This window comes from Schistocerca serialis, chromosome 2, assembly GCF_023864345.2.
Source record: "Schistocerca serialis cubense isolate TAMUIC-IGC-003099 chromosome 2, iqSchSeri2.2, whole genome shotgun sequence".
Lineage (NCBI taxonomy): Eukaryota > Metazoa > Arthropoda > Insecta > Orthoptera > Acrididae > Schistocerca > Schistocerca serialis.
The window spans coordinates 1,022,179,689-1,022,251,777 of NC_064639.1; positions in this window are offsets into that span (position 1 = coordinate 1,022,179,689).

A 72,089-nucleotide genomic window follows, 5' to 3' on the forward strand; every position below is an offset into this window, starting at 1 on the left:
CATGACTATTAGAGCTTGATCTTCCTTTACGCACTGAATTTCCCGTTCAGTATTCTCATATGCTTTCTTTATCTCTTCATCTTCAGCTGGAGACGTCGACGTGTATATCTGAAGAATCGTTGTCGGTGTTGGTCTACTGTCGAGCCTGAAGAGGACCACCTAATCACTGAACTGTTCAAAATAACACAATGTCTGTCTTAACTTCCTATTCACAACGAATCCTACTCTCGTTATGCCACTTTTTGTTGATATTGATATAGCCCTGCACTCATCATTTCCATTTCACTTCTCTGACCTACACTATATCTTGACTGAGCCTTAGCATTTTCATTTTCAATATTTCTGACATTTCATGCCCCGTCTTGTGGAAAGTAATACTTTAGTTCTCTTTATTCTTATGGAGTAATGAATGCAAGCTACAGGGGACCTCAAATTGGTCCCATACGTCTAGATTTCCAGACGGCTTTTCATACAGTCCCTCAGAAGTGACTTCTAAACAGACTGCGGGGCTACAGAGTTTCGATTTCGTTGTATAACTGGATTCGTCATTTCCCGTCAGGAATTGACAGAAGTAATCTAGTAAAACAGAATTGTTATAGGCAATTTGCTGTTCCTAATCTACACAAATTATTCAAGAGAAAGTCTGAGCAGCCCTATTAGATTATTTGCAGATGTTGCTGTCATTTACCGTCTAGAAAAGTCACGTAATATAAATGAAATGACGAATGTCACATCCAAATGCAAAAACTTCGATGAAGTACCTTTACGGTGCAACAGTGAAAAGTTTGATGTCATCCACATGAGCACTAAAAGGCATCCGTTAAATTTCTGTTACAGGATAAATCACAGACATCTGAAGGTTGTCAATTCAACTAAATACCTAGGGATAAGAGTTACGAAGAACTTGAATAGGAACGATCAAATAGATACTGTTATTGGGGAGGTGAATTCTTTTAAGATGGAGCTGATCCACTAAAGAGATTGCTTGCACTACTCTTGTCCGTCCTGTGTTGGAGTATTGCTGTGCAGTATGGGATCCTTGCCAAACAGGATTGATGGAAGACATCGATAATGTTCAAAGAAGGGTAGCTCGTTTTATATTATCGAGGAAAAAGGGGAGAGAGTGTCACGAATACGATACACAACTTGGGGCGGCAATCATTAAAGCAAAGGCTTTCTTCGTTGCGGCGAGACCACGTAACGAAATTTCAGTTTCAAATTTTCTCCTCCGGTTTCGAAAATATTCTGTTGTTGCCCATCCACATAGGGAGAAATTATAGTAATACAGTAAGAGAAATCAGAGCTCGCACGGGAAGGTTTAGGTGTTCGTCTTTCCGTCGTGCTGTTCGAGAGTGGAACAGCTTGAATGTTGTTCGATTAAGCCTCTGCCAGGCACTTACATGCGAACTGCAGAGTAGTCACGTAGACGTATAAATGCTTCATAAAGAAGGAAATGTAGGATACAAACTTTAAAGCCAGTAGATCCAGTGAGAAATGCGTATGTAAGAGGAAATATCCTAGAATGTTATGCAGAAAACTGCTCTTCTTCCAGCAGTAGGATATTTTGCTTGCGTTGTTCACTTGCAGGACGGCGTCTATGCGGCTCGGGCAGAGTTTCACGGTATTCCACTGTGGACGAAGGGTGCGGTGGAGGGAGGACTTGGTCCGCAGAAAGGCGGTGGCATGGTGAGTAGATGCTTCCCAGGTGTAGTGTCATTACTGACTGCATATTTCACAGATTTCTGGAGGGGTGCAAATTTCAGTGGCTGCAGCTTCTATATATCCATTGCCTGCCAAGTAACCACGATATTAGCTGCTTAGGGCAACGGGGGGTGGGGGCCGGTACTGGAGGTATCCAATGGTGAGTACAGCATGAGGATACAGAGCGTAGCTCAGCTGCTTAGTTCACGGGTAGGTCACAATAGTGCTACAGTGTTAGTGGTACAGATAAAAAGCAGAGAAATGACCACAATAAACAAGGAAAACATTGCATTATATCTACAACAACAGTTGCTGAAGCTGACATTTCGTTAGAAAGAAAACCCAAGGAATATTTTACAGTGAGAAAGAAGTGGCAACTTAACGTTTCTGCAAGATGAGTCAATGAAATATTCAACCGTGGCGGCTTTCTCGTAATATATCGAGGTCACTGTTCATATAATCTTTGACTAACATGTTGCTGTTGGATCCCATCGCACTCCGGTGTGGCGGCTCCTGGGCGTGAGGACTGGTTTGGGTGGACTATGAGTTGAGGAACGAAGCTGTAACGAGCTTTCCGTGGGATCCCATCGCCGTGGTGTTCGACGTGTTCGACGTTGGCGGGCGACAAACACCGGGGTGATATTACCCCATGTACGAGTCAGTTATCGAGTGCCATGGCTTGTGCTGTGATTTAATCAGAAGGGCGTCGAACTCTTAGGGCAGTGTTCACTGTCATTTTGACCTGCCTTCCTTCTGTTTGTTCAGTATGTATGCTCGTCCTCCATGGTATTCGAAAGGCAATGAGATTGCAGGAGCTGGTAGACATTTTAAATTGATTCATTGCTGATGGTTCATATGACTCAGAGTACTATGGGACTTAACATCTTAGGTCATCAGTCCCCTAGAACTTAGAACTACTTAAACCTAACTAACCTAAGGACATCACACACACCCATGCCCGAGGCAGAATTCGAACCTGGGACCATAGCAGTCCCGCGGTTCCGGACTGCAGCGCGTAGAACCGCACGGACACGGCGGCCGGCTCATTGGCTGATATCTCATTAGAATTTGTTTTATGTGTTAACCGAATGTATCCGGGTTGCTTGTGATTATTTAGTCACTGTTAAGCGTTGGGTTCCAGAATAAAGCTTATTTTGAATGCTGGAGGTCTGCACTAGCATGTGCGTTTCCTGTTCTTGTCCGCCTTCCGTCAATTCTTGTGATTTTAAAAGTAAATGGTTGGTCACGTAATTTTTTAATTGGGGGCCCAGTGAAATATTTAGTAATACCAGTTACCAAGCATGATTAATCGATCGCGTCAGAAAGTGTGTCTGTTTTGCTGTTTTCTTGGCCTATTTATATTTCTCTTTTGGAGTCTGGTTTCGTTGCCTAAGTTGTCTGTGAAATTGTATAGTGCGTCTGAACTATTTAAGTTACTTGAATAAATTTTAGTCTGTTCCAGGACGAATTCGTTTTCTCCAAACTGCTATGGACTAATGTGTGTACTGATGAGTTTTGACTGCCATGCGAATTTCCTTGCGGCTGCTTAAATGGTTTGTTTGAAAGGAAAATTTTTCTGATATTATTATCTTATTACTGAAATTTGTAACTGGTTTCTCAAATCCTTTGGTTTAGTTGTTAAAAACTCAGTTAAGTTGTCATGGTTTTTTGATAGGAGCTCAAAAAGGGTATTGATTTAATGCACCGTTGAGTGTTGGAATACTGCCTAATTGAAATTATTTGTGCTGCGACACACTGTCGTTAGTAATCTCTTGTACTCCGTTGGTGGTACGTGTTGCCTAGGATCGGGACCCATTTACTTACGCCTCGTCAGATTGCTTAGCCGGCTCTTTGCGTCATTTGGAGCTCATACCGAGCGTATACACTCCAAATGCCGCCGCCATTGTCTGTTTTTCGCGCTGTTTCCTCCAGCCGCAGCCGCACTACTTAATGTTCCTGTCCAAGTTAAGTTTATACTTAGAATAACTCTGAGTCTGCATCCGTTAGGTTGTGGTCTTCACCTCAAGAAAATTTTGATGTGCATTGGGTTCCCAAAATATACTTAATTATTCTCTTGTCATTGTTAAAAAAATGTTAAATCTTCAATAGATGTGTTTTTGTAGGTTCATATTTATCTTCCTAGGTATTGGTGTTAAATTGTTTTTGAGGATGGTTTAAGGTTTCCTTAATCAGTCCTTAAAGAGTTAAGTTTAAATCATGTTTTATTCTCCGCATGTTTGAATCAAGGCTGTTCTGATCTCTTCGGATACTGTTGCTTAGATTTACGCCTGCCTTTATTACACCTTTAGTCTTATTACATTCTGTGCCTTATATAAAGTGTGTATTCGCCTTGAAGAATATTAAGTCTTCTTTTGGGTTAAAATTACCTTCAAACTTTTCTGTAAATTACTTAAATTGACATTGCATTTTGAATGGGTTTCTCATTGCTTGGCCTTTTAATTAAAAAAAAAAAGCTTAACTGACTGTTATGTGATTGAAACTGTGTAAAATAAATTTGTTTTCTACCATGGAGTGAAGTGTGTAAAATCCCCACTGGTCCAGTCCTTCCTGGTTTTCCTTCTTGGGTGAATTAAGGGGAGTTGGAACGTCTTATCCCGACAATGTTAAATTTAGTGACTTGGCTTCCTTGTATTTGAGGAACCACTGTAGCCATCGACATGAAACTTTTACAGAATATTAAAATATATATTCTTAGTTTACTGAACTACAGTAATTGCATTTCAGCCACTGCTTTGGGTAATACAATTTTTTAATTACACAGTTAAAATTTTGTGTACTTTTTTGTACGTTATCCTAAACAATTTTAATTATACATAACATTATGTTCTTCTTTTAGTTCAGTAGACTCAGGATATGTATGTTATCATTCCATGAAAATTTGAATCCTCTACTCGAAGTGGTTTCTGAGATTTAGGGCGGAATGTCAAAGAAAATGTAAACTGTCTAAAGTTTCAAAAGACTGTAACTCAGTTAATATATACTTAATTTTTTTGTTTTTAGTCACTCAGAAGCACCCTGTACCATACTCTTTTTCATCCTCTTGATATTTTTTCAAGTTTCTTCTTCTTTTCTTCTTTTTGGACTCCTTAGTGGCCAACTGTGCTGCTTATTCTTCTTTAACAATGCAAACCTTGTCCATGCGTTCAAGTTCTCTGATGGAGTCTGCTCCAGGATTAATTTCCATATGCTGCAGCACTTTCACCCTACCAATGTTGCCATCATTAAAATCAATAACAGCATCACTGACCCCTCAGTGTCTTCATTCCAACCAAAACATTTTTTCTGATAAGAGAGTACATATAAGATTATTCTACGACTCGTTGGGATTTTGAGTCTGACTATGCAGACACTTCCTCAGTAGTTCAGGATTTGTCAGGTCTATGTAAATACGTGTTATGATATCCATGACTGCTGCTGGGATGGAATGTTTATGGCTGTATGAACAGTCTGAGTACTGGGCATTGCGGTAATTGCACCATGAATCAGGTCCAGGACGGCTAAGGTCGTGTACTGATTTTTCAACAGTTGACAGTCTGTGGAAGAAGGTAGCCCATACTGCCTGCTTCATTTTCAACAAATCCTCAGTATTATATCTAATGCCCATCCCATTATACTGCTGTAGTTTATCAGTCATTTTGTCTGTCAGCCTGCCTCTTATGGTTGTACCGTCTGAAAGTTTCTTGTCTCTCAAACGTTTTTTCAACTTCCTCAACCTGGTGCCCATCCTCTTCTGGACATGACTAACACTTTCCAGTTATGTGATAATCTACTCACCATAAGGCTGAGTGGCTACTACACTGTTATATGCTTTTGATTCTCCACCAACAAAGCACTTAGTGTAATAGACTCCCCTTTCGTTCACAGATCGACTAAAAATTTCAATAGCTGCAGAGACCTCCATACCACCACTTGTTCCTTGATAATTTCTGTCACAGATATGCCCTGCTTCACTCCCTGATTTATACTTATAACAATGTTTGATTAAAATCTGGAAATCTATTACCTTTCCAGTATCCACACTGGTCACCTTAGTAACGGAATTCTTAGAACTATTGCCCGCGCTTCTGCCAAGTGCCATCAAAAGCTACTGGTATGTCAGACATACCATCCTTTATTTCAGCAGCTTCGTTTGCAGCTTCTTTCATTGACTCACATGCAACAGATTCCACAGCAACTCCAATAAATCCTTCATACCTGTCGATTTTACAATGTGGGTGTGGCATATTAATCGTGGCACACATTGTTTCTGCTCCTGTGTGTCCTTTGCCAATAGCTCTCAATCCATAAAACCATGTTATATTTACTTCACAATAATTATCTTTATACTGATCAGAATTCAAAAATGAATGAACATATTTACAACTGGCACAATTAACGATAAGTTTCCTGGCTAGTTCGTTTGATACCTCACTGTCTTCATGTAAACTAACTGGCCCTGCTCATATTTTACAACACACACATTCACCTATCACACTTGTTAGGATGTGTAAATCTATCAGAATATAACCTAACCTACTATTTACAACTCTTTCGTTTTGAGAAAACTGTGTATCACAACGTTTCATTTTAATCTTCGAAGCACTAATTGTTGTTTCTCTATATTCTTACGTGTTAGCCTGTATTTCAATATCTGTTACTTCACACGCAGCATGTTGAACACAATGTTTCCCTTCATTCGAAAATCTACTACCGTGAAATCCACGTTTCTTAAAAACATTTCGTTTTGGCGTTATACTTTCCTTTGGAGAGATTTACCAATCTGTTCGTCATTTTTCCCCAGAAAAACTTTAGCACTTAGATATACAACGTGTGTTTGTACTATGAAACGATATCGACAGTACTACCAATACAAACACGTAACTTAACCTTTATAACACAGCAATTCACAGCCTTCTATAAAAAAATTACCGATTCTACTAGATCTTCAAGTAACGCACGTAAAAATTTTAACATTTTTAACCGGTGTAGATTACATTTAAAAAAATAAAATAAAATATTTCCCATTTGAGTATATATATATAATCTACTCGTATAATTGCAAATTTTATAATGAGATAAAATTCCAAAAATGTAAAAAAACTTTTTTCCTTTTTAACTCCCCATAAGAAGCCGTAATTGTTACCATTTCAATGTTTGTTGTCTCGATTGGAGACAGATCTGGCGATCGAGAGGTGAAAGTAACATTTTCACTCACTGTACCGCGTATTGAGTTTCATCAGCGTTATGTGGGCGAGTGTTACCCTGTTGTTAAACACCTCCTGAAATTATGTTCATGAATGGCAGCACTAGATATTGAATCAGACCGTATCTCTGGTGTAGGTCCAGGCTGTCTAGTACGTATACAGATTGGTTTCAGGCCCTCTGCTAGCCTCCTTGTAACCAACACAAGGCCAATATTGAGGAGATGCAGAACCAGTTTTATTTCAGAAAAGACAACAGAAGCCCGCCCTGCCCTCCAGAGCGTTCTCGTTTGGCACCACTGAGGTCGCATACGGCGGTGCTTTGGGGTAGTGGAATGCCCGCTACAGGACGTCTGGCTGCAAGCTGTCCTTGAAGTAACCGATTTGTAACACTTCGTTGAGTCACTGTGGCGTCAACGGCTGCTCAAACGGCTGCTGCAGATGCAGTACAATGCGCCAGAGCCATACGCCTAACGCGATGGTCTTCCCTCTCGTTAGTGCTATGTGGCCGTCCGGAGCCCGGTCTTCTTGCGATTGTACATTCCCGTGATCACCGCTGCCAGTAGTCATGAACGGTGGGTACATTCCTGCTAAGTCTTTCTACAGCGCCGCAGAAGGAATACCCAGATATTCCTAGCCCTTTTACACGGACTCTTTCAAACTCAGTGAGGTGCTGATAATGGCACCTTTGTCACCTTAAAAGCATTCCTGACTAACATCAGCTTACCACGTCCAATATCGAAGATAGCTAATACGACCATTACATAGTTAAGGAAAACCTGATTTGATTCCTCATAGTTTCGCTACCAGCGCCAGTGGCGTGAAACTTAAATGGACATCTTTCAGATGTAGAAACACGTCAACCAACTTTCGTCTGACTCTCACGACTCTTTCTTGGAGCTGCTATATTTTTCTGCCAGTATAAATAAACTCGAGGAGCTATGATAGTTATCGCGTCTCAAAAACAGGTAGAGACATGGCAGATTGCCCAAAGGGTAAGCTATTCCCTGTCCCATTTCTAGCCTTTACGTGTCCTACCGTAAATCTTTTTACATACGGTTTCAAGGGACGTAAGGTGCACAGCCCTCTTTATTGCTTCCGCCCACCGCTTCCGTTAACAATAGCCGTTACTCGCTCAGGTAAGAATTAATAAACGTCGCTGCTTCTTTGTCGGTGACCGACGTGGCCCCATTCCGTAGCGTCGTCTTCCGTCTAAACGCCTTTCTTCGGGGGGCGCGTCTGGAAAATTCTTGCCCGGAGCTGCTCTTCCACAGGTATAAGAAAGTCGAGATTAAACGGGAGGGCGTGAGGCAGGAGCTGTGGGGACCCGTGAACGGCGCCCCTGAGCCGCGGTGTGCCCGGGGGCGGGATGAGCTGGGATTGAATGAGCAGGTGTAGCCCCGGGAGGCTCGGAGTCCCAGCACATCCCATCCCGTCCCATCCCATCCCATCGCATCCCATCTCGCCAGCGGATCAGCAGGCCCGATATCGCAGCAGTCTCTCATCTTTGTCCTGGTGTTCCACTTCCCGCGGCTACGAGATTCATCTCAGTCTGAATCTCCTGCAGTCTCCAGCGGACACGAAGCTTGATATGATTTATGGCGTTGTTTATAACTGGTCGCCTTCAGGGCGCCAGTTCTTCGAAGACCAGGTAGACATAATAACGTTGTCGCGTTCGACAACGCATCAAAATATCCTTCATAGTCGACATCTAATCACATACTCATCAGAGTACTGTGAAGAGCGTGGTAGAGGGTACTTCGCATTGCAACCAGTGTTCAGCTTTCTTACCATTACAATCGTGTACGGAACTCGGGACGGAAGGCTATTAAATGCCTAAGTGCACGCCACAACTAATATTGTCTTCGTTGTCACTCTTGGATGCGCTGAAGTATATTTATTAATTCCTTACTTGAGACTGCTTCCACAAAATTTGATTTGTAAGTAGCCTTTCGCAGAACAGATGGTGTTTGTCTTCAAGAGTTCACCAAAACAGGTTTTACATTAATTCGTGACCGTAATTATATGAATGCGTTGTGCCTGTCTTTTCTGGCCTGCCCGAAAGAACAAACACTGCGCGGTATCCTTAGCTGTGATTCCTATTATGTAAGATGAAGGTAGAAGGGCAGAAAGGAAAGGCAAGGGAAGCAACAAATTCTAACATCAGTATCGAAACGTTATGCTGTATCAGAGGCGACGAGTGCAAAATCTGTACCGTACCGGTACTCTAACCCGGGATCGTCTGCTTACGCGGCTGTTGACTGTGCCACCCAGACATACGAGTAGTATTCGTCGCAGTGTTTATCCACGCTTACAATTTTATATGCCTGCTGAAGGTCGAACGTGGATATCCATCCACAATTAAGCTTGTGGATACATTATCCATTGAGGCGGATCAGTTTTATGATCACATGGTGTCTGCTGTTTGTCCGAAGATCGTTGTGTAGTGGCTAGCGTTGCTGCCTCTGGATCACGGGGTCCCGGGTTCGATACCCAGCCGAGTTGGGGAATATCTCTGCTCTGCGACTGGGTGTTTGTGTTGTCCTCATCATTTGATCCTCATCATCATCATCTTTCGTGGGTGGCGATAGGAAGGGCATCCGGGGACCCCTTAAACCAACCACACCAAATCCGTTCATAACAATGCCGACCCGGCGCTGATGGGGGATATAGGCACTAGGAAACGTAGAAGAAGATGCTGTCTGTTGGGACTACAGATTGGTGGTGTTGGGTGGGAGTGTGGGTCTACCAGGGAGTGTGCCAAGATAGTCCGCTCATTTTTTATAAACAGTGTGTCTGAGTGACGCAGCGGTTAACGCAACTATGTAGTAAACAGGAGGTCCCGGGTTCGAGTCCCCATCTAGCACACATTCTCACTCGTCGCAGCTGATTCCACATAAAGTCCTGATAAAGGTGATGTCATTACTTATTTCCCTTTCCTTTCCTTTCTCCCCACGTCCCCCCACCAGCAATTTACATAAATCTCTACCGTAAGTCAACGTTCCAGTGACAATTCGTACTTCCTTTCTTTTTTGTTGTTGTTGTTGTGGCCTTCATTTCTAAGACTGGTTTGATGCAGTTCCCCGCGCTACTCAATCCTGAGCAGATCTCTTCATCTATGAATAACAACTACAATCTCCATTCATTAGATTTGCTTACTGTATTTCCATTTGTCTCCCACTGCTATTTCTACCCCTCACAATACGCCCATACCAAAGTTCCGATTCCTTCACCCCTCAGGATATGTGCTACCAACCTTCGTTTAGTCAAGTTAGGCTACAAATATTTTTCTCCCCAATTCTGTTCATTACCTCCTCATTACTTACTCGTATTCGATCTTCCCGTCTAATTTTCATCATTCCTCAGGAGTACCACACTTCAAAACCTGTGTTTTCTTTTTCTGCTTATTGTCCACGTTTCTATTTCGTACAAGTAAGGCAAACAAAGCAGAACTCTTGTATCACTTTTACTTTGTCATTTCCTAACCTAATTCATTCAGCCTAGATTGATTTAACTGATCTGCATTCTATGAACTTTCTTTTACTTTTATTGATGTTCCTGTTGTAACTTCTTTTCAAGGCACTATCCATTCCATTCAGCTGTCCTTCCAAGTCCTTCGCTACCTCAGATGTAATTACGATGTCACTGGCACACCCCAAAGTTTTTATTTTTTTCTCCCTGAACATTAATTCCCCTCGGAAATTAGTCCTTGGCTTGCTTTAGCGCTTGCTATTCAATCACTGCTTACCTTTTTATATCATTCGACTCTTACAACTGGAGTCTGGTGTCTGCACAAGTTGTAAATAACCTTTTATTCCGCGTGTATTTTTTCCGATACGTTAGAGTTTATAAGAGTGCATTGTAGTCGACATTGTCAAAAGTTTTCTCTAAATCAACAGGAGTTCCCTTTCCATTTCTATCCTGCAGGTGGAGGGGTCATTTTTACTTCATGTCTTCCTACATTTCTTCGAAATCGAAAATGATGTTCACAGTGCTCGGCTTCTATTAGTTTTTCCTTTTTTACGCAAATCATTCACGTCAGGAATTTGCAACCATGACTTATTAAACAGTTAGTTCTGTTATATTCACATCTGTCAGCACTTGCCATCTTGGAAACTGGGACTGTACATTCTTCTTGAAGCCTGAAAATATTTCTCCTGTCTCATATATCTTGCTCAACAGATGGAACCGTTTAGTAAAGGCTTGTTCTCCCAAGGATATCAGTAGTTCTGAAGTAATGTAGTCTACTCCAGGGGCCTTTTTTTGACTTAACTATTTCAGTGATGCGTCAAATTCTTCTTACATTATCTCTCATCTTCATCCGCTTCCTCTTCTCTTTCAGCAATACTGTATTAAACTTCGTTTCCTTTGTAAAGCCCACTTTATATCTTCCTTCCACTTTTCAACTATCCCGTTTTTGCATCTTACTGGATTACCATCGCTTGACATTCATGCGACTACCTATTACTTTATTTTCCCTGCAGGTGACAAATTATAAATGCTTGTAGATCATTGCATTTCTAGTCTACCCATCCTTACTTTGACATTTTGTACTTCCTGTCAATCTCATTTTCTTCGATAAAATTCCCTTTCGCTTACTTCATCTACCTTATTTTTGTACTTTTCGCTTTCGTTAGTTAATAGATTCAGTATCTCATGTCTTATCGAATGATTTCTACTGGGCTTTGCCGTTTTGCCTATTTGGTCCCCTCTTATCTTCACTATTTAATCTTTCAAAGCTTGAGTGCTGATGTAGACTTTGGTAACAAGTCCCGTTCCAACTCCACTCTTGTGAGATGGAGGCGCACTACGGAACAAAGATTCGTCACTGTCTTTTTGGTGTTTGTAAGTTGCAGATGCTCGTTGCTCCTGCCTCAGATAGCATGGACAAATTGTTCTTTTATTTTATGTGACTTTGTTTGCAACTGGCTTAGTACAGTCTCGAGGTGTGATAATGCATAGTCTTCATAACGTTTGGTTATTGTGAAATATTTGAGATAATTTACGCATTTGTGCCAGAGTTCTGAGGATCGAGCCTTGACTTGTGAAAGGGATCGTTAAAGCTGGGGCCGCGTAGCAATCTTTGCAGTGCAAAGATGAGGAAGATCGCTTGTAAAGCGTAGCCAATTTCTCATTATCTGCAAGTTGCACCTTGCCGATTTATTTTCTTCAAATTGTACTTTATGTTAAACTGACTTTTGGCTGTTAGCCCTCCAAACGTGGTGCAAAATGGTTCAAATGGCTCTGAGCACTATGGGACTTAACATCTGTGGTCATCAGTCCCCTAGAATCTAGAACAACTTAAACCTAACTAACCTAAGGACATCACACACATCCATGCCCGAGGCAGGATTCGAACCTGCGACCGTAACGGCAAGCGGTTCCAGACTGAAGCGCCTAGAACGGCACGGCCACACCGGCCGCAAACGTGGTGCATTTCGTAGCTACAATTTCATGATCACGTTTAATGCACAGATCTTTTCATCCTGAGTTTACTGAATTTCAGCATGTCCATATTTTTGTGAATTATATCGCAGCTCTTGAATTTTTGTAAAGTAATTGATTTTCGCCCATCTGCCTGCCACGTCTGGTGTAGATCTCTTTCTCCTGAGATCAGTGAATGTCAGCATGCCCATATGTTATGAATTATTTTGCAGTTCTTTAACCCTTTGAGTGCTGCAGACGTGAAATCCCACCACTCTGCACCTTACCGCAGGGTCTGCAGACGTCGTTAGCCGCTGCAGTGCTATTTCCCACGGGTGCTGCAGACAGCATTCACCGTCGCTTCCTGGCCGGTACCTGAGTCCTAATGACGGCTTTCACCATCACCCAGTTCCGCTACCTGTGGTCCTGCGGGCGTCTACCGCCGCTCAGGGGGATTTCCGTCGCTAGCATGAATCTCGAACAGCAACTGTGAAGTTGCTGTTCGAGACTCATGCTAGCTAGTCCTCGTGATTATCTGCTTTCTACTTCTGCGGTGTCGTTCAGCAGCTTTCAGCGGTATTTGCGTCGGATATCACAGTTGCTGTTCGACATTCATGGTAGCTGTTCCCTGTCATCATCTGCATACTACTTCTGCGGTGTCGTTTACCTTTGTGTCTAATTTTCAGGACTTTGCGAGTGCTATCACTTTTGAGTTCCACAAACAAATGGCACGTCGTCGTGGTTGCACTGACGAAGAGATACTGGACATGCGCACAGGGAGTTACAGTGACAGTGAGTGTGGTATTTTCAGTGACTGTACCGATGCAGAACAAACTAATAGTAATACACGTCTACGTATTTCACCTAACAGAGCTCACCAGGGTAGTTCTTCCTCAGATTCTGAAAGTGCAGACGAGTCGATCCGAAAAGCCCACGTCTTAGTCACAAATTTGATTCGAAAAAGCGTGATTTCAGTCCAGCACTGCATGCTTCTTCAGGACATAATTCCCAACCAGCGCTTGATTCAAGCGTTCTATCCTTTTTCATGCTATTTCAGTCAGAAAATATCACTTGCAATGAACCTATTTTACGCATTCCCAACGGCAAAACTGTCGGCATCAGTTCATTCTCGTCTGTCGACCTGGAAAGATACTGTAATGATAATTAAATCAAGACCCTAAGCTGTCGACAGGCGCTATATACGTCAACGGGGACAGTTTAAAATGTGTGCCCGGCCCGGGACTCGAATCCGGCATCTCCTGCTTACATGGCAGACGCTCTATCCATCTGAGCCACCGAGGGCACAGAGGATAGTGCGACTGCAGGGATTTATCCCTTGCACGCCCTCCGTGAGACCCACATTCCCAACTTAATGTCCACACACTACGTTCATAGTGCCCCTGCCCATTACACTCATTACTCGTGGCAGTCTTACCTAGTCCCGTAAGAGTTCGGGCAATGCGTGTGCATCCAGCACAAAAGATCTGTTCTTTGGGACATGCCCTAATGAACAGATACCATCTTCATATGGAAAGATACTGGTTTTGAGGAACAGTATTGCTTCATTGGTATTTGAGAATAAGGGACTATTGGTCCAGAGATGTACTACTCAGCACTCCAATTTTCGGCGAAGTTATGTCCCGTAATCGTTTTATGTTACTTTTGAGAATGTTGCATTTTAGTGACAACTCTGCCAATCGTGGGGATGACAGTTTGTTTAAAATTAGGAAAATAATTAATATAGTTTGTATGGCGTTCCGCAGTGCGTTTAATCCATATAAAAAGCTCTGTGACGATGAAAGTCTATTATTATGCAAGGGTCGCTTTTCTTTCAAACAATTCATACCTTCAAACACACTAAATTTTGAATCAAGACATTTGACTCGTGCGACTGTAAAACTAGGTACGTCTTGCATTTCATTGTATAAACAGGCACTACAACAGAAATTGAATTCCATATATGGAAATCCGACGATATAGTGGCAACATTAGTGAAGTCATTTTGTGAACGTGGACATACCCTGTATGTCGACACTTGGCATAAAATTCGAGACTCTTTCCTCTGGTTTCACAACCACAGACCATCGGCATGCGGTACTGTACGTAGCAACAGGCGAAATTTGTCGTAAGTACAGAATAAATTGAGATGAGGAGAAGATGAATTTATGTCAAATGACACAATGCTTACCGTCAAGTGATGCAAAAAGGAAGAAGTGTTGATGTTGACTACGTGTAACACTACAGAAATACGTGAAGCGGGAAAGTCAAACAGGAATACCGGCGACAAAGTAATAAAGCCGTAATGTGTTGTCGGCCTAATGCGAGTATGGGCGCAGTAGATCCTTCTGACATGCTATGAAGCTCAGTTGGATCCGTGCGTAAATTTGTTAAATGGTATAAATAGTTTTTTTTAAATGCTGTAGGCCTTTGTGTTTTGAATTCTCTTCACTGACAGGTGACAGGGACAAAAATGTTATTATCAGATTTTCGTTTACGCCTGGTACGAAAACTTGTGGAAAAATATGCTACAGAACGGAGAAAGGATACGAAAGGAAGACGCGCTAGTGACGAAAATCCTCTGACGTATACCAGAAGGCACTTTCTACATGTAATTCCAAGCGACCAGTCCAATAAAAGCGGGCTATCACGTAAACCATGAACCATGGACCTTGTCGTTGGAGGGGAGGCTTGCGTGCCTCAGCGATACAGATAGCCGTACCGTAGGTGCAACTACAACGGAGGGGTATCTGTTGAGAGGCCAGACAAACGTGTGGTTCCTGAAGAGAGGCAGCAGCCTTTTCAGTAGTTGCAGGGGCAACAGTCTGGATGATTGACTGATCTGGCCTTGTAACACTAACCAAAACTGCTTTGCTGTGCTGGTACTGCGAACGGCTGAAAGCAAGGGGAAACTACAGCCGTAATTTTTTCCCGAGGGCATGCAGCTTTACTGTATGGTTAAATGATGATGGCGTCCTCTTGGGTAAAATATTCCAGGGGTAAAATAGTCCCCCATTCGGGTCTCCGGGCGGGGACTAATCGGGAGGACGTTGTTATCAGGAGAAAGAAAACTGGCGTTCTATGGGTCGGAGCGTGGAATTTTAAGATCCCTTAGTCAGGCAGGTAGGTTAGAAATTTTAAATGGGAAATGGATAGGTTAAAGTTAGATATAGTGGGAATTAGTGAAGTTCTGTGGCAGGAGGAACAAGACTTCTGGTAAGGTGAATACAGGGTTATAAATACCAAATCAAATAGGGGTAATGCTGGAGTAGGTTTAATAATGAATAGGAAAATAGGAATGCGGGTAAGCAACCACAAACAGCATAGTGAACGCATTATTGTGGCCAAGATAGATACGAATCCCATACCTACCACAGTAGTACAAGTTTATATGCCAACTAGCTCCGCAGATGATGAAGAGATTGATGAAATGTATGATGAGATAAAAGAAATTATTCAGATAGTGAAGGTAGACGGAAATGTAATAGTCATGGGTAACGGGAATTCGATAGTAGGAAAAGGAAGAGAAGGAAACGTAGTAGGTGAATATGGAATGCGGCTAAGGAATGAAAGAGGAAGCCGCCTGGTAGAATTTTGCACAGAGCATAACTTAATCATAGCCAACACTTGGTTCAAGAATCTTAAAAGAAGGCTGTATACACGAAAGAAGCCTGGAGGTACTGGAAGGTCTCAGATTATATAATGGTAAGACAGAGATTCAGGAACCAGGTTTTAAAATGTAAGGCATTTCCAGGGGCAGATGTGGACTCTGACCACAATCTATTCGTTATGAACCGTAGATTAAAAGTGAAGAAACTGCGATTGACAAGAATGGGGGAAAGAAATACAAAGAAGAAGAATCGGTAGCTCTGAGAGATGAAATAGTGAAGGTAGCAGAGGATCAAGTAGGTAAAGAGACGAGGGCTAATAGAAATCCTTGGGTAACAGAAGAGATACTGAATTTAATTGATGAAAAGAGAAAATATAAAAAAGCAGTAAATGAAGCAGGCAAAAACGAATACAAAGGTCACAAAAATGAGATCGACAGGAAGTGCAAAATGGGTAAGCAGGGATGGCTACAGGACAAATGTAAGGACGTAGAGGCGCATATCACTAGGGGTAAGATAGATACTGCCTACAGGAAAATTAAACAGACCTTTGGGGAAAGGAGAACCACTTGCATGAATATCAAGCGCTCAGATGGAAGCCGAGTTCTAAGCAAAGAAGGAAAAGTAGAAAGGTGGAAAGAGTTTATAGAGGCTCTATACAAGGGCGATGTTCTTGAGGACAATATTATAGAAATGGAAGAGAATGTTGACGAAGATGAAATAGGAGATATGATACTGCGTGAAGAGTTTTACAGAGCACTGAAAGACGTAAGTCGAAAGAAGGCCCCGGGAGTAGACAACATTCCATTAGAACTACTGACAGCCTTGGGAGAGCCAGGCCTAGCAAAACTCTACCATTTAGTGAGCAAGCTGTATGAGACAGGCGAAATATCCTCCGATTTCGAGAAGAATATCATAATCCCAATCCCAAAGAAAGCAGGTGTTGACAGATGTGAAAATTACCGAACTATCAGATCGTGTTTAACGCACGAGTAAATATTTGAAATATTTAGTGGAAATTATCAGAATTATTTAGTTTCGCCTTCACCCCGAAGTGCTTTTCCATCAAGAGATATATCTGTTCAATGCAATAAGTTGTTTCCACTCTCTTAAGGAACACAGCCGATAAAATTAGCACTGAGTTTCAGAATTAGATTTTTGCTTTAATAATCTAGTAAAGATTTTCCAGAAATGACGCTGAATTCATCACCCAGAGTGCTGTTTCCATATGACACAAAAATATATTCTCTATCTGAGGATGTCTTCACTATTGTCCAACAAGCATTCTGCTTTAGCAGAAAATCCACAGTGTCTAAATACGTCCCATTCAGCTATATGGACGCCCGTCTGCTATTTGGTGAAATATTTAACAGCAGCTCTTCATCCTTTCGTAGACAATTGTGAACTCTATATTTCCGACTCTATTGAATCTTCATAATGAACCTTCTCTTTAGGAGTTGCACTGAATGACTACAGTCAAGGCAATATGTAAAAGGAATCATATCTTTGTGATTAAAACTTTCCGCTTGACGTAATTACTTGACTGGTACCCATAATAAGACACAAATCACATTGTCCACGTGGTAGCAGTCGGTTAATTTATACTCTGTCTCTTTAGTTCGTCACCATACAAAGCAATCACAATCATCGTTATCTTTTCTTAAGGGCAAAGGCAAAGAAAATCATACAGAATATGAGGTGCTGGAGATGTACCGTTTTCACATACTCGACTATACATGAGAGAGAGCAATTAAAAATTCATCTTGAACTAATCCTTTCTAAGATGATCTTGTAGACGTCACATTTTTCCTTATTTCCCATACTGTAGATAACTAAACACGTTAAATCACCTTACCAACGAAGAGTTACGATGGTTACAATAAATTAAGGAATGAGCAATAGGACGCACTGCAAACTGTTCGCCAGTTTGCAGCTTCATTGAAAGTAAACTAGATTATAAGTTATTATCACTGTGCACGGCTATAAGCGTGAAGTGGCGTACAGTAGTCCTAGCAAGACAAGCGTGTTCGGGTCGATCAGTACAAATTTCTTAAGGATTAAATTTATAACATGTAGTGGTATGAACAAAAGAGTCATCCCATCGACGTACAGTTGATAGCTTATAAAATTTGCAGACTCTGTACAGGATATACCCAAAAGGTACGGCCAAACTTTCAGGAAACATTTATCAAACGTAGAGGAAAATATGTTAGAACGTAGGGAAAGGAAATATGTTAAATGGACACTAATCCGGAAACGGTTTACTTCTGAATTAGAGCTCAGTTTCTACAACTCCAACTTCAATCTACCTTCGATATACTGGGATTTTTATACGTTTAAGCCTGCGGCAGGCATCAAACATCATCCGAAATTGTACTGAATGCTTTCTCAGAAAATTATTTTCAACAATTAGTTCATGGGCCACTCGAAGCGTAAATGGTTGCGAAAGCCTACTTGGGCCTCTTAGCAACAAATAATCCTGGACAAAAGGGAATATTATGGCGAATACAGGGCAGTTGCTGCTAGGCTGAATACCGTAACAACCACAACCATCAAAAAGAAACGCAAGGTTCATGTGTTTAAAAAAGAGCTATTAAAAATACCACTAACACTGTTTTAAGAGAGTCTCCACTCCTTCCGATCTGATCACGTAAGCGTAGAAAAGATGTGGAATGATTTCAAAGAGATAGTATCGACGGTAAGTGAGAGATATATACCACATAAATTAATAATTGATGGTCCTGATCCCACATGGCACATAAATCGGTTCAGATCGCTGTTGCAGAAGCAACGAAAAAAGCATGCCAAACTTAAAAGAACGCAAAATCTCCAAGATTGGCGAAGTTTTGCAGAAGTTCGAAATAAGGCGCGTGCTTCAATGAGAGATGCTTTTAATAGTTTCCACAATGAAACTCTGTCTCGGAATCTGGTAGAAAAAAGCAAAGACATTCTGGTCATGTATAAAGCACAGAAGTGCCAAGACGTAGTAAATACCTCCACTGCGCGATAACAACCATGAAGTCACTGATAACAGTGCCACTAAAGTTATTGAACATGGTTTTCCGAAACTCCTTCACGAAAGAAGACGAAGTAAATATTCCTAAACTGCGACCAAGAACAGCTGCCAAGATGAGAAACACAGAAGTAGATATCCTAGGTGTAGCGAGGCAGTTTAAATCACTTAAGGAAGGTAAGGCTTGCGCTCCAGATTGTACACCAGTCAGGTTCCTTTCAGAGTATGCTGATACAATAGCTTCATACTTAGCAATTATATGCAACCGCTCGCTCACAGAAAGATCCGTACCTAAAGACTGGAAATTTGCTCAAGTCACACCAATATCCAAAAAGGGATATAGGAGTAATCCGCTGAATTACTGGCCCATATTACTAATGTCGAATTGCAGTAGGGTTTTGGAACGTATACTGTATTCGAACATTATGAAGTACCTCCAAGAAAACGATTTATTGACACATAGTCAGCATGGATTCAGAAAATATCGTTTTGCGAAACACAACTAGCTTTTTATACTCATGAAGTAATGAGTGCTATCGACAGGGAATGGCAAATTGATTCCATATTTTTAGATTTCCAGAAGGCTTTCGACACTGTTCCTTACAAGCGTTTTCTAAAAAAACTGCATACCTATGGAATATCACCTCAGTTCTGCGACTGGATTCGTGATTTCCTGTCAGAAAGGTCACAGTTCGTAGTAACAGACGGAAAGTAATCGAGTAAAACAGAAGTAATATCCGGCGTTCCCCAACGAAGTGTTATAGGCTCTCCATTATTCCTGATATATGTCAACGACATAGGAGACAATCTGAGTAGCCCTCATAGATTATTTGCAGATGATGCTGTCATTTACCGTCTTGTAAAGTCATCAGATGACCAAAACGACTTGCTAAATGATGTAGATATGATATCTCTATGGTGACACAGCAGGTGGTTCGATGAACTCTCTGCCAGGCACTTGAATGTGATTTGCAGAGTATCCATGTAGTTGTAGATGTAGATGTGCGAAAAGTGGCGATTGACCTTGAATAAAGAAAAATGGGAAGTTATTCAAGTGAGTAGTAAAACAAATCCACTAAATGTCTGTTATGCGATATGTCACTCAAATTTGAAGGCTGTAAATTCAACTAAATACTTAGGGATTATAATTACAAATAACCTAAATTGGAACGACCACATAGATCATGTTGTAGGAAGAGCAAAGTAAAGACTGCGATTCATCGGCAGAACACTTAGAAGGGGCAACAGATCTACTACAGAGACTGCTTACACTACACTTGCGCACCCTATTCTGGAGTTTTTCTGTGCGGTGTGCCATCCGCATCAGGAGGGACTGAGGGATGACATCGAAAAGTTCAAAGAAGGGCGGCTCGTTTTGTATTATCGCGAAAAAGGGGAGATAGTGCCACAGACATGATACGTAAATGTCGGTCGGAGTGGCCGAGCGGTTCTAGGCGCTACAGTCTGGAACCGCGCGACCGCTACGGTCGCAGGTTCGGATCCTGCCTCGGGCATGGATGTGTGTGATGTCATTAGGTTACTTAGGTTTAAGTAGTTCCAACTTCTAGGGACTGATGACCTCAGAAGTTAAGTCCCACAGTGCTCAGAGCCATTTCAACCATTTGATACGTGAATTGGAGTTTCTCGTTGCGATGGGATCTTCTCATGAAATCGCAAGTTTTCTACTCCGATTGCAAAAACATTCTGTTGGCACCCATGTACATAGGGAGAAACGATCATCACGGTAAAATAAGAGAAATCAGGGCTCGCCGCACAGAAAAATTTAAGTTTTTCCAGCGCGCCTTTCGAGAGTGGAGCGGTAGAGAGACAGCTTAAATGTGGTTCACTGAACCCTCTGCCAGGCACTTAATTGTGAATAGCAGAGTAATCACGTAAATGTAGATGTCCTTAACACGTTAATCAGTGTAAACATACAGGAAAAGCACAGTATGAAAACTTTCCTAAATAAAATGTTCAGAATGTTCTCCTTTAGCAAGGATACAAGCATCAATCTGCAGTCTCATCGACTCATGATGCGCTGATATAATTCATGGAAAATCGCGCATTGTTTCACTGCCTTCCACAACACAGCTACCAAGGCTCAGTACACCTTGTACCGGGGTTCCGTTGACAAGAGCTTTCAAATACCCTTAATATTGAAAGTTCAGTGGGTGTCGGTCCGTGATCTTGGAGGCCAAGTATCAGGTCTACCTCTACCTAGCTATCTATCACGGAATCTGTTATTTAGAAGCCTATGAACATTAATTCTGAAATTAGATAGAGCTCCACTGTGCGTGAATGACATGTTTTGTCTCAGTCGTGAAGGCAGATGTTCTAGCAGAATAACAAGAGTCGTTTTTAAAAAGTACGATAAGTTTCTCCATTGAGCCTTTGTGGAAGAACAAGAGGGCCAGTCAAACAGTCACCAACAATGCCGGCCCAAACGTGACATAAAACCTTTGTAGATGATGTGACTGTAAAAATTCGTTAGGGCGTGCTGATTGTGAAAATTTACAATCCGATCACGTCAAAGCGAAGTCTTATCCGTTTGCACTAAAGTGAGGGTTATTCGTTGTTGAACAAACCATTCGCAGAAGAGTACACGTGCAGGAATATCAGCTGCTGATATTGCCTACACATGCTCTACACGGTGCGGATACAGCAGACCCTCATGTAGCACCTTCCAGACGTGATCAACATTACTTCTTGCTTCTGTATATCTTAAAACTGATACCTGGGGATCGAAAACTGCAAGAAAAATTTTCTCGTCTGTGTAAAGCGTCCTCATTCTTCCAGCGAACCAGTAGTCACCAGTAGTAGGCTAATACGTTCCACGCCCCTAAGACAACGATAAATTTCTACTAACACAGGAGCACAGTCGTTGCTCAAAATCTCTCCCGATAGAAGCGTTGACCTCCACTGCCATTATCATCTTCTAATCCGTACAGCAAGCAGACATCTGCCAACTCTGCATTTGAGTTCACTTCCGTTACATTGTAGCTGAAAGCAACGTGGTGGCACAGTACTTGACGTATACTATCCAGTTGGTGCTACGTGCTTGATGATGGTAGAGCATTGTGATTAGTCGCATACCAGTACAAGCAGTGCAGGAAGACACATGTCTAAGTTACCTTCGTTCCACTGGGACACCAACACTGGGGGTGAACGTAACAATTACAACTTACTGTACATTCTAATCAAACGTAACTAAGAGAATTTTGAACGTACCGTGTAAGAAAGCGTTTCATGCAATGCTGGTACTTTCTGTTTCTGTGTGTTGCCCATGATCGATGTGATTATGGAGACAAGTAGATAATGAGCTCTAAAATTAAAATAAAGCGTTTCCGGGCCATCTTCCCATAATATATCTTATTCCTAGGTGTGAGGAAAGCTTTCTGAAAGTTTCGCCATACCACTTCCTCACTTTCACATCAACCTTGTTGCACAGGATAACACCATTCATGCCTTCATGGTGCCATACATTGCGTCACTTACGTGTGTACTCTTATATACCTCTTCATATGCACACTTGCCGTGATTCAGTGTTGCATGTATAAGATTTTTCTGCCATTAATAGTAATAATATGGAAAATACTGACTTTCTTATTTCCTGTTATATTCCCCTTTTCCATACTTAGGTCCGTATTGGTTCACTTCTTCAGAGTTACCAACTCCCTACTCCATCTATTAATTACAGCGACTTAAATAATTTAAAGTTCTTATAGCACTTTAAAAACAGTACCTGTAGAAATAATTCGCCGGCCGGTGTGGCCGAGCGGTTCTAGGCGCTTCAGTCTGGAACCGCGCGACCGCTACGGTCGCAGGTTCGAATCCTGCCTCGGGCATGGATATGCTTGATGTCCTTACGTTAGTTAGGTTTAAGTAGTTCTAAGTTCTAGGGGACTGATGACCTCAGATGTTAAGTCCCATAGTGCTCAGAGCCATTTTTAGAAATAATTATTGATTAGAGGTAAATCTTTTCCCGCTCGGATGTGTGTCTAATTGTTGTCCCACAAACTGTGCAGGAAGATCCGAATTACAAATTCACTCCCAACAAAAACACTCGAAAGATTTATTTACGGCGTACAAAAACAGTTCTCTTTTACACAGCAGTTCGACTAAATTCTAAAAACATACGCTTCACCGGTCGAAAAACATTATTATAGAATAGATACCCTGTGATTACAGGAAATAACCTTTAGTAAGTTTTTCACATTATAACAACCAATGTCCGGACATTTCACGAGAAAATGCGTGTATATTTTTCCGACGTCTTTGAAAGTTTTTGTGTGTTTAACAAAACATTTTCTCACTTCCCTTAGAAATACTTCGACTCCAAGATATTTTTTTTCCATTTGGACGAACCTTCAGCTTCAACGAACAATAAAATGTTCCTTGGTTCAAGTCCTGCGCTGTAATCAGAATTTCTCAGAGGGAATGCGACTGTTGTTGTAGGCCACACGAATTTTTGAAATCGCTTGCAACCGAGGTGCTGGGAGCAATAAACAGCCAGGCCATAAAAACGTAACATGTCACCTAGAGATTATCAGTTAATATTATTTTACAAATTGTGGAAACTTTTTCCAAAATGAAACCTGAGAAATCTGAGAAGCTGCACTGAATGTAACTTCTTATAGTCAGCCTAAACATTACGTAATAAAGACTTAGTATTCCATATTTGATTAGAAATACTTGAAAATATCAAATCGTGACCTCACGTCTCAAAGTAAGTTCAGTAAAGGACAGTATGAATTCAGGTGTTACTAGAACATACAGAAAAATAATTCAGTTACCGAAAGTTTCAGAATAATGCGTCAAGCAGCCATAAACCTTTAGCTAACACATCAGCTAAAACCTGAAACCACGCCAGATCACAAGAGGCAATGTGCAAATATAAAATCAGTGTAAAATATAACCATTACATTGATCACACGAAGACTGCGGAAACTATTATAAATATTTAGCGGTCGTCTAATTACAGATCCTGAGAGTGGGCCAGCCAAGAGAGAATGTACAAAAGTGCGCAGCTATACTGTAAGAAGCAATAACTAGCACGTGGTGTACGGATAGCGACTTTGATTTGTAATCAAAACGCCCTCAGTCCCGGGTTCGAGCACCAATGGAGTACAAAGACATTCGGGAGGTTCAGGTACTCTCTTGTCCTTAGAGTGGGATATTGCCCCTAAGGGCAGAAGAATCCGCAGTGATCAACGTCAGGAAGATGCAGAAGGTAATGAAAACCACTACATTAGGGAAACGTAATTTGTATCCATAGGACATGTGGCCTATTTCTGGAAAACTGTCCTGATTATGTCTCCATTGGTAAACGATTCTTGGTTAGTCACCCATTCGGGTATCCGGGGGGAACTGCCAAGGGAGAAGTGACTGTGACAAAAAATGATCGAATAACTAATGAAAGGATAACGTTCTACGAGTCAGGTCGCGGAACAACAGAGGTTTCAACATGATATGGAAGCAAGAAATCTGGAAACGGAAATGCTAAGGTTCAATGTAAATGTAACTGGGGTCAGTGGAGTGAAATGGAAAGAGGACAGGGATTTCTTGTCAGATGAGTATAGGACAGTATCAACAGCAGCAGAAAATAGTATAACGGGAGTAGGATGCGTTATGAATAGGCAGAGACTGAGCTACTGTGAACAGTTCAGTGATAGGGTTATTCTCATAAGAATTGACAGAAAACCAACACTGACAAGGTTAGATCAGGTATACATGCCAATGTCGCAAGAGAAGTGGAAGAGATAGAGTAAGAATATGAGGATACTGAACGGGTAGTTCAGTATTTAATGGGACATAAAACTCTAATGGACATTGGGGATGGGAATGTGGTTGTTGAGGAAGGAGCAGAGGAAAGGGTTACAAGATAATATGGGCTTGGAACTAGGAATGAGGGAAGATAAGGACATATTGAGTTATGCAATAAATTTCAGCCAGTAAAATCGAATACTCTGTTCACGAATCATAAGAAGAGGAGATATACCTGGAAAAGGCTGGAAGATACAGGAAGATATCTCCTAGACTATTTCATGGCCAGGCAGAGCTTCTGAAACCAGATACTAGATATTTAGGATTACACAGGAGCAGATACACACATAGATCATAATTTATTAGTGATGAAGAGCAGGCCGAAGTTTCAGACATTAGTTAGGAAGAATCAATGTGCAAAGGAGTGTGATACGGTAAGATTAAGGAATGAAGGGACACGACTGAAATTCCCTGAGGCTATAGATACTACAATAATGAATAGCTCCTAGGCTGTTCAGCTGAAAGGGAATGGACGTCTCTAAGAAGGGCACTCACAGATGTTGGATAACACAGGTACAAAGAAGACGATTCCAAAGAAAACGTAGGTAACAAAATGAATACCTCAGTTCATTGACGAAAGAAGAAAAAATTATAAATATATTCCAGGAAATTCAAGAGCACAGGAATGCAAGTCACTTAGGAATGAATTACATAGGAATGGCAGGGAGCTGAGGCAAAACGGCTGCATGAAGTCCAAAAAGAAATGCTTATGGTAAGAACTGACTCTGCACGTAGAAAAGTCAAAACAGCCTTCGGTGAAATTATAAGCAAGGGGGCATTGTTAAATGCAGAGTACAGAGCGGATAAGGTGACTGATGACTTCAGATGTTAAGTCCCATAGTGCTTAGAGCCATTTGAACCATTTTAACCAGAGGGGATAGCTGGAAAGAGTACATTGAAGGCCTCTACGAGGGGCGGACTTGTCTCATGACATGATAGAAGAAGAGATAGATGATCAAGATAGGTGATCCAGTACAAAAATCAGAATTTATAACAGGTCTGGAAGACTTAAGATCAAATAAGACAGAAGTGATAAATAACATTCCATCAGAGTCTCTAAAATCTTTGGGATACGGGGCGACAAAGGAATGTTCACGTGGGTGTGTAGAATATATGAGATTGATGATATACCGTCTTAAATACGGGGAAACATCATCCACAGAATTCCAAAGTTAGCAAGAGCGGACAAGAGGTAGAATTATCGCACAATCGGCGTAACAGCTCATGCATACAAGTTTCTGACAAGAATATTATTCAGAAGACTGGAAAAGAAAGTTGAGGATGTGTTAGATGATGATCAGCTTGGCTTTAGGAAAGGTCAGTTCACCAGAGAGGTAATTCTGGCGTTTCGCTTGATAATGGAATCAAGACTAAAGAAGAATCGATACATCTTGTTGGCCTCTTGCTAACAATGTCGACCTGGAAAAGGCGTTAGTCCGTGTAAAATGGTGCAAGATGTTCAAAATTCTGAGAAAAATAGGGTTAAGCTATAGGTAAAAACAGGTAATATAAAAGCAAGGGGTGACAATACGAGTGGAAGACCTATAACGACTGGCTCGGATAAAATTATTGTAGGACAGGGATGTAGTGTTTTGGCGCTACTATCCAATTTATATACTGAAGAAACAATGACGGAAACAAAATAAAGGTTCCACACAGATTTAAAATTGACGGTGAAAGGATAGCAATGATAATATTTGCTGATGACTTTTCTATCCTCAGCGAAAGTAAAGAAGACCTATACGATCTTATGAATGGAATCAACAGTCTAATGAGTACAGAACATGGACTGAGAGTCAATGGAAGAGAGACGAAAGAAATGAAAAGTACCAGAAATGAGAACAGCGAGAAACTTAGCATCAAATGGTTCAAATGGCTCTCAGCACTATAGGACTCAACTGCTGTGGTCATAAGTCCCCTAGAACTTAGAACTACTTAAACCTAACTAACCTAAGGACAGCACACAACACCCAGCCATCACGAGGCAGAGAAAATCCCTGACCCCGCCGGGAATCGAACCCAGGAACCCGGGCGTGGGAAGCGAGAACGCTACCGCACGACCACGAGATGCGGGCACTTAGCATCAGGATTGGTGATCACGAAGTAGATGAAGTTATGGAATTCTACTACCTTCCCAGCAAAATAGAGCAAGGACGACATGAAAAGCAGATTAGTACTGACAAAAAGGGAATTCCTGGCCAAAGAGAAGTCTGCTGGTATCAAACATAGGCCCGAATGTAAGGAATAAATTTCTGAGAATGTACGTTAGTAGCACAGCATTGTATGGTAGTGAAAAATGGACTGCGGGATAGCTGGAAAAGGCAAGAATCGAAGCATTTGACATGTTGTGCTGCAGAAGAATGCTGAAAATCAGGTGAACTTACCAATGTAAGAATTGTTGAGATTCTCCGGGGAATCGTCGAGTAAAGGTATATATGGCAAAGACTTACAAGACGAAGGGATAGTATGGTACGACAACTGTTAAGGCATCGAGGATCAACTTCCATGATACTAGAGGGAGCTGTAGAGGATAATAACTATGTAGTAAAACGGAGATTGGTATACATCCAGCAAACTACTGAGGACGCAGATTGCAAGTGCTACTCAGAGATGAAGAAGTTTGGCATGGGAGAGGAATTAGTGACGGGTCGCACCAAACCAAAAAAAATAATAATGCATCTACGTTCGAAGAAACTTCGTACAGGAAGCCAAGAACAGTGCTATATCGTTTTTAACCGCCCACACATGGCAAGCGACTTTCAATTAAAATGTCTCCCCTGTACGGGAAGATACATATTGGATGTACGAGTGCAGGTTGTAAACAAAGCACTTACGATATATGGAAGTTTGGGTCTCGTCGTGAAGTGTTCTTCAATAGCCTAGTGTAAGGCGATCGCTCGCAATAAGCGGGAAATCGTGTTTTGAGCCCTGGCCCAGCAAAAATTTTCACTGTCATCGTCCCACAATACAGCTGACGAATGCATTTCAGACATTTCATAACGGCTGTAGCGGTGACAGTGCCTGTTCCGTCGAACATGCATGCATGCATCTTAATTCTGAACAACACTACCACTTCAGTACTGTGTCGTATTTATCGTTAGGTTTAAGTGAGCATCATTGTATTGAAAGGCATGGGCCTAAAGGTCCAAATCCAAATCAGTTCACATCATTGGTTAAATACAGGGTGTATCAGAAACCATCATCCAGTTTAAAAAAATCGTCACTGTCATTTCAGATATATTCGTGAACAGGGTACCGTTGGAAAGAGCAAACTCTCGAGTTTTACGTAGCTCCCGCTAGGTACCAGCAGTGTGGGCCCATTTCAGTCCTAGTAAAAGTGGTATCGGGGCAATAGGAAGCATTTGTGTTCTACGTTTTGCGGAGTGTGGGTGACTTCCTTAGCAGGTATGGTGTGGATCCTCCTACAGCCCAGAGCATTGGACGATGGCATCAACAATTCCGAGATACGTGTTGTTTGTGTAAAGGCAAATCGGCGGGCCGTCCACGAGTGTCCGACACAGACGTCGAACGCATCCGCCATGGTTTCACAAGGAGTCCAGAGACATACGTTCGCCTTGCAGCTGAACATGCCCCAGATGTCCAACACAAAATTCAGCTACTGCAAGATCTTCGTGAAGGTGACAAACAACAATGTGTGTTGTGTAATTTCGTTCTTGGCAAGATGAAGGACGACAGTTTTCTTCCATTCTTAGTGTTTAGTGACGAGGCAATATTCCATTTAAATGGAAAAATGGACCATCGTAACGTGAGAATATGGGTTATGGAACAACCAAATGAAGTTGTACAACATGAGATGGACTCTCCAAATGTCAATGTGGTTTTTGCAGTTTCACGGGAAAACGTGTATGGTCCATTTTTCTTTGCCGAGAACACTGTTAACAGAAAGCACATATTTCGATATGCTTCATAAATTTCTTTTCCCATGGTTGGAGACTGATTCGAACGACATCATTTATCAGCTGGATGGTGTAACCTTCCTGTTACTAATCGGCCTATCCTGCTTGTGATATAAAATATGATAGTGGATCGCATGTATGCCTAATAGATTTTTACTAATTGTATAACGCTATCTTTCCTGAAGAAGTGATAAGTAGGAGGAAAGTGTACAACCGACCCTTCTGATGGAAAGTCTACTAAAAATAAAAGTAATTAAACCGAACAGGGCTATAATCTGGAAAATGAAAGTTATTTGGTGCATTCGCAAACGAATAACACTGGACAGAATAGGGTACTACTGACCATGAATCCAAAAGTTACACCCATGAAAGAAAAGGAAGAAATTAACGGTCGCCAGCCCACTAGGGCAATTTACATCCAAAATCCTGTACAAGACGATGGGAAGGAATAACATGTATTATTAAACTGACGTGGCAACTAAAGGTTGCCACGTTTCTTACTTTCTTTCTTTTTCTTTCTTGAGATTAACTGATTGTTATTTAAATAAATCTTATCAATCAAATCACATTCAGTTGTGCTGCTGGGTTAGCCGTTAATACTTTCTAACAATGAGCAGTCTTACTTCAGTGCTGTGCATACGACGAAACTCGGGGCCGATGACGAAACTGCGTTGCTGGAACTGCTCCTGTTGTTGAAGACGGTAGCATATTGTAGTGCCACGGCTAATTATACGAACGGGCAGTCGTAATTAATACATCTTCTTCCACCCGTCCACTGTATATACTCTTGCTCTAGACATCTGGTCGGCACGCATACATGATGCCGCCGAAAATGGTACTCTTTACTGCGAGAGCGTTAACACCACACTTCCGCACACTACAAGCGCTGGAACCCGTCTCTCGCTCTCTCCACGCGTTCTGCGCAACCACTCTCTACCCAAAGATTTTACAACGCACAAGCACTGTTATTATCGTTGCTAGTCGATGCAAATAACAATTCCTTTGGCTTTTTCCATAGAGTAGATATCTCTGGAGTGAGCATTGCGTTCTGCACATGTTGTCAACATTAAACCAGGATTGTCACGTGTTTTCACTGTGCGTGTGTGCATTCCTCAGAGTTTGAAGTTTATAATATCAGGGGTTTTTGTCGTGTTTTCACCGTTTGTTGATAGTGAAATAGCGATGGTGAATTACTGTTGTTGCTACGGATGCAAAGAAAAATATGTGAAAGGAGGGGTAGCAACTATTCATGGATACTATGTTTAAAAATTTCGAGACGCATTATAATTAAGGCTTGATTCTGTAGACCTATTTTTCTACGATTTTATGACTATGTAATAGATATTACGGCTCGTACACAAGCTTACAAACAATCGCTTCCTCTCGCAAATTTGCTAGTGGAACAGGAAAGGGAATGGTTAGTTGTTTCAGCAAATACTATCCTCCATGCATTTTTCAGTGACTTGTCGATTATGTATATAGAATTGAAAGACGGGAGACAGATTAATTCAATAGAGTGGGAGTCTGTAATTTTCTTCGTATAATATGTGTGTCCCAACCTTTTAGTTTACTATAAAGTTACAGTAGGAGACCATGTTAAGGCCAGCCGTTATGGCCGAGCGGTTCTAGGCGCTTCAGTCTGGAACCGCGCGACCGCTACGGTCGCAGGTTCGAATCCTGCCTCGGGCATGGATGTGTGTAAGTCCTTAGGTTAGTTAGGTTCAAGTAGCTCTAAGTTCTAGGGGACTGATGTCCTCAGATGTTAAGTCCCATAGTGCTCAGAGCCATTTGAAGCATGTTAAGTATGTCTACGACATGGAGAACGACTATGTGTGATTTATACTGTAGTTTCCCGAAGGATGAACAACGAGTAAAGATGAGGCTCCAGAAAACAAGGAGGAGTAATTTTGTCCCCACAAAATATTCCAAAGTGTGTGTGGCTGAAGGTAGATGCTATACCAACTATTTTTAATTTTCCACAGCACCTACTACCAATTTCTGCATTCAGCTTAAATACATTTTCTGCACAAATCAAATAAAAAACACAATAGCGTAGCTAATCAATTACTCATTCATCCTCTTTGGTGTATTTTGCCTTCAATTTATTTTCTTCACCATTTGTTTAAGAAGCGTAAAATACTAGTAAACATGTCCCCAAACTCTTTCATTTGTGTCACTTTCCACTTCCCTTAATGGTGTTATATGGGGTGACTGTTACATGACCAACTGTATTTGCTTTACAGTACATTTATTCTCCGATCCCTTTTATTCCCCCTTCTTACTCAGTCTACCATTTATTTAATAAACTGGGAGCAAGGACGTAAAATGCGTTAAATAAATACTTCAGTGTGTCATCAGTAAGAAAAATTGTGCTTTAGGTCGCAAAAACGAGAAAATAAATACGCAGAAATAGCAGAAGAAAAGGACGAATTAGCGGGGATATAATCGCTAATGTGAGACAAATTCGGTGTTTCTCGGACACTTGCAAAAGTACTAGCGTACTGTCAAGTCGTTTTGCAAGACTATCACTGCAAAAATGTACCTCAGGCTCTGTAATACTATAAAGTGCCGTATCATACCGAAAACTACCAAATATCGAGTGCATCTGAACTGTGACACCTATCGCAAAGAAGCAGAATGCAATATCACTTGCCCTTAAAAGTTAGGTAGCTGGTTTATTCCCGGTATCAAATGGATACTGTTATAATGTCTGCGCAATATACATATAAAATCCACGACACGTACGAAAAGAGTCCGTCTGTACTAGGGATGTAGGGACATTCGAAACATACAGGGCGCTATACGGACAAACACACGACGTCCCGAGAACACGTGATCAGGCCGGCAATGTATGTTGACAACACAAACTCTGTTCTGCGCACGTGAATGCTCACTCCAGAGATATTTACTCTATGACTTTTTCCAGAGCTCATAAGTTTCACAGTAAATCACAGAGAAATACAATGAAACGTCAAAAGACTTCTACCTAAATGTACACATACAGTGAGGCAATGTCCTTACTTATCAAAAGAAAGCATTTTAATTACCAATATTTACAAACCATTCAAATAAAGAATTATACATCGGTAGCAGGTGCCATGCATCCTGCACTTTCGGTGTTACACGTGCCCCACATTTCAAGACCTTTTCTTTCCGGAAAGAAACAAATTCAGGGAATGTCCTAAAATTTAAACAAACGGAAATGGATGTGCATACAGTTAAACAGTTTTGTCTGCATAAAATCCAATAATCGCTGGGTTATTAATTCAAATAATTATTGCAGTTATGTCGGGTGCACGTTATTTACTTGACGACCCTGTGTCATTATTACTCAAAACATTACAGTATGACAACACATTTTAAAAACAAACTCTTCCTTCAAGTAATCAGTAAGTTTAAAATTACTACAAATATTACGAAAAACATGCTCAGTATCGGCATAGAAAAACTCAAGCATCATTTAAAGGTACATAAAGAAGAGTAAAAAAAAAAAAAAAACTTTCAGAACAGGTTAAGAAATAGTAATTACAAAATTCATTACATAAATGTGTATAAGGAACATGAAATTCTTTTTCCAAGTGTCATCTCACATTGCGCGAGTGAGTGTGTTTTAAATAACGTCGGTACCAAACACAAACATTTACATCAAAACCTTTAACAGCTGGCGCTGAAAGGAAACGAATTCACGTTCCACACGCACATTCACAAAGAACGCTGCAGCGCTACTAGAGCCGGCAACGACTCAGTTCAAGCGGAGCACAGTTGCGTGCGCTATAGCGGCACGCTAGATCTCCGTGTTTGTGTATGCAGTGGCATTCCAGAACATCCACCTGTCTTAAATTGTTGTTACTCACTCCCGAGTAATCTCAAGGACTCCTCTTTTTAATTCCATCACAGTGGATAACTCAACACTGTCCGTTAATACACACGTGTACACAGACCTGAAACTTGCAGTTCGTTTAAGTGCATCCGTAATAACTCACATCATACAGATTACAATAAATTTTTTACATAATACAAACATATACAAAGTTCACGAACTCACTAATACTAGAATAGCACGTAATGGCTTGGTTTCTCTTTCCTCATTTCGAACTAATTAGTCCCCCCCCCCCGCCATTGAACCATGGACCTTGTTGTTGGTGGGGAGGCTTGCGTGCCTCAACGACACAGATAGCCGTACCGTAGATGCAACCACAACGGAGGGGTATCTGATGTGAGTTCAGACAAACATGTGGTTCCTGAAGAGGGGCTGCAGTCTTTTCAGTAGCTGCAGGGGCAACAGTCTGGATGATTGACTGATCTGGCCTTGTAACACTAACCAAAACGGCCTTATTGTGCTGGTACTGGGAACGGCTGAAAGCAAGGGGAAACTACAGCCGTAATTTTTTCCCGAGGGCAAGCGGCTTTACTGTATGGTTAAATGATGATGGCGTCCTCTTGGGTAAAATATTCCGGGGGTAAAATAGCCCCCCATTCGGATCTCCGGGCGGGGACTAATCGGGAGGACGTTGTTATCAGGAGAAAGAAAACTGGCGTTCTATGGGTCGGAGCGTGTAATTTTGAGATCCCTTAATCAGCCAGGTATGTTAGAAATTTTAAATGGGAAATGGATAGGTTAAAGTTATATATAGTGGGAATTAGTGAAGTTCGGTGGCTGGAGGAACAAGACTTCTGGTCAGGTGAATACAGGGCTATAAATACAAAATCAAATAGGGGTAATGCAGGAGTAGGTTTAATAATGAATAGGAAAATAGGAATGCTACCACAAACAGCATAGTGACCGCATTATTGTGGCCAAGATAGATGCGAATCCCATACCTACCACAGTAGTACAAGTTTATATGCCAACTACCTCCACAGATGATGAAAAACATTGATGAAATGTATGATGAGATAAAAGAAATTATTCAGATAGTGAAGGGAGACGGAAATGTAATAGTCATGGGTGACGGGAATTCGATAGTAGAAAAAGGAAGAGAAGGAAACGTAGTAGGTGAATATGGAATGGGGGTAAGGAATGAAAATGGAAGCCGCCTGGTAGAATTTTGCACAGAGCATAACTTAATCATAGCTAACACATGGTTCAAGAACCATAAAAGAAGGTTGTATACATGGAAGAGGCATGGAGATACTGACAGGTTTCATATAGTTTATATAATGGTAAGACAGAGATTTAGGAACCAGGTTTTAAATTGTAAGTCATTTCCAGGGGCAGATGTGGTCTCTGACCACAATCTATTGGTTGTGAACTGTAGATTAAAACTAAAGAAACTGCGAAAAGGTGGGAATTTAAGGAGATGGGACCTGGATAAACTGACAGAAAGAAGACGAATAGGTAGCTTTGAAAGATGAAATAGTGAAGGCAGCAGAGAATCTAGTAGGTAAAAAGCCGAGGGCTAATAGAAATCCTTGGGTAACAGAAGAAATACTGAATTTAATTGATGAAAGGACAAACAATAAAAATGAAGTAAATGAAGCAGTCAAAAACGAATACAAACGTCTCAAAAATGAGATCAACAGGAAGTGCAAAATGGCTAAGCAGGGATGGCTAGAGGGCAAATGTAAGATGTAGAAGCATATCTCCCTAGGGGTAAGATAGATACTGCCTATAGGAAAATAAGAGAGACATTTGGAGAAAAGAGAATCACTTGCATGAATATCAACAGCACAGATGGAATCGCAGTTCTAAGCAAAGAAGGGAAAGCAGAAAGGCAAGTATATTGAAGGTCTATACAAGGGCGATGTTCTTGAGGACAATATTATGGAAATGGAAGAGGATGTAGATGAGGATGTAGATGAAGATAAAATGGGAGATATGATACTGCTTGAAGAGCTTGACAGAGCACTAAAAGACCTAAGTCGAAATAAGGCCCCTGGAATAGACAACAATCCATTAGAACTACTGATAGCCTTGGGAGATCCATCCATGACAAAACTCTACCATCTAGTGAGTAAGATGTATGAGGCATCGCATAAATTTGTCAAACTATTTGTAAGGAAGATGTATGAGACAGGCGAAATAACCTCTGACTTCAAGAAGAATATAATAATTCCAATGACAGAGAAAGCAAGTGTTGACAGACGTGAAAATAACGGAACTATCAGTTTAATAAGCCACGGCTGCAAAATACTAACACGAATTCTTTACAGACGAATGGAAAAACTGGTAGAAACCGACCTCGGGGAAGATCAGTTTGGATTCCGTAGAAATGTTGGATCACGTGAGGCAATACTGACCCTACGACTTATCTTAGAAGAAAGATTAAGAAAAGGTAAACCTACGTTTCTAGCGTTTGTAGACTTAGAGAAAGCTTTTGACAATGTTGACTCTAATACTCTCTTTCTAATTCTGAAGGTGGCAGGGGTAAAATACAGGGAGCGAAAGGCTATTTACAATTTGTACAGAAACCGGATGGCAGTTATAAGAGTCGAGGGTGGTTGGGAAGGGAGTGAGACAGGGTTGTATCTTATCCCCGATGTTATTCAATCCGTATATTGAGCACGCAGGAAAGGAAATAAAAGAAAAATTCGGAGTAGGAATTAAAGTCCATGAAGAAGAAATTAAAATTTTGAAATTCCCCGATGGCATTGTAATTCTGTCAGAGACAGCAAAGGACCTGGAAAAGCAGTTGAACGGAATGGACAGTGTCTTGAAAGGAGGATATAAGATGAACATCAACGAAAGCAAAACGAGGATAATGGAATGTAGTCGAATTAAGTCGGGTGATGCTGAGGGAATTAGATTAGGAAATGAGAAACATAAAGTAGTGAAGCAGATTTGCTATTTGGGATTCAAAATAACTGATGATGGTCGAAGTAGACAGGATATAAAATGTAGACTGGTAATGGCAAGGAAATCGTTTCTGAAGAAGAGAAATTTGTTAACATCGAGTATGGATTTAAGTGTCAGGATGTCGTTTCTGAAAGTATTTGTTTGGAGTGTATCCATGTATGGAAGTGAAACGTGGACGATAAACAGTTTGGACAAAAGAGAATAGAAGATTTCGAAATGTGGTGCTTCAAAGGAATCGTGAAGATTAGATGGGTAGATGACATAACTGATGAGGAGGTACTGAATAGGATTGGGGAGAAGAGGAATTTGTGGCACAACTTGACTAGAAGGGATCGGTTGGTAGGACATGTTCAGAGGAATCAAGGGATCACCAATTTCGTATTGGAGTGCAGCACGGAGGGTAAAAATCGTAGAGGAAGACCAAGAGATGAATACACTAAACGGATTCAGATGGATGTAGGCTGCAGTAGGTACTGGGAGATGAAGAAGCTGGCACAGGATAGAGTAGCATGGAGAGCTGCATCAAACCAGTCTCGGGACTGAAGACCACAACAAGAAGTCCTTGACTGGTACAATTTTAAATCGACAATATTACGCACACCTACCAGCTTGCCTGATTTAGAAAAAGCTAAACAGTAAGAGTTAGTATGACGTACATTTATAATCCCAAATAGTCCATTGTAAATGAATTTAAAATTTGAAGATTCATGGGCAATCTCGTTTGACTTTTCAAAATGTGCTTTAACAAGTACAAGATCGCCAGTAGGAAACTGGCAAACAGCGCTTTAGCGTCATGACGCCGTATTCACGCTTCAGCTTTCTTTTCCATCATTTCTCGTAGGTGTTCTTTGTTTACTTGAAGGTTAATACCAACTCTCGGAGGGAAATCAATCCTTTCATTCGCTAAATTTTGGACCTATGGTCCAATACTATTTCTTCCGGAGTGTACCCCGTGCTTTCATGCTTCAAGGCGTTCATTATTTTCTCGAAAACACCGACGTAATTGCCCCGCGATCTGTGATTTTGGTTACAATACGTTCGGCAAAGCCGACCTAATTCACTCATGTACTGTTCTGCAGGATTCCCGCTTGGGCAATAGGCCGAAATGTGTATTACTTCAATGCCATTAATTTTCATTCCTTCGCCGGCCGGAGTGGCCGAACGGTTATAGGCGCTACAGTCTGGAACCGCGCGACCGCTCCGGCCGCAGGTTTGAATCCTGCTTCGGGCATGGATGTGTGTGATGTCCTTAGGTTGGTTAGGTTTACGTAGTTCTAAGTTCTAGGGGACTGATGACCACAGCAGTTAAGTCCCATAGTGCTCAGAGCCATTTGAACCATTTTTCATTCCTTCATTCCATAATTTGGAAGTAAATTGCGCTCCGTTATCGGACAAAGCCGCTTTTGGTTTGCCGACGTGCTCAAATTTGTTATAAACTGCTCTAGCTGTTGCCTTACTTATCCAATAACTTGATGAACTTGGAAAATTTTCTAGCCCCACTAATATGTACGCGAAATTCCTTGAAGTCTTTGGCAGTGGACCATAGAGGTCCCTACAAACCAAATCCAGCACATCGTTAGGTCTTATGCTCTGCATAGGGCCACGCTTGGTGCAGTTCGTTACCTTCACCCTCTGGTACTTATCACATGTCTTTATTCCCTTCAGCAACTCTTTTTTGTGTATTATTAAAATTTACCACTCCTGCTAGCTTCTCAGCACACTTCTTTGGTCCGCAATGACCATAAGCTAAATGATAGTAGTCAATTATCTCTGTTGACGTACTTGGCTGGCCATCACTCTCACCAGTTATTGCTATCTTCACCGTTACGTATGTACAAGATACGGTTAAATATCTTGAAATACTTTCTCAGCCTCTCCCCTTCTCTACTCTTTTCGTCATACTTGTTGTTAACAATTATTAGACAGTTGTCCTCGTTTTGAGGACGACGCATATTTTTACGGATGCTCTCTAGTCTTTTACGACCTTCTGCATCTTGAAAGCAATACAATTTCACTACGCCTTCAGACTCGTCTTCCACAAGCCGATGATCGGTTTCAGGCAAACGTGACAGCGCGTCCGCTATACAGTTGTCTGATCCTCTCACGTAACAAACGTCATAATAAAACTGCTACAAGAAAAGAGACTACCGTGTCAATCTTTCATGCAGTATCCTTCATATAAGTGAGTGCGTTGTGTCCGCCCCCGGTCGCTGAGTGGTCGGCGCGACAGAATGTCAATCCTAAGGGCCCTGGTTCGATTCCCGGCTGGTTCGGAGATTTACTCCGCTCAGGGACTGGGTGTTGTGTTGTCCTAATCATCATCATTTCATCCCCATCGACGCACAAGTCGACGCAGTGACGTCAAATCGAAAGACTGGCACCAGGCGAACGGTCTGCCCGACGGGAGCCCCAAGTCACACGACATTGTTATTAGTGCCTTGTGATCTGTGTGAATTATCACCATTCAGTCTCACAAATAACCTTTAAATTTTCTGAAACCCCGTACGAGAGTGAGAAATTCTTTATCAGAACTCGTATAGTTTCGCTCACATTTCGTCAACTTTCGGCTTGCGAACGATACTGTTCTGTGTTCTTTATTTTCTCCTTCTCCTACCTCTTGAAACAATTCTGCTCCTAAGCCATAATCAGATGAGTCCGTTCCCACATGAAATCGCAACGCAAGATTAGTATGGTATATTCGTGGACAAAACGAGCGAGACCCCTCGCCTTTTCCTTATGCTGATCCGCCCAGCTTTAAAGTCTGCTACACAGCATAACAGGCAAGGCGACGAAGTGCTACCAACATACTACGCACAGGCGTGAAATTGAAAAACCATCCGAACTTTGTTAGACTGTTTTCAGCAATGTCTAAGACTATATTAATGCTAATTAGTGTGTTAAGCACAACATGTAAATGTAAGATATAAATGAAAGAAGAAACGCTAATTAGTATGAACTGTACTAATAAAAATGATTTTCAGCCTATCGATATAACATAATTGTTTTGGTAAGACAAAGTACCCCAGATCGTTACGAATTAGCAAAATATTATACGCATTCGGCCGCGAAACGGTCTGTGTCAATGTTTAGACCAGTCAAACTGTGTTACTGTCGAGTAAATTTTCTTTACATTAGCAGCCGTATCTTTAGATTGCGTTCAAAAGACGCTCACTTTTTTACACCACCAAGGGACCGTATGCCGCAGGAAGCGCGATACATTTCCGCTTTTTATGTCTATCCGTACTCGAGGTAAAGGCGTGTTAAGGCTTGGGTAGACAGATGGTCAAGAATGTGAGACTAGTAGTGTTCCATTTTTACCGATTTAGGTGACTAAATCCTAACAACGGAAATAGCTACGACAGTTACTGAAGATGGAGGCCGCATATATAATTCCCCCTACTCTTTATTCGAAATGTTCTAGTTGCAGTCGATACATCACCATATTACTCGTAGCATCGCTTTCGATCCAAATCACGTTTACAGGAAAGAAAATAAAATCCATTTGCCTATACACGTGGTAATTCAGATGTTAGTATTAATGCCACCGCGTTTTAGAAGTGCGAGCATTCCCATACCTTAAGAAACACACTAATGAACGTTTTCTGGCTGTGGTGAGTCTAATGGAGAATTCGAAACATTGTAAAATACGTTTGACAGCTATGTCGCCGTTTATTTCCTGGGGTGGTGCAGAATTATCCTACTAAATTTACTCGCTAATAATAATATTTGGTATATCGATAAACATCCCAAATGATTGTCACATAACCGGTGACATAAAGGTAGAAAATTCATGTTTTTGAGTCCGGAAAACTCTATGCAACAGAAACGGCAGATCATTTTGCCATTTTCATTGCGAAATTGCCGGCTTATTCATGTCTGGAGTAACAATAGAGGGCTGTTTGCCCGGGCTGTCTGCTGGCTTAGTGAAAGGTGTATGCTACTGCAAGGGAGGTCTGGTTTTTTTCGGTTCTAATCTCGGTGGAGGCAGATAGACTATCAATAAAGCAATTTTAAGAATTTCTCGGGCCCCCAATACGTTTTTTTGCTACCTTTACTCTGTACCGGCGCCCTGTGGATGTCAATATGAAACTCTTGTAGAATTTCATACTTGTTACTGCCTACTATATCCGCTTCTTTCAATAATTGAATTGATTTTTAACTGAATTTCGTTATGAATCTTCACGCATTGCTAAATTTGCACACTTACATGGTAGGTCAGCAACGGTAATCCGGTATGACTGGTCTGAACATTGACACCGACCGTTTCGAGGCCGAACGTGCATAATATTTTGCTATTTCGTAACGGTCTGGGGGTCCATTGTCTTACTAAAACAGTTATGTTATTTCGATAATCTGAAATTCATTTCTATTAGTACAGTTCATACTAATTAGCGTTTCTTCTTTCATTTATGTCTTATAATTACGTTTTGTGTTTAACACACTAATCACCATCAATATAGTCTTAGATATGGTTGAAAACAGACTGACAAAGTTCGGATGGTTTTTCAATTTCACGCTTGTGCATAGTATGGTGATAGCACTTCGTCGCCTTGCCTGTTATGCTGTGTAGCGGAGTTTAAAGCTGTGCGAATCAGAATAACGAAAGGGCGAGGGGTCTCTCTCGTTTTGTCAACGACTGTACAATATGTTATTCTGTAGTAATTCACCTTTCAGTCTTTCAAATGCGGCCTGACACTCGTCAATCCACACAAATGGCGTATTTTTTCGCAACAAGTTGTTCAGATTTGGATCGTTGGAGGCGTGCCCCTGCACGAACTTGCGATAGAATCCTGAGAGACCTAGGAAACGCTTTAAATGTTTCCTAGTCCTCAGCAGAGGACAGTTCTTTATTGCCTCCACTTTCTGTGGATCTTTAGTGACACCCTCGGTTGTCACAATGTGACCAAGAAAATTCAGTTCTTTCTTCACAAACTCACACTTCTTCAGTTTCAGCGTCATTCCACCTTTGCGTAACGCACTGAAAACTTCATCTAACATTTCGCAATGTTCTCACCACGACGAATTCGCCAGCAGCAAATCGTCCATGTACACTGTCAGTTTTGAGCTCAAGGCAGCACCTAACACATTATCTAGGGCCCTGATAAAGACAGAAACAGATATATTCAGGGCGAATGGCACTAGCTTGTACTGGCAACATCGGCCTGCATATAAAAACGCCGTATATTTCCTACACTCTTCTTCTAAGTCTATTTGCCAGTACCCAGGTGTGAGGTCAAGGCTAGTCATAAACTGTACATTGTATAATCTTTGCAGTATCTCTTCCATACTTTGTGGTCTATCTGTCTCACGTTGAACGACCTTGTTCAGCGTGCTTACGTCTATCACAAACCTGACACTACCATCTCTCTTACCTACTATTATTAAGGGTTTGTTATAGGGGCTAGTACACCTCTCTATAACATTCCATTCTAACATCAGATCTATCTCTTGTTGGACAGCCTCTTTCTTGGAAAGATAATAAAGTAATTACAAGCAAAAGATCGATACGGAAACGGACAGACAATTTCACTTAACTTCATGTAGTGGCCAAAGTGTCTGATATATTACATCAAAACCAAAGTTTGCAAGATGAAAATTTTCGGCTATACTTTGCAAAGAAGTTTTCAACTGAACTAGAACAAATCGAGTAGTCGCAATAGATTTCTGATTTATGAAAAGAGCTGCGTGTTCAGTAGATTCATATCACCGGCTGAAATGGAGAACGTGCGGGGACACGTTTCTGCTGCTACTTATTACGAGAAGCATGACTGCCACAGCTGTTACAAATGCAACTAGTCTGCTTCACGTAGTGTAGCAATCTGAGAGTGCGGCTCTCTGTTTCACACCGAACGGGGGGCGATAATACGTAAACAAGAAACGTGACACTGCTCCAAGTATTAAAGACACGCCCTGCGGGACCCCGCTCTCCGCTCCCCTTCTCTCATTCATTTTCGTCGCGGCTCCAGAAAAACATTTTTCATTTCGTCGCAAGGTTCCGCTATCTTCTGCCGAGCACGGCGGTGCGACGCGGCACGGCGGGAGGCGTCCCCAGACCGCTGAGATATGGATTCCGTGTGCCTGGAAAGCAAATAATAATCCTCTTTAAAGGAGACGGCCGAGAGCGAGGAGGCGTCTGTAGCGTAAAAGCGCAGTGTGTCCGCAGCGCTGACGATTCCGCAGCGAGGGAACTGCTTTTATGATCTGAAGTACCAAGTTATATACAGATTTCCAGCACATTCAGCATGGTTCAACTCTCTTAGGTTCATCTTTCCTTCCCCAACCCCATCTCCTTATCTCCTTCCTCCCTCTATTCCTCTCTCTCTCTCTCTCTCTCTCTCTCTCTCTCTCTCTGTCTGTCTGTCTGTGTCTCTCTCTCTCTCACTCCCTCCCTCCCTCCCACCCTCTCTCTCTCCCTCTCTCTCTCTCTCTCTCTCTCTCAGCTTCAGACAACTGAATATCTAGAAATGATGCACCGCATGAAAAAATGATATAGATGAAAAGTTAATATAAGTAAAGAAAACAGATGTCTATGCTACAACTTGTCACCTCCTACTGTTTTCAGTAGGAACCCCCGTTTTTATTGCATATTCGGTTTCTAAGCCACCACCCCTCCCTCCTCCCCCTTACCAAAAAAATCGTGGGATTCCCTAAAACTTTTGTTTTCCATTCGTGGTATTGGACACTATATTAGACAAATATGAATGGTGCCTCTTTGTACAGTTAAGAACCGTCGCGTTTTATTCTGTATTTCACTTATAATATAAAAGTAAACTTTTGTTCTCTAACGGCTGATACTGATGTTCAACCATTATTCGAGTGTTGCAAAAGGGGCTTGTACAGTGTAATTAATATTGCTAGACACGGACATTTCTAGCAAATAAGGTACTTGTATGGTAACGTCGTTTCCTTTTCTGACAGGGTTGATTGTGCTGAGTCCTCAAACCATTGCGATGCTTGATGTCGATGGTCACCCTCGAACCCCAACAAAAGGGTGATTGATTTCAGTGATTGTTTTCAGTCTACCGCCGTATATTGCTCTGGTTCAAAAATGGTTCAAATGGCTCTGAGCACTATGGGACTTCACATCTATGGTCATCAGTCCCCTAGAACTTAGAACTACTTAAACCTAACTAACCTAAGGACATCACACAACACCCAGTCATCTATAGCTCTGGCCTTTCGGTGGCTACACGGGTAATACAAAACGAAAACCAATGGAATGAGTTAAGATGTCCATGAAGTAACAGTGACATGCAGATCCCTGAAGCACACCGATGGTGAGAAGCAAGGGGGCTCGCCGTAATAAAGCACCTCAATGGTCAGAGGCAAAGAGACTCAACGAAATCCGGCATCTCGTTGGGAACAGAAAACTGTTACATTGACGTCGATGTTCCTGGATAATGCTAAACGTAGTTTCTAACCAGACACTGTAACCGCTAATTGCTCTGTATTATACAATCAAATATGCAATATTTAAGTAAATTTAGAACACAAGTAAGAACTGTTAGGATACAAATATTTGCATTTACACCGTACACTGAAGGGCCAAAGAAACTGGTATACCTGCCTAATATCGGGTTAAGCCCCTCGAGCCCGCGGAACTGCCGCAAAACGTCGTGGCATGGACTCGAATAATGTCTGAAGTAGTGATTGGAAGGAACTGACATCATGAATCCTGCGTGCCTGTCCTTAAATCCGTAAGAGTATGAAGGGGGTGGAGATCTCTTCTGTATAGCACTTTCCAAGGCATCCCAGATATGCTCAATAAAGTTCTTGTCTGGGGAGTTTGGTGACCAGCAGAAGTGTTTGAGTTCAGAAGTGTGTTCCTGGAGCCACTATGTAGCATATCTGGACTTGTGGGCTTTCCCATTTTCCTCCTGTAATTGCCCAAGTCCGCCGGAATGCACAACGGACACGAATGTATGCAGGTGATCAGTCAGGATGCTTACGTACGTGTCACGTGTAAACGTGTTTGTTTCTTGTTTCAAGGTAATTTAATTAGTTTCTCGGTAACAAATAAGTAAACTACCGTAAATAGCATATAACTTCATTGTTTTAATACAGATTTCAGAAAAACAGCGTAACTTTATATCAGAAACTTGCCTATATACATTTGTTTATAGGCCTAATTCTCGTAACGTTTTTGGGGAATCAAAGTTAAAGTAACTCGTTTAATTGTCCTTTTTTCATTCCATCGAGTGAAATATATAATAAATAGCGTATACCTTCGTTGTTTTAATACAGATCTCAGAAAAACAGCGGAATTTTAAATCAGAAACTTGCTTATATACATTTGTGAATAGGCTTAATTCTTGTAACGTCTTTTTTGATTTTCGGTAATTTAATTAATTTATTCTAGCTAAAGTATTATTTTTGCCATGAGTGAGAAGTGCCTGACTTGCCGTAGAATTGTTAGTTCCGGGGTTTGGTGTGATGGATGCAGTAGTTTTTTTCACTGGGGGGACTGCAGTGGCGTGGGTGTTGGGAAAGTGGATCAGGCTCATCAGTGGTTATGTAGGATTTGCAGCAGAGATAGGAAGATAGTGGAACAGGAGGGGAAAATTGCTGCCCTTCAGGCTGAGCTAGATCAGGCTAGGGAAGATCTGGACAGGTTAAGGAGGGAGAAGGGCAAAGAGAGGTGGGAAGTGGCAACAGGTAGCAGAAGGAACAGGCCTAGAACTAAGTCTGACAGTTTTGTGGTGAATGTCAAAAATAAGTTTGACCTGTTGCTTCAGTTAGAAACTGATGAGCCTCAAGCAGAGGTAGGTGTAGACAGGACACAACAAACTTTCAATAGGAAATTGAAGAAGAATGTAGGAAAGTCATCGAAAAGGAAGAAAGTTTTGTTGGTAGGCAGTTCTCATGCCAGAGGTGTAGGCCAACTTCTGCAGGAGGAATTAGGACCAGAATACCAGGTCACAAATTTTTTCAAACCAAGTGCTAGTCTGGATCAGGTGACAGAGGATTTAGGTTCACTCTGTAAAGGATTTACCAGGGAAGACACCGTGGTTATTGTGGGAGGGCCAGGGAACAGCATCGACAGAGATCCTGGGTACAGTATAGAGTGTGACCTGGTAAAGATTGCGTCGGCATCGAGACACACCAATGTTGAATTTGTATCTGTCCTGAGACGCCATGACCGGCCTCATTTGAACTCTTCTGTTGGGAGAGTTAATTTGGAGTTGGAACGGCTGCTTGGGTCGGGTGCAGGGGCTCATATTGGTGTGGTTCCTGTTGATTATCTCAGTAGGTGGGACTATACCAGGCACGGCCTACATCTCAACAGGAAAGGGAAGTTGAAACTGGCTGGGGTAATGGCAGGAAATTTAAGGGGGGGAGGCACTGCCATGAATGGTAAAATACCAGTGGTTACAGGTGTTGGAGCAGTACCTTTTTTAGGATAGGTAAGACAGAAAGATGTCAAGTTCTACGAGAGGTCAGGATTGAAACAAATCTTCAGTTTAGGAAAGAAATTAAACAGCACAATTCTAGCACATTGGATCACCAATCACAGCTATCAATTATAAATTTTCACCAATCACCAGAAATTTTATCTCCACCAAGTTGTATCTCAGTCCTAGGTAATTGCATTGATGAATTAAAGTCACCCAACCCAATTGACATAATGTGCCTCTCTGAACACCATGTGACCACTGGTATAGGAACTAGGCCTAAGCACAGTGAGAAACTCAGACAGGAGAGTACTGCAAATGTTAGAATAAGGAAAGGTTCTCATAAAAGTATAATTAAAAATAATGTAAGTATATTTCATCAAAATATTGGGAGTTTAAAGAATAAAGTAGATGAGCTTCAGGTTTGTTTAGAAGATTTAGAAGCTGAGAATGAAATAGATATACTATGCCTGTCTGAGCATCACATTGTTACTGATATGGATAAGGTAAATGTAAGTGGTTATAAGCTCTCTGCACATGTAATGAGAGAAAATATGGAGAAAGGAGGAGTTGCCATATATGTCAAAAGTTATCATTGTGCAAAAAGTATAGAAACAAAAAAGTTTTGTGTAGAGAAACATATAGAAGCATGTGCCTGTGAGCTTAAATTAAATAAAGGCACATTTATAATTGTAACTGTATATAGGTCCCCATCAGGAAATTTTCATCTATTTCTGAAAAATTTGGACTCCTTGTTGTGCTATCTGTCAGACAGGGGGAAGCAAATTTTTATTTGTGGGGACTTCAATGTAGATTCTCTGAAAGAGGGTAATAGGAAAAATGACCTTGAAGTATTACTCGGTTCTTTCAATTTGACACCCGTTATTGATTTTCCTACTCGGGTGGTAAAGGATAGCAGCTCACTGATAGATAACTTCTTTATAGACCAAGATAAGTTTAACCAGATAAATGCTCAGCCTGTTGAGAATGGTCTTTCTGATCATGGTGCACAGCTAGTTACAATATATGACATAGCTCCATTCAGCAATACTAAACAGTCCTCCAAAGTAGTACGTTCAGTCAACGATTTAACAATTGCAAATTTCAGGGAAAGCCTACAGCAATTAGACTGGGATGAGGTGTACCGTGAACCTGATGCCAATTTAAAATATAATTTATTTCATGACATTTTTGTAAATGCATTTGAACACTGCTTCCCCAAGAAAATAGTTAAATATACTCGTAAGAAACCTTGTAACAAACCATGGCTTACTAAGGGTATAAAAATATCTTGTAACCGGAAAAGGGAACTGTATCTGACAGCAAGAAAGAGTAGTGACCCAGAAACTATCAAAAATTATAAAAACTACTGTGTCATATTAAGAAAAGTTATTAAAAAATCCAGGACTATGTGTATCATGTCTGAAATCAGCAACTCTGATAATAAAATTAAAACAATTTGGAATATTATTAAAAGAGAAACAGGTCAACCAAGAGCAGAGGAAGACAGTATTACCATCAAATTGAATGAAAACTTTACGAACAAAAAGTCAGAAGTTGAAAATATTTTTAATAATCATGTTAATAAATGTTGTGGATATAGTAGGATCCAGGTGTTCATTAGAAGATGCTAGGCTGTTAATGGAAGAGGCCATACCTATGCAATTTGATACAATTGAAATCTCACCCACTTCTCCCTCTGAAATTAGGAAAATAATAAACTTGCTTAAAAGCAAAAACTCACATGGAATTGATGGCATTTCCAGCAAAATACTAAAAGCTTGTTCTCAACAGATAAGTAAGATTCTCAGCCACTTGTGTAATAGCTCTCTGGAACAGGGCATTTTCCCTGATAGACTGAAATATGCTATTGTTATACCTTTGCATAAAAAGGGGGATAGATCTGATGTCAACAATTACAGTCCAATCTCCCTTCTAACAGCTTTATCCAAAATTTTTGAGAAAGTGATGTATTCAAGAGTAGCTTCACATATCTGTAAAAATGAAGTACTAACAAAATGTCAGTTTGGTTTCCAGAAAGGTTTTTCAACAGAAAATGCCATATATGCTTTCACCAGTCAAATTTTGAATGATCTGAATAACCGAACACCACCCATTGGGATCTTTTGTGATCTCTCAAAGGCTTTTGATTGTGTGAATCATGAAATTCTGCTAGACAAGCTCAAGTATTGTGGCATGAGTGGGACAGTGCACAAATGGATTAATTCGTACCTAACTGGAAGAGTGCAGAAAGTTGAAATAAGTAGTTCTCGTAACATGCAAAGATCAGCACATTCCTCAAACTGGGGAACTATCGAGAATGGGGTTCCACAAGGGTCAGTCTTAGGTCCTTTGTTGTTCTTGTTATATATTAATGACTTGCCATTCTATATTCATGAAGAGGCAAAGTTAGTTCTCTTCGCTGATGATACAAGTATAGTAATCACACCTGACAAACAAGAATTAACTGATGAAATTGTCAATACTGTCTTTCAGAAAATTACTAAGTGGTTCCTTGTAAACGGACTCTCACTGAATTTTGATAAGACACAGTACATACAGTTCCGTACAGTGAATTGTATGACACCATTAAAAAATATAGACCTTAATCAGAAGCATATAGCTAAGGTAGAATATTCCAAATTTTTAGGTATGTCCATTGATGAGAGATTAAATTGGAAGAAACACATTGATGATCTGCTGAAACGTTTGAGTTCAGCTACTTATGCAATAAGGGTCATTGCAAATTTTGGTGATAAACATCGTAGTAAATTAGCTTACTAAGCCTATTTTCACTCATTGCTTTCATATGGCATCATATTTTGGGGTAACTCATCACTGAGGAATAAAGTATTTATTGCACAAAAGCGTGTAATCAGAATAATAGCTGGAGTCCACCCAAGATCATCCTGCAGACATTTATTTAAGGATCTAGGGATATTCACAGTAGCTTCTCAGTATATATACTCACTTATGAAATTTGTTATTAACAACCAAACCCAATTCAAAAGTAATAGCAGTGTGCATAACTACAATACTAGGAGAAAGGACGATCTTCACTATTCAAGATTAAATCTAACTTTGGCACAGAAAGGGGTGAATTATACTGGCACTAAAGTCTTTGGTCACTTACCAAATAGTATCAAAAGTCTGACAGATAACCAACAAGTATTTAAGAAGAAATTAAAAGAATTTCTGAATGACAACTCCTTCTACTCCATAGAGGAATTTTTAGATATAAATTAAGAAAAAAAAAATAAAAAAAATAAAATAAAAAATAAAGAAAAACAAAAAAACACAAAAAATAAAGTTGTTATATTAACTTAAGTATGTTGTTAAATTAACCTAATTATGTCATGTATTGGAAAATTCGACTCGTTCCACATCATTACGAAATATCGTATTCATGATCCATGGAACTAGTATTAATCTAATCTAATCTAATCTAATCTAATCTAATCACCTGTCAGAGTCGTATCTAGAAGTGTCGGAGGTCCCTTATCACTCCAACTGCACACTCCCCACACCATTACAGAGCCTCCACCAGCCTGAGCAGTCCCCAGCTGACTCGCAGGTTCCATGAATTCATGAGATTGCCTCCATACCTGTACACCCCCATCCGCTAGAGACAATTTGAAACAAAACTCGTGCGACCAGGCAACATGTTTCCAGTCATCAACAGTCCAATGTCGGTGTTGAAGGGTCCAGGCGAGGCGTAAAGCTTTGTGTCGTGCAGTCATCCAGGGTACACGAATGGGTGATGACCCAGCACTGAAGTCTGTAACAATTTGCGGAAGGGATGCACTTCTGCCACGTTCAACTATTCCATTCAGTCTTCGTTGGTCCCGTTCTTGCAGGATCTTTTCCCGGCCTGAGAAATGTCGGAGATTTGATGTTTTACCGGATTCCTGATATTCAAGGTACACACGTTTAATGGTCGTACGGGAAAACCCAACTTCATAGCTACCTCGGAGATGTTGTGTCCCATCGCTCATGTGCCGAGTATAATGCCACGTCCAAACTCACTGAAATCTTGATTACATGTCACTGTAGCAGCAGTAACCGATGGAACAAATGCGCCAGACACTTGTCTTATATAAGCATTCCCGACCGCTGCGCCGTATTCTGCCTGTTTACATAGCTCTTTATTTGAATACTCATACCAATGCCATTTTATTTGGAGCTTCAGTGTAAATGAAATATAGAATCAAATGCGTCGATTCTTAATTACAAAAACTGGCACACTTGATATTTATCCATTACTATGCCATCTACCAGGAAAGGAAAGTAAGGGCTTGAGTAACCGTACGTTTGGCATAGAGCTCGAATATCCAACAAATATTTAGATTCCCATTTGAAACTACGAATGTGACCCCGTCCACGCAGGAGTTGGGGCGGGTTAGGGTAGGGGATGGGTTAGGTGGTGGCCAGTTGTAGCACACACAGGTGTCCCCTTTACTAGTATTAACTTAGCACCTACATTATTTTCTTCGTATGATGCGTTGTTTAGAAGATATATAATCGTCCAAGTACATGTTGAAATCAAAACAAGAAGTATTGACATAATAGTAACCGTAATGTTGGGCGAACTAGTGAGTAGAGTGTAACGAAACTATGAAACAAAATTTCTTTAACCTAACTCTTTTGCAAGGGCATCGCAGTATCATGTGTAGCAGCATGTCTACATGCGCCAGCGACCACCCAGTATTTCTCAACCGCGCCGTCCATTATGATTACATACCTCGTTAAGGACCATGTCCCATCTTTTGTGAAGTCCTAGGGGCCATTGTATGTCGCAGTGACGTCAGCGTAATTATTGTCTTTGAATGAAAGTTTCGTTTGTAATAGCCTTAATACCTACTTCTTTCACTTACCTTCTGTGCCAAACCGTAGCAGTTCTTTCTATGTATGCTCCAGCCCGCGGTCTAAGGCGCTGCTTCCTGAGTGGGAAGGCGTGCAAGTCCCCGGCACCAATCTGCCCACCGGATTAGTGTAGAGATCCGGTGTGCCGGCCAGTCTGTGGATGGTTTTTAAGAAGGTTTTCCATCTGCCTCGGCGAATGCGGGCTCGTTCTCCTTAGTTCGCCTCAGTTACACTACGTCGGCGATCCTGCGCAAACAGTGTCTCCACGTACGCGTACACCATAATTACTCTATCATGCAAACATTTTGGGTTAAACTCGTCTGGTATGAAACATTCCACTGGGGGCCGAACCACACAATAACCCTGGGTTCGATGTTGGGTGGTGGTGGAGTGAGTGGACAGCTGTGGCCTGTTGAGGGGTTGTGAACCACTGAGGGCTACGGCGGGGACGATGGTTCTCCGTCGTTGCTAGGTCCCCGGTTCAACACACACACACAAACACACACACACACACACACACACACACAATACACAATGTGTGGTCCAAGCTTCATCGACCTATTTTCCTTGGTAATGACAAATACTCTCGTCCATTTGTTTTCCACACTTCTGTAATATAAAAGAAAATAGATGGACAAAAATACCTTAGCACATCACCAAGAATTTTACTAAATTAGGAAACACGCATTTGCAGTGAGACTGTATGTGAGAAGTGTGAAACTCAGGGGGTCGTGTGTATGTAACTGTTTCCCAAATGTTATTATCCGTATATAAAACACAGTATCTATGCAAATTTTATTTTAACAATATGCATCTGAATGTACTCGCATTTGAAAATTATTTTCAAACAGAGTTTCCTTAGAATTAGTATGCTTATTATTTATAATTTATTCATATGTTCGCATTAATAAGATGTGAAGTACTGTAAATATATAAAATTTTGCAATGTCAGTACCTACATGTAACTACAAAGCTTTTACCAACTGTAATGGATCTAACAGTTGCGAAATAACACAAACAGTTCTCTAGTAAATTAAAGTCTGTTTATTGTAGGGAAATGAACCAGTCTAGCAGGGGAGGATCAGATTTTTACGAAGTAGAAATGACAAAGGAAGTTGACTCTTTGAGAACTGCTGTAAATTTAAGTCATCAGCAAATGACTTAATGTGTTGATCTGCTCAGAGAATGACCACGAGACTTAGAAAGACACCCTAAGGATCACACGATGGAGCTATTAGAAGAAATTTAGGGAAGACACACTCAGTATTTCGTACATGTGTAAATGTCAGACGAAAGTTATGACTTGCGTATCTGGTCAACTGTGGTCTAATAGATGACCATTCATATTCTATTCTAAACTTACTTTCTGAATAAAAATTATCTGTTGTGGTGACTTCAGACGTCCGATATAATTGGTGATTCTTGTTTAGCTTTGTTCATTGTGAGAAAGTGTGAAAGCGAGGGAAGTTTGTAATTGTACAATGTTTTTCTAGGAGGTGAGGGGAAGGGTACGAATTTCCATTAAAGACGGAAGCCGGCCGAGACAGACGCAGCAACATGGAAGCAACCGTTGTCGTGAATTTTACTATTTCCTAACCAAGAGCGAATTTTACAATATCATCTGTGTGCTTTAATAGTTTAGTTTCTTGAGTTTCTGCGTGGCACATACACAGTTCCAGCGCTTTCGTTAGTGTCTGCAGGAGAGTTCCACAGCAAAGAAAAGCTGATACTATGTTTATGTTGACAATTTTCTTTCACACGGTATTTAGTATGGACAGGGACAGGGATTGTTGTGTGTGGATGTGAGCCGAGTTGGTGATACTTCACTCTGAGCTCCATGCTGTGATGGCTTCGCTTGCTCAGCTTCAGGCTGTAGTGAATGGGCACCACTGCTGCGGGCTGGCCGTGGGAATCCAATGGACATCCAGCATATCTGAGTCCTCTGATCGGTCATCACCAGTGGCCAGCCGAGTTACCGCTCACACTGATTTTGACCTCTCACTTGTCGTCGAGTGGGAGGTCACCCAGGGGCGTAGCAGGCGGCGAAAGACATCCTAGGCATCCGCACGTAGGGCTTCCCTGGTTAGTCTGACAAACAGGTTCCAAGTGCTGTCTGTAGCTGAGACTGAGCCAGATGCCATCGCCTGTCCTGTTTCAGGGGAAACCTCTCAGCCTGCAAGATCGAACAATCAGAGAGGGTGGCATTATTGATATTTGGGAGCTCCAACGTTAGGTGCGTTATGTGGCCTCTTACGGACATGGCTGCCAAGAACGGGAGAAAACCAATGTGCACTCCATTTGCGCACTGGGTGGTGTCATTACAGGCGTGGAATGGGTCCTCGCGGACGCCATGAAGTGCGCAGGGTGCAGCCAACTGCAGGTGGTGGTTAATGTCGGTATCAACGATGTGTGTTATTTTGGATCAGAAGATATCTCTCTGATTTCGAGCAGTTAGCGGGAGTGGTAAAAGCTGCCAGTCTTGCTTGCAAGATGAAAGCGGATCTGACCATTTTTAGCACAGTCGACAGGACTGATTTCGGACCTCTGGTACAGAGCCGAGGGGAGGGTTTGAATCAGAGGCTCAGATGGTAATGAGACCGTCTAGGCTGCAGATTCTCCGACTTGTGCCAAAGCGTGGTTCGGTTTCGGGTTCCGCTGAATAAGTTAGGAGTCCACAACGCGCAGGAGGCGGCTACGGTGATAGCAGTGGCTGTGTGGCGTGGACTGGATGGTTTTCTAGGTTAGAGGGTCTCGTGAAAACACAAGAAGGGTTTCAGTCGCAAAGGGTGCAAGACAAACGCAGGAAGAACGTATATACAGGAACCATCGGTAGCAGTTGTAAATTGTTGTATCTGTGTTGGGAAAGTATTAGAGCTCTAAGCGCTAATAGAAAGCATTGATGCTCATATCGTTATAGGCACTGAAAGCTGGCTAAAGCCGGAGCTAATCTCAGCCGAAATTATTTAGAAGAACCTAACGCTGTCCCGAAAGGAAATTGAAGTAGATGATTCCTGTGAGTTAGTATGTGCAGATGTCATTTCTGGCAACTTGAATAAAATAATAATTGGACCCTTTTACCTACCTCCCAATTTCGATGGAAAATTGCTGAAAGGTTCAAAGAAAACTTGAGTTTGATTTCAAACACGTACCTGACTCATAGAATTATAGTTGGTGGTCACTTTAGTTTACCCTTGATACGTTGGTGAAGATGCATGTTGAATTCTGGAGGTAAGCATAAAACATCATCCGAAATTGTGCTAAGCGCATTCTCTGAAAATTATTTCGAGCAGTTAGATTATGAGCGCACGCATATAGTAAACGGTTGTGAAAACACACTTGACCTCTTAGCAGCAAATAATCCTGAGGTAACAACGAGCATCAAAAGGGATACAGGGATTAGTGAACACAAGGTTGTCGTAGGGAGACTGAATATTGTAGCCCCAAATCCTCCAAAAATAAACTAAAAATATACCTGTGGAAAAAAGCAGATAAAAATTCACTTGATGCCTTCCTGAGAGACAATTTACAGTCCTTCGAAATTAACAACAGAAGTGAGCACCAGCTATGGCTTGAATTCGAAGCAATAGTATCGGCAGCAATTGAGAGATTTACAGCAAATAAATTAACGAACGACGGAGCAGATCCTCCTTGGTACGCAAAACGGGTCAGAGCAGTGTTGGAGAAACAACGAAACAAACATCCCTAATTTAAGCAGACGTACAATCAGCAAGATTTGCGATCTTTTACAGAAAATTTAAATCTAGCGCGGCCTTCAATGTGAGATGCTTATAATAGTTCCCACAACGAAACTTTGTCTCGGAACCTGGGAGAAAATCCGAAGAGATTCTGGTCGTATGTGAGGTAAGAAGGCGGCAAGACACAATCAATGCCTTCTCTGCACAATACCAATGGAGATACTATCGAAGACTTTTCTGCCATAGCAGAGTTACTCAACACAGCCTTCCAAAATTCCTTCACAAAAGAAGACGAAGTAAATATTCCAGAATTAGAATCAAGAATAGTTGCCAACATGAGTAACGTAGAAGTAAACGTCCTCGGAGTAGTGAATCAACTTAAATCCCTTCATAAAAGCAGGTCTTTTTGTCCAGACTGTATACCAGTTACGTTCCTTTCGAAATATGCGGATGCAATAGGTCCATACTTAACAATCTTATACAACCGTTCGCTCGACGGAAGATCCGTACCAAAATACTGGAAAGGTGTACAGGTAACACCAATATTCAAGAAAGGTAGTAGGAGTAATCCACTAAATTAGAGGCCCATAACATTAACGTTGATATGCAACAGGATTCTGGAACATATATTGTGTTCAAGCATTATGGATTATCTCGAAGAAAACGGTCTATAGACACACAGTCAACACGGATTTAGAAAACATTGTTCTTTTGAAACACAACTACCTCTTTACTCGAATGAAGTGTTGAGTGCTTTGACAAGGGATTTCAAATTGATTCCGTATTTCTGGATTTCCGGAAGGCTTTTGACACTGTACCATCAAGCGGCTTGTAGTGAAATTGCGTTCCTATGTGACTGGATTCGTGATTTTCTGTCAGGGGTCAAATGGCTCTGAGCACTATGCGACTTAATTTCTGAGATCATCAGTCCCCTAGAACTCAGAACTACTTAAACCTAACTAACCTACGGACATCACACACATCCATGCCCGAGGCAGGATTCGAACCTGCGACCGTAGCGGTCGCGCGGTTCTAGACTGAAGCGCCTTGAACCGGTAGGCCACTCCGGCCGGCTTGTCAGGGACGTCATACGGAATGACATAGGTGATCGTTCCTTCTGCGCACTATACGAGATTGGAATAATAAAAAATTGTGAAGGTGGTTCGATGAAACGTCTGCCAGGCACTTAAATGTGGTTTGCAGAGTATCCATGTAGTTTTAAATGAAGAAGAGCTATACCGACCCATTGATCAGAGTTATGAACAGACCTTAAAATATTAACAGGAATAACAGTTTTGTTTGTGTGGTCATGAAATCAAAAGGCAACTTACTTTCTGCAGCCAGCCACGGTGGCCGAGCGGTTCTAGGCGCTTCAGTCCGGAACCGCGTGACTGCTACGGTCGTAGGTTCGAATCCTGCCTCGGGCGTGGATGTGTGTGATGTCCTTAGGTTAGTTAGGTTTAAGTAGTTCTAAGTTCTAGGGGACTGATGATCTCAGATGTTAAGTCCCATAGTGCTCAGAGCCATTTGATTTTTTTCTTTTTGCAACATAATTTTTATTTACGTTCCAGATGCGATTTACCGTCCGTTTAAAGATATTTTCAATCGATTTGTTTCCCAAAAATACAGTTTTCTGTTTACGTGAAAGTTCTAAATGTTCTCATCAAATCCTTTCGTAAAGAAAATGTTACTGTCTTGCCGAAGTCTGCTGTTCTTCTCATAGATTAGAAGGTGTACTTTCCCTAAAGTTAATGTACACTGATAAGTCTAAACATTGTGAACACTGCTCACCGCGGCGTTTGATGCCGCCGGGTTACGTTGCGGACGAGTGATCCGGTAGCAAATACACTCCTGGAAATGGAAAAAAGAACACATTGACACCGGTGTGTCAGACCCACCATACTTGCTCCGGACACTGCGAGAGGGCTGTACAAGCAATGATCACACGCACGGCACAGCGGACACACCAGGAACCGCGGTGTTGGCCGTCGAATGGCGCTAGCTGCGCAGCATTTGTGCACCGCCGCCGTCAGTGTAAGCCAGTTTGCCGTGGCATACGGAGCTCCATCGCAGTCTTTAACACTGGTAGCATGCCGCGACAGCGTGGACGTGAACCGTATATGCTGTTGACGGACTTTGAGCGAGGGCGTATAGTGGGCATGCGGGAGGCCGGGTGGACGTACCGCCGAATTGCTCAACACGTGGGGCGTGAGGTCTCCACAGTACATCGATGTTGTCGCCAGTGGTCGGCGGAAGGTGCACGTGCCCGTCGACCTGGAACCGGACCGCAGCGACGCACGGATGCACGCCAAGACCGTAGGATCCTACGCAGTGCCGTAGGGGACCGCACCGCCACTTCCCAGCAAATTAGGGACACTGTTGCTCCTGGGGTATCGGCGAGGACCATTCGCAACCGTCTCCATGAAGCTGGGCTACGGTCCCGCACACCGTTAGGCCGTCTTCCGCTCACGCCCCAACATCGTGCAGCCCGCCTCCAGTGGTGTCGCGACAGGCGTGAATGGAGGGACGAATGGAGACGTGTCGTCTTCAGCGATGAGAGTCGCTTCTGCCTTGGTGCCAATGATGGTCGTATGCGTGTTTGGCGCCGTGCAGGTGAGCGCCACAATCAGGACTGCATAAGACCGAGGCACACAGGGCCAACACCCGGCATCATGGTGTGGGGAGCGATCTCCTACACTGGCCGTACACCACTGGTGATCGTCGAGGGGACACTGAATAGTGCACGGTACATCCAAACCGTCATCGAACCCATCGTTCTACCATTCCTAGACCGGCAAGGGAACTTGCTGTTCCAACAGGACAATGCACGTCCGCATGTATCCCGTGCCACTCAACGTGCTCTAGAAGGTGTAAGTCAACTACCCTGGCCAGCAAGATCTCCGGATCTGTCCCCCATTGAGGATGTTTGGGACTGGATGAAGCGTCGTCTCACGCGGTCTGCACGTCCAGCACGAACGCTGGTCCAACTGAGGCGCCAGGTGGAAATGGCATGGCAAGCCATTCCACAGGACTACATCCAGCATCTCTACGATCGTCTCCATGGGAGAATAGCAGCCTGCATTGCTGCGAAATGTGGATATACAATGTACTTGTGCCGACATTCTGCATGCTCTGTTGCCTGTGTCTATGTGCCTGTGGTTTTGTCAGTGTGATCATGTGATGTATCTGACCCCAGGAATGTGTCAATAAAGTTTCCCCTTCCTGGGACAATGAATTCACGGTGTTCTTATTTCAATTTCCAGGAGTGTATATGTAACCGGAGCAGACACCGAAGGGGGATCACACTAACGAAAATAAGAGCTGCAAATGAAGAACTCCATGGACATAAGCGACTCTGACAAAGGGCAGATTATTATTACCCAGAGGTTATCAACGAGTATTTCGGAAACGGCGAAGATGGTCTAATGTCCACTTGCTGCTGTCGTGAGTTGCCACGTAAAGAGGTAGAAGGGCGGTGAAACAGCCACTAGGCGCCGAATTGTTGGACATCCACATCTCTTCACAGAACGTCGGGTTCGGAGGTTTGTCTTTTTTGCAAAGTATAGTAAATGATGGTCCGTGGCATCTCTGCTGAAGAAGCACAAGGCTGTTGCACGCACAAGTGTTTTGGAGCACATCATTCATCGTACTTTGTTGAATACGGAGCTCCTTAGCACACCACCCTACGAGCTCACATATTGTTTATTCATTTGTTTATTGTTCCGTGAGACCAAATTAAGGAGAAGTCTCCATGGTCATGGAACGAGTCAATACATGATATTATAACGCGATAGTAGAAACAAATAAAATGAAATATAAGAAACATATTCAGGCGACAAGTCGTAAGTTTAAATAAAGAAAATTAACAATGTAACACTGGAATATGCTTAATTTTTCAGATCTTCCAGTAGCTCCTCGACAGCATAGGAGTGAGCCCTGAGGAAACTCTTCAGTTTAGACTTAAAAGTGTTTGGACTACTGCTAAGATTTCTGAGTTCTTGTGGCAGCTTATTGAAAATGGATGCAGCAGAATACTGCACTCCTTTCTGCACAAGAGTCAAGGTAGTGCATTCCACATGCAGATTTGATTTCTGCCTGGAATTAACTGAGTGAAAGCAGCCTCTTCTTGGAAATAAGTTAATACTGCTAACAACAAACGACATTAAAGAAAATATATACTGTGAGGGCAATGTCAGAATTCCCAGACTATTGAATAGGGGTCGACAAGAGGTTTTCGAACTTACACCACATATAGCTCGAACAGCCCGTTTTTGAGCCAAAAATACCCTTTTTTAATCAGAAGAATTACCCCAAAAAGTAATACCATACGACATAAGCGAAGTAGACTACTTTTCGTGTTGAACTGTCACTTATTTCAGATACTGTTCTAATGGTAAATAAAGCAGCATTTAGTTTTTGAACAAGATCCTGAACATGGGCTTTCCACAACAGCTTGCTATCTATCCGAACGCCTAGAAACTTGAACTGTTCCGTCTCACTTATAATATGCCCATTCTGTCTGATCAAAATATCGGTTCTTGTTGAATTTTGAGTTAGAAACTGTAAAAACTGAGTCTTACTGTGATTTAGTATCATATTATTTTCCACAAGCCATGAACTTATTTCATGAACTACATAATTTGATACTGTTTCAATGTTACACACGAGATCCTTCACTGCCAAGCTGGTGTCATCAGCAGACAGAAATATTTTTGAATCACCTGTAATCTACATCTACTTCACTACAGGATAAACTACTACTAACAGCGACGAACACTCCACCACTGGTTGGATGCAATCTATCCTTTCTAAGCGCCGTCTGTACCTTTGTAAAAATTTCGGCAGAATTTATCTCTGGCTTCAGCCAGCTTTCTGTACCTATAACGATTTCAGCTTCGGTGCTTTCTATCAGCGCTTGATGTTCCGGTACTTTACCAACGCAGCTTCGACAGTTTACAATTACAATACCGATTGCTGCTTGGTCCCCGCATGTCCTGACTTTGCCCTGCACCCGTTGAGGCTGTTGCCCTTTCTGTACTTGCCCAAGGCCATCTAACCTAAAAAACCGCCCAGCCCATGCCACACAACCCCTGCTACCCGTGTAGCCGCTTGTTGCGTGTAGTGGACTCCTGTCCTAGAAGGCATATCATTTATATAAATAAGAAACAGCAGTGGCCCCAGCACCAACCCTTGGGGAACGCCCCACTTAACAGTGCCCCATTGGGAATGAACATCACTACCACTCTCAGTATTGCAGAGAATTACCTTCTGCTTTCTGTTCTTAAACTAAGAGACGAACCAATTGTAAGCTACTCCCCTCACTCCATAATGGTCCAACGATACCACCAATTATGACTGCAGTCAGCACGGGACCATCGGCCAATCCACCACAGGGATTAACAACCCTAACCACAAGATGCCGGGAAGACTTGCCGGCTGGCTAGACAGGCCGACTTTCGTTGCAGCCAACAGAGGGCTAACCTTGTACACTTGACAGCAAAAAAAGTGGATCACTGCCAAATACAACCAACATAGCTGTGTTGCAGGTCCTCCAAACACCAAAACCCCGTGGGGTACAGTCGATTGATTACACACAATGGGTTCCTCAATAGATTACTAGAGACCAAAGTTCTTTATGGCAGTCAGTCTAAGCGTCAACTAATATTGTCATACAAAACATATTAGAAAACACGTTCTTAGCGATGAGACACCCCCCTCATAAACCAACCTTAATTAGGCATAAAGAGACGTGAAGTATAGGCGTTTGCACGAGTATCAGTTATCAATTCAGATCCTGAAAATACATGACGAAAATGTTTGTACTGAACTGGGAATCCTGTCATATTAGCTACCATCCTGGGAACGACCCCCAACGACGTTTAATATGGTGTCATTCACAAGGAACAAGGTGCGCTCATGTTTAAAATTGAAATGCCATCAGGTAAAGGTTGTGACAGGGATTCGAACCCAGCACCTAATCGGATTGTTTTCGAAGAATGTAAAATCATAAGTTAAATATAAAATGTTTTCAGCAAGAGCGACGTGTTGGAACCTTAAATGACGATAGAATTGTTTTTGCCTGACTGGGATTCGAACCCAGCATCTAGCGCCGTCGTTTTCTAGCCAGGAACAGACGAAAAATAGCTATTGTTGGTTCACCAGTATCGAGATGTGCGCATGTTTAGCTAGACATCAGGCGACGAAAAGTTCTGTGCTGAATGGAATTCAAAGCCCGCACACGTGTTCATAAAGACACTTTAACTATCAAATTCTTTTCTAATAATAGCTAGGAGTGGCATGTTTGTACTTTCAATGGTGTGATGGAAAAAAATCTGCTGGCTAGAAGTTGAATCCACAACATATCGCCTTTGGCGATCACAACGAACACAACTTCAAATCCAAATCCGTTTTTGCCAGTAGGATAGAGAGGAATGTTTGAACTTGAAAAAATGTAAGGAAACCTTTGATCTTGTAATGTTGTGATAAAAAAGCTCATCATGTGGCTGTGAGTTGAAACGAACACGTCACAGCTTCTACGCACGAAGAGATGAGAATGCAACTGTTTTTCACTAGTAGTTCGGAGTGCACACGCTAGGTCTTGAAATGAAATAATGAATATTTTGTCCTGACCAGGATTCGAAACCAGATAGGTGCCTTTCGAGGACGCCTAGAAGAGTTTGCAATCTTCGGGAACACAGTGAAATCGAATTCGAATCCCAGTCCAGCCCCACAATTTTCAATGTCTCAGTTTCAAATAAAATAAGAGCCTTGTGAACTTGCATGGCCGTTGGTTCATTAAATGAAATACGTTTTCTAGTTTACGACGGCTTGCTGGTGACAGAGTCTCTGCCTTCCGGGGTTGCTCCATCTGTCACAGCTCAAACGAATGCCGCTCTGCCCCAGTCGGCAGCGAAGGGATGTTATCTTTACTGCGGATATTGAACTGCGGAGCTTACTGGTGTTCTGCACTTGGCGTTACTAGGAGTGAAGGAGAGTTACTTGTGTGTGTTAAAAATCTACGCCTGACGTGAGATGTGAACCTACACGTTTTACACATTAATACAAGATTAATCCACCAGACCACAGAACCCCCTGCGCCGGCCGTTGTGGCCATGCGGTTTTAGGCGCTTCACTCTGGAACCGCGGGACTGCTACGGTCGCAGGTTCGAATGCTGCCTCGGGCATGGATGTGTGTGATGTCCTTAGGTTAGTTAGGTTTAAGTAACTCTAAGTTCTAGGGGCTGATGACCTCAGATGGTAAGTCCCATAGTGCTCAGAGCCATTTGGACCAACAGAACCCCCTGCGAAGCAAATAATTATGAATTGCAGAGTATTCATTTAGATGTAGATGCAAATGTCAAGGGAAGGGTAACAGGAAGGAGAGCGGGATCTGGGAATGTATAGAAGTGCAGAAGTGCAAAATATAAGTGTGAAATGCTTGCAAAGTATTGCTTACTTAGATGTGCGCCACAGTTCGTTTTATCTTAGGACCGAGCGATAAGGAAGTACTTAAAAAAATGGCTCTGGGCGCTATGAGACTTAACTTCAGAGGTCATCAGTCCCCTAGAACTTAGAACTACTTAAACATAACTAACCTAAGAACATCACACATCCATGCCCGAGACATGCAACCTGCAACCGTAGCGGTCGCGCGGGTCCAGACTGTAGCGCCTAGAACCGCTCGGCCACTTCGGCTGGCCAAGGAAGGACTGTTTTCAGAATGAAGAACGGGTTATAGGGAAGGGGAGATCAAAGAATACGGTTTCATGGGTGTTGAGAGGAATGATAGAAAGTAAGGACAGCAGCAATTAAAATAGTAAATGTAGCGTCAAAGGAAACAGCTAGGTTTGTTTATAAAGTTTTGGGGGAATGGAATAGAAGGGCACTTGCGGCGATAGTGTCAGAGAGAGAGAGAGAGAGAGAGAGAGAGAGAGAGAGAGAGAGTGAGAGAGAATAGAGGAGATATTAACAATGAGTAAACATAATATGACTTCTCCTTAATTTGGTCCCATGGAACAATAAGTAAATAAATAAACAGTATGTGAGCTCTTAGAGTAGTGTGATGCGGAGCTCCATATTCAACAAAGTACGATGAATGATGTGCTCCAAAACACTTGTGCTTGCAACAGCCTTGTGCTCTTGTGTGGAGGACGGAGGATGATTTGATGGATGGAGGGGAAGAGAGTGATGTATTTGAAATAACAAAAACTACGGTGACAGACGCCATCTACGGTGATTAGTTTGTAAGTATGTAGACAGGGTATAAATGAAATCAAAATAGAATATTTAACAAACTGTATATTCAAAATAAACCCACTTGAATCAAAAAGGCAACTCAAAGGAAAACTAACCCATATTGTATCTTTTCTGCTGCCACGTGATCTTCCACTACCTCCCAATGAGGAAAAATGACAAAAAAGAAGACATAACAAAACATTTTAAGGACTCTAATATTTTATCCCGAATCGTTCATTATTTTGTACTTCTATCATGTGTCTTGTCATAGAATGTATAAGCTGTCGGACGTAACAGCTTGAAGAAGCAACTTCCTCCCAGGCTTCCAGGACGTAGTCCCAAAGAGCGTCCGCAGTATTTGGTTGGTTTCGTGGCCAGTTCTCTGTTAATGTTCTGGCGACCTCAGCTCACATGTTTTCCATGGGGTTCATATCAGCCGCCCGTGGTTGCCAGTCCATGATATTGACGCCAATCGTGGAGAGCCGCTGCTGAGCAAATGCAGACTTGTGAATGGGAGGATAGCCCTCTTGCAATGTGACGTCCCCTTCTTCGTATAGCATTCACACTGACGGAAGCGTAACATTTTGCAATATGTGGTCATACTGCGCACTGTCCACAGTTCCTTCTATCCTGTAAAGAATTCCCGCCCCTCTCGCAGAAATCCAACCCCAGCAAGTAACAGATAGCCGGCCACTTCTTCTCGTCGTGGTTACATATTCGCGTCCATGGCGAGTCCCTTGCGGCCTGTAAACGATTCTTGGACCGTCGTTACTGGTGGAAACCTTCTCATCAGTAAAAATGACGTTGTCCCACGACGCCCTCAGATGGAGCTTCGCAAATGCTAGCCGGTATAAAACGTTGTCTTCGTTGAGCTCTTGTTTCACGGCGGATCGTCGTGCATGCAGTCCAGCGTCCCTCAGCCTTCGGCGAATCGTGTCACTGGAGCCGGGGAAGTTGGTCTCCCGTCGCAACTGCTTCGCGTTCAGAAAGGGATTTTCTCTGCTGCTAGACACTAGGTCCCTGTCTTCCTGCTGTGAGCTCACTCTCTTCCTGCCTGAGCCAAGAGCCCTGTCGACGGGGCCTCTTTTAAGGCAGATCCTCCACCATCTCGTTGCAGTGGTATGTGGTATGCCATACCGTCTGCCAGCTTCTCTGATGGAACATCCTCCTTCTTCAATGAGAGCGACGACTCTATCTCGAATAGACCTCTCCCAGGGAGCCATTACGGCAGACAGCCTGATGTGTATTTCTGCTTGCCGCTCTTATACTGACGCCACGAATATGTTTACCTCCAGGAGGAGGTAAACATATTTACGTCAAACGGAGCGGCAGAGGCAGAGGCACGCGGCGCAGCCGTGCTGGCTCGTCCCGGGCTGTTGGCCCAGAAACGCCACCGCCAGCTCGCTCACTTCCGTCTCGCTTCGACCAGCCTGGCTGGCCCGTAGCTCCCGACCCGCGGCTAGTACAGACCCGGGCCGCATGGCCACGATCACCCCTTCAAGGATGAAAAGTTACACCTAACCTACCCAAGTCTGTAGTATAAAGTAACGCAGCTACAGCTATTATGCCATAACTTGTGGAGGCACACCTAAAGTTGACGATTCATTCAAATATTTGACGAACAATACGTTCAAAAATAGCATGACGCAGGGAACTATTCTTTCTTGTTAGCGCTCTGCATTAGATGTAGCCTTAAGAAAACGTTTATTCAACCACGACAACTAAGCGGAATATAAAGTAAATAGGTTTGGCGGCAGCTTCTCCAAATAATAGTATATACGTAGTATCTAACACATGTTTTTGCACTTATAACATGTACTCAGTGTTTCTGAAACAATACGTGCTGCACGACGGAAATTACTTTCTGCTGAGGCACTTCATTTACATATCAATGATACACGACTACTAGAAAACATTGCTCTTTACGGCAGTCAATCCACTTGTAAATTAACACCATGATATCGCAGATATTAGCCAACACGTTACTAGAGATGAAGAAGGCCTTAACGTATGCAACTCCTTGCTACTACTGAATAAGAATTTGATTATTAACATGTCTTGACAACCATGTGTGAGTCGTTCGACTCTCAGTCACCATAGACGTTTTCGTCACCTTATTTCTAGTTAAACGTGTGCACATCTCGCTAATGGTCGACCTACATTGGTCATTTCTCGTCTGTTCCTGGTTAGACAACGACGGCGGTGGCGCCGGGTTCGAATCCTGGTCAGGCAGTACAACTTCAGTCGTAATTTAAGGATCCAACCTCACTACTGGTGATAAACTGTGATATCTACATTCTGATTTTACGTACTTATTCAACAATCCGATTAGGTGCTGGGTGCTTATCCTTGTCACCAGCATAACATGATGGCATTTCAATTTTAAACATGTGCTTCCTTTGTTCCTTGACAATTCAACAATATACAATGTCTTTCGAGGTTAATTACCAAGAAGGTAATTGTCATGTTAGGGTTCCTGGTTTCGTACAAACATTATCGTCATTTACGTTACAGTTGAGAATTGATAGCTGATACTGGTGCAAATGTCAATATTTCACGTCTCTTTCTGCCTAGTGATCGGGTCTCGATAAAGCACAAAGCATTGCTTGGTTAACAATGGCTTTACGTTCTGGGTTTGCATCCGGATTCAGAACGAAGACGTTGGTCATGTAATTTAAAGTATAACTTTGTGTACAAGTAACTGTTGATGAGTAATGTGAACAGTGATATTACTTGTGATTCGCTGTTAATGCTGGGATTTCCGTCGAGTGTTTGCCGTCGTTAATCACATTTTATTTTAACTGCTTAGTATTACATAAGTTGATGCGAAAACACTCCCTGTTGAACGTTGAACGACGTTCAGCATGTGTTGGGTAAACCTTTTAGACAGCAAATAACTTGTTTCCAGTTGCCATAAAACTTAATAAATTCATATACTGTCTCAAATATTTAATTGCGCCTAAGGATTACTGAAGGATTTATGTGACAAAATTAGTTGTCCCATAACATTTAAAATGTCACATATTGTAATTAAATTTACTTTACAAACGTTAAGGACTGTCCGATCTCTTCTGTAGTATTGTGGTGTTACCTTACATATGGATGGACTGTCATAAAGACCAGTGTTCTCTAGTAGTCTCTAGCGGTACCCATTGTGTAGCATACAATGACTGTATTGTGGAGGTTTGCGACGATGTGCAACACAGATATGCTATGTTGGTTGCATACATTCAGGTGCAGGCTACACGTTGGAATTCAGGCGTAACCCAAATTTTTTGCTGTCGAGTGTACATGGTTTCTATTGTGAAAAAAAATTTTACGTTCTATGGTGGGCTCAAAAGAGCAAATTACTTTCACTCAAATTATGGGATAGCTTCCTTGCTGTTGAAGCTAGCCAAGCATGGTAATGTTAATTGACCCAAACTAGTAGCGACTTGTGCTAAATAAAGGACAACTGAAGGTTTCACCATGAATTTTAACAAGAGGGCGGACCATTGCGACCTGGACGCAGGTCTCGCTTTCGGTCACCAAGCTCGTGCAGGTGTAAATACTATGAGCATCAGTATTTAAACGAGTAGGCAGGGCTCCTTCACTCACCGCACTATTCTTCCTCCTTAGGCCCACCGTCTTCTCCGTAAATCCCGCATGCTCTACTTTTCCTACCTCCGCACCTGTGACAGGGATACACTCCTCCTTCATGGGTAATTACGATGCATCCGTAGCCAATTAAGATGCATCCGTAGCGTCCTAACAGTAAAGAAGCGCTGGGACTGGCCCTAGACATATACGCCTTCCATGTCAGCTCCTGCAAGTACTGGTCTGCTTTCCACTGCCTTACTGGCAACCATCCCACCGCGCATTATCCCCTTCTCCACGGCGACCGCCCCTGCCCTGACAACGTCAGCAAGGCTAACTATTTTGCTTCCCATCTCTTAGAGGTCTTCCCCATTCCCCCCGATACTCACTGTGGTTATTCCCTCTTCCTCATGGTCCTCAAACGCTCCTATACATCTACCCCGCCACTCCCCATCAGTTTCTGGTACTTGGATCAGTTACGCCCCCTCCAACATAAACACTCCATTTACCGCACACGACATCACTCATCCTCGACCCCAAACGCAACACCGCCCCTGGCCATGACGATGTCACCTACCATCACCTCATGGTTCTGTCCCCACCTTCCTGGCTGTCCGTGCTACCCTGTGTACCATCCCCTTCTGCACTGACTTCTACCCTGACCTGTGGAAGGCCTCCTGAGTCTTGCTGTTCCCTAAACCCAAAACCCCCCCTCTTACACCTTATCCTATCGTCCCATTTGCCTCACCTCCATGTTCAGTAAGGTCTTTTAGTCTATCTTTTCCTGAAATATTCATCGCAGACCTAACCGGCACCACCCCCTTCCCCTTACCCAGTGTCGCTTTCGGCCCTATTTATCAGCTGACAACCAGCTCCTTAACCTTACCAATCTTCTTTCCCTCCCACTTAACTCTTATCGCTCCGCTATTTTTGTTTCCCTTGACCTCCAGAACGCCTATGACCGTGTCTGGCATGCTGGGCCTCTCTTGAAACTCCAGGCCTACGATCTCCCCATCAATTTCGTCCATCTCATAGCCTCTGCCCTCTCCTTTCGTCTCACCTATGTCACTATCCACAATACCAACCGCCAGCACGCCGCAAGGTTCCGTCCTTTCCCCTTTCCTCTATCTCCAGTATACTACAGATATGCCTGAACCTCCTCCACCGTTCACCTCCTCCAATTTGCTGGTGACACCACCTTCCTGGTCATTTATCCCACACTTCAACGGTCCCAACACATTCAAAACCACCTCAACCAATTCACTGCCTTGTGCAACCAGTGGCTCCTTCATGTCAATCCTGTGAAGACTCATGCAATCATCATACATCATACTACCCACTCCTTCTGGCTCAACGACTTTCACATTTATGGTCGCCTACGAACCCCACTTCACCCTGTAATACATTGGCCTCACCCTTGACCGTCACCTCACCTGGACTCCCTATCTCCTTAAGATCCAACAAAAAACTCACGATAGACTCCACCTCCTTAAACTCCTGTCTGGCTTGACATGGGGACTGCACCTTTCCACCAACCTTCACATCTACAAATCCTTGATCTATTCCATCCTTTGTTACACCAGTGTCACCTGGATTTCTGGCATGCCCAGATTCTATAAAGCCTTCCAAATCCTTGAACACCATGCACTCCACCTCCCCTTCCGTATCTGCCTCCCGCCCCCTCCCCCCCCCCCCACATAGATCTCTATACCCTCATCCCCTCCCCACATCGGCTCCTTTTCCTTGAATATATCCTCATGCTGTATGTTGTCTGCAAACTCGATTCCCCCATCCTTTGGTGTCTTCTATCCTCTCTACCCCCATCCTATTGTCTCATCTTTACCATGGTGTCCCGCCCTCTCACCATCTCTGCACCCTCCACCTCCTCTCCAAACGCAACTTCCAGTGCCTACCCTTCCCAGACGATGAGCTTCACTCTGAAATGTACCCCTCCTACCAACCTTAACCCCAGTTTCCCTTCCCACCCCTTCCCTTCCCCTGAGAGGCTTTTCCTCCCTCCTCCAACCCCTCCCATTCCAGTGCACTCCTTCTGCATCTGTACAATCCCTCCTGACTTATCATCCCTTCCCATCTCCCACACCATCTGTCTCCTGCCCTTGGTGCGCCCTCTGACCCCCTTGCTTTTCCTTCCACACTCTTCAGTTCCCCTCGCCCTCTGCCCTCTCCTGTCCCCTCTTTTCCCTCCTCTCAGGCCACCCCTTCCTAGCAGGTCCCTCCAGGTAGATTTTACTCTTCACTGTGTGTGCTCCGTCTCGTGCAGTGGTTTTAAGTGTCGTCGTTCTGGAGTGTTTTAATTCTGTGCCCAAATTTTAAATTGTGTGGGTGACTTCAGTATGTTTTACGTGATACATACCTCGTCCATTGTGTTTTGGTTTAGCTTTACATGTACTTTTCTTAACTGTCTCACATGAATGTCTCTGCGTACGTGTATATTTTAACACCCAATGTCTCCCCTTACTATGTTCTCGTACGGTATGTCCTCGTTTATCGCCTATTTATGTCTCGTATTCTTCTTTTTATTAAATGCATCACACGGCCGAAGAGCGGCGGATTGTCCCGCAGCCAGTCCTCCCCTGCCCATACGGGGCAGGGGAATGAAATCACAACAAAAAAATCTGCTCCACATGGGCCACGAATCGTGCCTCGCTTCACGGATGCAGACGCTCCAGCCCCTGCACAATATGGTGATTTGGTGAAACCTCCTTCCTCCTCCACTCACGAAGTTTGTTACCTTCAGGGGGCTATATAATCGACGTCCCGTTCTCTTGCCGGCCAAACTGAATTTGGAGCTGTGACGTCACTTGGCAGCTATCTCTGTTAGTGGCAACAGTGTCGCTCAGTGTTTCTACTGAGGCATGCATGCGAGTTCGTGTTAATGTTAGTATATATTTATTTCTTGGCCTGCCGAGCGTTCAGTTGTTAAGTAGCTTGTTTTGTGAATATTTTGGAATAATGTCTACAAATACGTCGTATTGTGCAGTTGCTGAATATAGTAATAGCGGACATAAGACTGAAGGCGTAATTTATCATTGTTTTGCACAAAATGGTGAACTACAGCGTAAGTGAATTGTTCGTTGTAAACGAGGGGATAAAATTAATATTAAAAACGCAAGAATTTGTTCTGCACATTTCTGTGAAAGTGATTACAAATGATACTTGCAGAATGAATTGTTAGGTCTACCTAAACGGAAATTTGTGTAGATAATGCTGTTACGTCTCAAAAAATACCAAACTGGCACGGAAATAAATCTGAAACTGCAGATCCTAGCACCTTGAATGTTACCGGCAGCGTCGTGATCCCAGAACAGTAAAATAAAAAGGGTTCTCACAACGATGAAAACTCAGTCTCTGAAGAAAAGTAAGCTGGACAAATCTAACAACTCTGACTGTTGTACTGCTCCGATAATTTCACTTAAAGACTAGGAAATTCGAGAACTAAAGCAAGAATTAGTTAGTTTGGGGATTAAAAATGCTCTACTGAAACAAAGGCAACGGCCTTTCCGCAGTGGATACAACGGTTCCCGTGAGATCACCGAAGTTAAGCGCTGTGGGGCGTGGTCGGTACTTGGATGGGTGACCATCCAGGCCCCCAAGCGCTGCTGCCATTTTTCGGGGTGCACTCAGCCTCGTGATGCCAACTGAGGAGCTACTCGACCGAATAGTAGCGGGTTCGGTCAAGAATACCATCATAAAGACCGGTAGAGCGGTGTGCTGACCCCACGCCCCTCCTATCTACATCCTCCACTGAGGATGACACGGCGGTCGGATGGTCCCGGTAGGCCACTCGTGGCCTGAAGACGGAGCGCTTTCTACTGAAACAAAAAAAAAGTATGGAAAAAGTTAATAAAGCTGGTTGCCTTTATAAAACGTAAACAGTATCACACTAAGAAGCAGAACTGTGTATGCTCGGATGTGAGAACCATACTTTCTCAGTGTTTCACACCAGGGCAAATTCGCTGTTTGTTAGATAAGATAAATCAAGTGAAGTGGAGCTCACAGGGCGCTGTGAATGCTCTTACTTTGAGAGCTTTGTCTCCTAAAACATATCTGTGGAGGAAGAACTGTCCTTTTCCCTATAGATCAACGCTCCAGAAATGGACAAAACAGTTGAAGTGCCAACCAGCTATTTTGAAACCAGTTCTGGAGTTAATTAAAGGTAGGTCAGAAATGTTCACGTCATCAGTGGCAACTACTGTCCTAAGCTTTGACGAAATGAACATTGACGCTCGTGTCACTTACGATTCATCCGACGATGTGGTACCCGGAGCACACAACATTGTCCAAGTCGTCATGGTTTGCAGCTTGTTTCCAAAGTGGAAGTAGCCGATGAATCACGACTTTGATGTTACAGTGTCTAATGATTTGTTGCAGAACGTCATAAAAGAAGTTGGAAGAGCAGGAATCCATATCGTAGGTGCTACGTGTGACAAGGAAGCAAAATATCTGAAAGTGTGGAAGCGACTTGGAGTGTTTACATCCAAGACTTTTTTTTCGATCCCTGTTGGTCATAGTAAAAAATTCTGGGCGTTTTTGTGATGTTCCACATTTTCTGAAATTATCAAGAAATCATTTTCTTGATGATTGTGTCACTTTGTCCGATGGTACTATGATTACTAAAATTGTGGTACATCATCTTCGATCACTCATTACATGTCGGAGGTTCACCTTAACGTGTTCGTCAGAATGTCCGAATGGCTGCTCAGTTACTTTCACGTCGCAGGGCCCAAGCTGTGAAATACGCTCTACATAAAGATCGTAAGAAGCTTCATTGAGCTGGTGAACGATGAAATGAACAGCTACATCGTAAAGAAAATGTTATTACTATTTAATTATCTTGGTCTTTGACTCTTGTCTTTGACAAAGATAAGACAGGTACTGGATTTAAACTCGCATTTGTTTCCTCTTCATAAATGCATACATGCTAATTTTTTTCTAAGATAAAAAAAATCTCTGAAAAAAATTGACTATAGATGAATATTTTTTCTTTGTGGCTGCTGTAAGAAGAGAATGGGTTAGGTACAGGACGAGTTGGCGGTCGCACGTTTCCGCTTCTCCGGTTCTCAGTGAATGCCAGGCAACGTTGGAGAAAACTGCTACAACTCATGATGGAGACTCCGTTCCTCTCTTGGCTTCAAAAGTACTCACAGTTACCGTAAGATTTTCAGGAAAACACTTTCAAAATCAGAAGGTTGAACAAACAGTGGCAGTGTGGTATCTTCTGACTAAGAAACTCGTCGCTTAGGGAACGTCTTGATTACACAAACTGACGGCGAAATATTACACGTCGTTCGGACCGTGATGGTAGCATATTCGCCCAGTGTTGTTAATTCGCGAAGAAATCACTATGCACTGTATTGTGTAACACATTGACAGTTGCCCGCAGCTCGCGGTCGTGCGGTAGCGTTCCCGGTTCCCGCGCCCGGGTTCGATTCCCGGCGGGGTCAGGGAATTTCTCTGCCTCGTAATGGCTGGGTGTTGTGTGATGTCCTTAGGTTAGTTAGGTTTAAGTAGTTCTAAGTTCTAGGGGACTGATAACCATAGATGTTAAGCCCCATAGTGCTCAGAGCCGTTTGAACCATTTGAACATTGACAGTTTCTATGACGGTCCGGGGATCCAACATCGAATAAATGTTCGTAAACGAACATTTTTTATTCTTGATAATTACGATTACAAGTTGACCTCTGCACTTCATATTACTTCTACATGCAAACATACCTGACCAAAAAAGGCATACGGTCCAATCGGAATTTCTTATCTCCAACCATTACAAGAAAATATAGATGATCCTCTTTTTTTCAGCAAGGAGCGTTGTCGTCAGAGCAAAGAGCGTTTTCGTATCAAATTCCGGTAGACCGTCATCGCTGGCACTCGCAGCAGGAATATTACAATCATATTACATTATGTAGGGACATTACATCGTTTCGACATGTTACACTCGAGATAACAAATCTACACTGGAAAGTGCTTACTGTCTAAAAGTAACTACTGACATTTGTTGAAGAAAGCGAATAGGGAAAGTGATGTGATACGATATGAGAAGTACAAGGGCAACTTTCGTTCTGTCAACCAGATTGAAACGTATTGTCTGTAAATTTCCCTTCTAGAATTCGAGGCCTCGGTGTATTTAACAACCATCCCACGCCTTCGACTTGGAAAACAGAATTAGATTCTTAATACTGACTGGAAGTGCAAGTGAAACACCCTTTTTTCTTGTCGCTAAAATTACAGAGGATGGAGTTAAGAATTCTCCTGTTGAAAACAACCCGATACCTACTGAGGGAACCGAGGAAGACTTTGGACGTTTTCTCTCAGATGACTCATGCATCACAGTAACTGATAAATCATTTGATATCGCTGCAGATGACGGAAACTTGATCTTAAATTTCGAGCCCAGTGATTCAGTTCGTACCAGTGAAGACGTGAATGAAGGCGCTTTAAAGTATCTTGCAGGATACAAAACTTTCAAATGCAAAAACATGACAAAATGTGTTGTTGATACAAAATTAAGTCTGAAGCCAGACTGTATTACTATTATTTCAAAAGGGGACCTTATTTCTCCCTCTCCTGACCGGTTGGCTAAAACGAGTGAACAAGAAATTATATTTGCTGCGTTACATGTGTGGCGGGACTAGTTTTGTTTACATAATTGCAACATAAAAACACACCGTAACTTATACGACTCCTTTACAAGGAAATTAAACAACAGAATAGCATAAACACAAATGAGGAAACGTAAGTCAGAGACTGCGCCAGAGACAATAATTACAAATGGCAATCACTCGCACATAACATTACACTGCAGTTCACCACTCCCCCCTTTATGCCA